At 46.3% G+C, this 72,089-nt stretch overlaps 1 protein-coding gene across 1 annotated transcript; it reads left to right on the top strand.

Annotated features, from left to right (window-relative positions):
* Window positions 1-33,183: 33,183 nt before the first annotated feature.
* Window positions 33,184-67,796, top strand: LOC146181142 (uncharacterized). The gene is made up of 3 exons (XM_084576274.1): window positions 33,184-33,368; window positions 48,676-48,727; window positions 66,640-67,796. Exons 1-3 carry the CDS (start codon window positions 33,316-33,318, stop codon window positions 67,741-67,743), a joined length of 1,209 nt encoding a protein of 402 aa, XP_084432400.1. The 5' UTR covers window positions 33,184-33,315; the 3' UTR covers window positions 67,744-67,796.
* The last annotated feature ends 4,293 nt before the right edge of the window (window positions 67,797-72,089 follow it).

The following is a 72,089-nucleotide window of genomic DNA, read 5'->3' as shown; positions in this document are numbered from 1 at the left end:
GTCTCCGGCGCCCATATCTCGCGCTGAAGCTGTGCCCTGCGGCTGGCAATTCGACTGCTGTGCCCGAATTACTGGCAGAGGTAGACGTTCAAACCATCTATTAAATCCACATTTCACTTGGTGGAGGTCAATCTGAGGTTCCCTGTACCCATCTCGCCCTGGAACTTCGCAGCAGAGCGTTGACCACCTCAATGACGGAGCCGACGTCATTGCACCTACCTCCGTCCGTCACTTGCACAGGTGCGCTTCGTCAACGGGATCCCGCTACCTTCAGTGGAAGCAGCGATGACGACGTCGACGATTGGCTGACCACTTACGAACGGGTCAGCCGTCACAATAACTGGGACGACAATGCTAAGCTCAATAATGTTATCTTTTACTTGAGCGACGTCGCTAATCTGTGGTTTCGAAACCACGAGTCATACTTTACCACCTGGGAGAATTTCAAGACCAAATTTTCTGATGTCTTTGGCCGCCCCACCGTCCGAAAACTTCGTGCGGAACAGCGTCTTCGGTCGCGACTGCAGCTTCCCGGTGAAACATTCACCAGGTACGTTGAGGACATTGTTGATCTGTGTCGTCGCGTTGACCCGACCATGACCGAGGCCGTTAAGATACGTCATGTGCTCACAGGAATTGATGACGGCGCTTTCAACATGCTCATAGCGAAAGGCCCCACTACGGTCAAAGAAATCTACCACCTCTGTCAAAGCTACGACGAGCTCCGGATGGAGCGTGTTTTGATTCGCCAGCCTCATGCATTCCTTGCTGGACTAGCCGCGGAGAGGGAGTCGTCTAGCCTCTCTGAAGACATCAAGACGCCAGGAGGTCGCGCGACAACTGTCCCTGCAGCCATATGTTAAGGAGTCGTCACCAACTGGCCTTGTTCCGGAGCTTCGCCGTGCAATCCAGCAGCATGTGTTTGAAGTCGTCCCTAATCCTGTTCCTCAATCAGCTCCGGTCGCACCCTCAATGCCGTTCCCCACGCCCACAATGTCATCGTCCGGCGTTGCGCCACTGAGCTACGCTCCAGCATTCGCGCCGGCTCCTCCTCAAGTATTGCGTCGCACGTATGCCGAAGTCACTTCAAGTTCACCTCCTGAGCCAGCATATGTCTATGCTTCGCCCCCCATGCGGTCGGCACCAACAGCTTTCGCTCCCTCCTTGCTTCAGACACGATCTCCATGGCGCACTTCAGACAACAGGCCTATTTGCTACCACTGCGGCATCCCTGGGCACACTACACGCCACTGCAGGCGCCGACTAAATATGGCCTTTGCTGCACGGCCTGCGCCACCTTATTTGGCCCCTCAGTTCCCAGTACCATCGGGTCCTCGAACAGCACCCCCTGATCCTCCGGACTTCCTCTCTCGTCGTTCGCCATCACCACGTCGCCGCTCCATTTCGCCAATGCGCCGACGACCCGCTACCCAGCCGGAAAAATAACCGCCGCAGTTCGCGAGGCACAAACTGCGTATTCGACAGAATTTCAAAGTCCTCGTCTTAATCCCGCAAATGTTATTCCTGTAATCGTTGAAGGTGTTCATACTCTTGCGCTCGTCGACACCGGTGCCGCTGTATCAGGTATCAGCAAAAAACTCTGCCGCTCCATCCGAAAGGTGACTACGCCCTTCGAGGGACTATCGCTTAGTACCGCATCCGCTCACAGTATACAGCCGACAGCTATCTGCACTGCTCGCGTCGTCATTACATCAGCCTTGTACATCATCGAATTCGTTGTTCTCCCCACATGTTCTCATGACGTCATTCTCGGCTGAGATTTCCTGTCCAGGCATCATGCTATCATTGACTTCGCCAGTCCTCAAGTAGAGCTCACTGAATCGAGTGATGCACCGTTTGATGCCCTGCTCCACGAGCCGCGTCCTCGTTTTGCGGCCAAACTCCTCGTAGCTCATGACACAACCATCCCACCTGTTAGCGCTGTTCTGATTCCCCTCACTGCCTCTTTTACTACCGCCGCGACTGTCCTCTTTGTGCCCTCTAACGTTGTCTGCCGCCGCCGCCACTTACCGCTGCCGTTTGCCGTCCTTGACATGAACAACGGCACTAGCACACTCCTGGTAGCCAATCCTCTTGCGTCTCCCGCTATGTTATCGAAGGGGAGTGCCTTGGCCGCATCGAGCCCGTGGACCTTCTGTTCGCCTTTGATGATGAGTCGTTCCCTGTTTGCCAAGTTGACGCCTTGACCCCAACTCGTGTGGCTTCCGATCCGCTACAGCGAGACCTTTTTGACCATTCTGTAGACAGCGCTCTAGAGCCGCGCCACCGCGAGCAACTTCTTGATCTTCTACGCCAATTCCGCTCCTCATTCGACATCCCGCAGTCTTCCTTGGGCCGCACGACGACCGTTTCCCACCTCATCGACACTGGCGCTCATCCACCTCTCCATCAGCAGCCATATCGTGTGTCCCCGACTGAGCGCCGGGTTATTGCCCAACAAGTCGATGACATGCTGCAACGCGGAGTAATTAGAGAATCCTGTAGCCCATGGTCTTCTCCTGTGGTCCTAGTTAAAAAGAAGGATGGCTCCATACGATTTTGTGTTGATTATCGCCGCCTCAACAAAATTACTCGTCGTGATGTGTACCCCCTCCGACGAATCGACGATGCCCTAGAATGCTTGCAAGGCGCAGAATTATTTTCCACACTCGATTTACGCTCTGGGTATTGGCAGGTGCCCATGGCAGAGGCGGATCGAGCTAAGACCGCCTTTATTACTCCAGACGGACTATACGAATTTGATGTTATGCCATTCGGACTCTGTGACGCCCCAGCCACATTTGAAAGAATGATGGACACTGTTCTGCGCGGCCTATAATGGAACATCTGTTTATGCTACCTCGATGATATCGTCGTCTTTTCAGTCGACTTCCCGACCCACCTGACTCGACTTCGTCAGGTCTTCACCTGCCTAACCCGCGCCGGTCTTCAACTAAACCTCAAAAAGTGCCGCTTCGGTGCCCGCAAGCTCACAATACTCGGACATGTTGTGTGTAAAGATAGAGTTCTGCCTGATCCTGAGAAGCTGCGCGCCGTCGCTGACTTTCCGAAACCGACCACTTTGAAACAACTGCGAAGTTTCGTGGGCCTCTGCTCGTACGTTCGTCGTTTTGTTCGGAATTTTGCAACCATCATAGCCCCCCTTACACAGCTCTTGAAAGGCACACCTAACCTCTCCTCTTGGTCGCCAGCCTGCGATAATGCATTCGCGACACTGCGCAATGCTCTGACGTTACCGCCAATCCTTCGCCATTACGACCCTACTGCACCTACAGAACTTCACACCAATGCCAGTGGTGTCGGCCTCGGCGCCGTCCTCGCCCAGCGCCAGCCTGGTTTCTCCGAGTACGTTGTCGCCTACGCAAGCCGTGCTCTTACCAAAACCGAGTCCAACTACTCCGTTACCGAAAAGGAGTGCTTTGCAATCGTGTGGGCTGTAACGAAGTTCCGCCCTTACTTATACGGCCACGCCTTCGAGGTAGTTACAGATCATCACGCTCTCTGCTGGCTCGCGTCTCTCAAGGATACGTCTGGCCGTCTCGGGCGCTGGGCTCTCAGGCTTCAGGAATACGACACCCCGTGTAGTGTACTGCTCTGGCCGCAAGCACTCTGACGCCGACGCTCTTTCTCGGTCACCAGTGCGCTCGCCTAACTCATCGTCCCCTCCTCAAGCATCCTTGTCAGCACTCACCATTGAGGATATGCCTTTCGAGCAACGACAAGATCCTTGGGTCTATAACCTGCTAGATATCCTTGGCAATACTTCCGCGGCTACGCATCCTCGGGCACGCCGCCGACAGGCCTCCCATTTCACCATTCGGGACGGCCTTCTCTACCGAAGGAACTACAACTCAGACGGCAGAACGTGGTTTCTTGTCATTCCGCGCCACCTACGCTCCGAGGTTTGTGCCCACCATCACACTGACCCGCAAAGCGCTCATGACGGCGTGCTCAAAACCTATGATCGAATTCGTCAGAGGTACTACTGGCGGGGAATGTACAATTTCGTACGGCGCTACATTCGCTCTTGTACCACCTGTCAACAACGCAAGACTTTTCGCCACCCCGCTAGCCCTCTCCAACCTTTACCGTGTCCAGCTCGCCCGTTTGATCGCGTGGGAATCGACATTTATGGTCCGCTACCATGCAGTGCCGCTGGTAATCGATGGGTCATCGTCGCCGTCGATCACCTGACCCGTTACGCCGAGACTGCTGCACTTCCCGCGGCGACAGCCCGAGAGGTAGCCCATTTTCTTCTGCACCACTTCATTCTTCGACACGGCGCCCCTCGCGAGCTACTGAGTGATAGAGGTCGCGTATTTCTTTCCGAAGTAGTCCAAGAGCTCCTGTCGTCTTGCAAATCGATACATCGGGCTACAACTGCGTACCACCCGCAAAACGGCCTCACGGAGCGTTTCAACCGTACGCTTGGGGATATGCTCGCAATGTATGTTGCATCTGAATCTGGAAGCTCCAACTGGGACCACGTACTGCCATTCGTAACGTTCGAGTACAACACTGCCACCCAAGCAACAACTGGGTTTTCTCCCTTCTTTCTCTCATACGGCCGTGAACCACCTTGTACGTTGGACACAATTTTGCCGTACCATCCAGATGCCTCAGAGTACAGTGCCTTGTCAGATATTGTACAGAAAGCCGAGGAATGCCGTCAGCTAGCTCGCACGTTTACCTCCAACACTCAAGGCTATTGCAAAGATCAGCACGATAGCGATACCCCTGCTCCCATGTTCCTGGCCGACAGCTTCGTTTGGCTATGCATTCCTACCACCAACAAACTAGAAACCAAATACCACGGGCCTTATCGCGTCTTGGAACGCACATCCCCTGTGAGCTACGTCATCCAGCCAGTCACCCCTTCTTCCGACCACCGCCGTCGTGGCCGCGAGGTTGTCCACGTTAGCCGCCTCAAGCCATATTACAACCCTCTCGTCGTCTCTTCTCCCTGAGTCGCCAGGATGGCGACTTCTTCACGTGGGGGAAATGTAAAGAAGACAAAGAACAGAAAACGCTGCGGCATCGCCATCACCATCGCTGCTCTGCGGCACCCATCTCTCGCGCTGAAGCTGTGCCCTGCGGCTGGCAATTCGACCCTGCTGTGCCCGAATTACTGGCAGCGCTAGACGTTCAAACCATCTATTAAATCCACATTTCACTTCATGTATTATAACGAGCACCCTCATTTCCCCTTAATTGATCTGCTTGTAGCTTACGGGGGTCTCGGTTCTGGCAGTCTTGAAGCCATAGGTAGCGTAAGAGGGTTCTAGCACAGCTTTCGCCTTCGCTTTTGATCACGTTCTACGTGACGCTGGCGGTAAAAAAGGACGTTCTACGTCTGCCGCTATGTTTGAGGGTGGCGCTGGTGAAAACTCTCAAGGTTCGTATGCAGACAACATAAATACCCAAGCAAGCAGCAGGGGGGACAGCGGCCGATGTAGCTCAGTTGGAAGAGCACCGGACGCGATATTCGGAGGTCGTGGGTTCGGTTCCCACCATCGGCATGTTGTTTTTTCTTCTACATTGTGTTTAATTATCTTTCCCCTAAACAAGATTACATTACTAATTTCTGTGATTATCCAAGTAAACATTAAAAAAAAAGACATAAAGTAACATCCCCAACGCTTTCCTAGGCCTCGCCGACTGTTGGCTTCTTTCCTTCATGTATTATAACGAGCACCCTCATTTCCCCTTAATTGGTCTGCTTGTAGCTTACGGGGGTCTCGGTACTGGCAGTCTTGAAGCCATAGGTAGCGTAAGAGGGTTCTAGCACAGCTTTCGCCCTCGCTCTTGATCACGTTCTACGTGGCGCTGGCGGTAACAAAGGACGTTCTACGTCCGCTGCTATATTTGAGGGTGGCGCTGGTAAACACTCTCAAGGTTCGTATACAGACAACATAAATACCCAAGCAAGTAGCAGGAGGGACAGCGGCCGATGTAGCTCAGTTGGAAGAGCACCGGACGCGATATTCGGAGGTCGTGGGTTCGGTTCCCACCATCGGCACGTTGTTTTTTCTTCTACTTTGTGTTTAATTATCTTTCCCCTAACAAGATTACATTACTTATTTCTGTGATTATCCAAGTAAAATTTAATAAAAAGACATATAGTAACATCCCCAACGCTTTCCTAGGCCTCGCCGACAGTTGGCTTCTTTCCTTCATGTATTATAACGAGCACCCTCATTTCCCCTAATTGATCTGCTTATATATATATATATATATATATATATATATATTAAAATTTATCAACTGTAACTTGTAGTCCTCCTTCTATCCTCTTGTACATTCTTTTTCTTCCGCGTTAGCAACTTGCTTTCTCCGCTACGCGCTGATTTATCATTTTGCAACTGCCTATTTTAAAATATTCTCCAATATCCTTGACGTACTTCCTTTCTTCAAGGAATGTTTTCATAGACGTTCCAGAATGCAATGTGCATGAATTAAGCACACATGTTTAGGTGCAGGCTGGCCTGCCTACAAAGCTCGATTAAAAGTTACTTTCTATAATCTAACTTGCTTGTTTTCGTTTATAGGTTTAATGCCATAAAGTAACTCAAGTTACGAGAGACAACGTAGTCAAGGGTTCAAGAAATTTTGACCACCTGTGGTCTTTAACGTGCACTGACATCGCACAGCACATGGGAACATTGCTTTTCGCCTCCAGTAAAAAGCTGCTTCCCCAGCAATGATTCGATCCCGCATTCTTGTGCACAAAAGTCGAGCGCCCTAACCACTGCACCACAGCGGCGATACTAACCTAACTTGTGCGAGTAATTAAATTGTGAGCGCATTGCGTTCGAAAATCGCATGCTTTTTCGCGTCAGCTTTGACGCATTCCGTATTACTACCAGGTCAGATTTGTCTTTCTGCATGCACTCACATTTGATTTTGCGACCCGTGCGGCGCTTCTAAAGAACCGCTAGTATAAGGCGCAAATCACCACAGTGTGAAGTATTAAATGACTGTGATGGTATATAAGTGGCAAAAAGTTCAAATTTGTAGCTGCGTAACCGCGGCAAAAAACTGCGTTGAATAACAAGTTCAACACAAATTGCGACGTAGGAGAAGGCTTGCAAGCTAACTCATCGGCATTCATAGCCCTTTTGTCGCTTTTTTGGCTGCAACGACCCTCTGTCCGCATGGAGACAGTACACTTTCCTGTATTCTTGTACGTAATACCTATAGCGATGTGATATGAAGCTCTGAGCCTACGTGCGCGCATGCTTCGAGCAATTCCATCCAGATATTTAAGGTTGTTCATGTCCTTTTCTCCACACGTGTGACATAACTGAGATTGTCGACATCCCCGTTGCTCTGGCTGCGGTTCGAACGGGAGCCGAATTTGGAAATGATTATTCTTGACAACATTAGCAGCTTGTTTCATTCTTTCATGCTAAATGTCTTTGCTTCACGCTATTTCGTTGCGGCTTAAAAAAAAACGCAACAGCGTTTGTTATGTTGCCAGATGTGGAGTAAGATCTCAATCTCAAATTCACCACGACGTCCTTTTTTATCATCTACCACAAATACTTCCCCAGCATCATTAGTTCCGGCACTCTGAACACATTGATGTGGACGAAAGAAATAGGGAAGGTCAAATCTCCGTCCTGTCCTTACCAGGCATATCACCCTGACTGGAACGAAAGAAAGACAGGCTTTGTAGCGAAGCAGCATAGATGGATGTGAACAAAGAAAGGACATTCAAAATCACCCCTGATAAAACAACCAGTAGTCTCAAAGCACCTGTATTGCATAAAAATGCAAAATAAAAAATCACCACAAGAATTGCGCCACAAACTACATAACGCACGGACGATCATGCATCATCAACCCAGAAGCAAAGATAGGCCAACGTAAGAACTATTGCCTTCATCTCGAATTAAGATGATGACAGTATAACACAAATACATTCATAAGCAATGGGCCTGTGCCGGAATAACAGAATAAAGTTTGGTATTTAGGCCCGAGGGCCCACTAAGAGGCAGTAACCATTAAGCTTTGAAGCTTGTATTGTTTCGGCGTCAAAAATATTAAGCTGCTGGCCTCATTAACCGCCTCTAGGAAGTAATATTTCTGCTTGTGCTTCCAACTACACACTTTACAGTCTGTGGCGTCTGCGCATTTATGAATTTGTGTAGAAGCAGCCTGCCCTATTATTTAGACTCAAGAACTTTATATATGAGAGAAGTTAAAATCCACAACTACAGTTAGCAGCCATTTCGTACATTGCTCCTGTTTCATAAGCAATACAGCCGCAGGCCACATAAGAGACAGATTTAGACATACTCCGCCATATTTTCGATATTTCAAAAGTACGTCTACAGCCAAAGCCTTCAAACTCAATACATACATGACGAGCTGAATTGTCTTGGGAATGCAGGTGGCTGCGTCTCGAAGGGACGCTATAAGATCTGCAAAGAGGAAGAAATAAGTTTTAATGCGATTCCTGATAATAAGGAAACGGCTAGGTTGAAAGCGATATTTTGTGAGACATGGTTATATGGTCTTTCACAAGTGCTCGGTATACACGTGATTGAATGTTGCACACCGCAAAAGAGGTAAATGTTTTCAGCATTATACATTCCGCTGACAAATATTGAATGCGTAAATTATTATCTCTGAAAGTTGTGGCTTCTCCATGTCTAAATATCCGCCAAAATAGTACCTTAATAATTCAGGTGAATTCCTTACGAAATGGCCAATCTAGGAGCGCTAGAACACGCAGAGAAGGGAAATCAGCAGAAAATAAAGCTTAATATATATTTTATTTCCCTTTTTACAGCCTCATTAACCTTTCGTTCTATTGCTATATGCTAAAGTCATGAAACGAATGATGTAAGATTGCCATTTTTTATGCTACCATTTCGCGGCGCTCAGTCGTCGGAAGCGTCTGGAATGTCCAATGCGCCAAACAATCAAAACAGCAATTGGTTCACAAAATTTGATGGGCCCAAATTAAAACATATCATCTTCAGTATGGTGCATGTGTGGTTTAAAATGTTTGTCAAGATACACACGAAAGCAGGAAGGCTAGAGAACACAAGCATAAAAATCAAAACATTTACCAATAATCTACTTCATTTTGCCGCCTTCGTCGTACACGACATAGTACTAGACTGCAAGAGACGACTTGCAAAGAATGCCGTTTGGAAAGGTTTGACGATGCCAAACAGAAAGTTACAGAGTCCATCGTTCTCGGGCAACAGTTTAATTTAAAAAAAACATGAAATATTGAAAGTCTAAAAGAATTATTGAAGGATTTGAGCATTTGACGCATTGTTCCGATGCGCATCAACACCTTTGTTTTAAAATTCGTCCTTCGCTGGTATAAAGCAGATTGGAACAAAGTGGAAAAAATATTAGGAGTGATATTGTAAACCGCCAAGTCAGTTAACAGCAAAACCTATGAGCCTGTCAATAGGAGATCAGCTGTTGTACTAAATTGTACATGAGAATTCGTTTTCGTTATGCCATAAAATAGCCCCAAAATCAACTCTCGTTGAGTACGGATTTCCTCGTACATTTTAGGTGCCTGTGAAATATCTTAAAACTATGGGTTGATAATAGTTGATGTTTTTATTAGAAATATGATATGAAAGGCAAAGAGGAAACGCTTCGTAAATGAAGCATTTTAGGTCTTTTTTTATGAAAACGTTTTGCCCACCCTCTATAGATTGAGCCTAAAACCGCATTCGTTAGCTACACTGATGATACCACGCATCCCTTTTCTTTCAGATACCTTGATGACGTAGCACTACAAGTTACCTTTGACCTTTAAGGGTTCTATAAAAAATAATTAAAAAATTGACATCGAAAAAACAAAGCTTTGTTTCTTCATAAAAAAAAATGTGAATATTGCGCTACTTGGCACACATCACAGTGGCTGCGACGAAGTACGTTAATCATAAGAGCCTCCGTGATGCATGCTTTCATTCGTAAAAAACAAAGTTTATATCAAGATAAATGTCCGCTATTTTACTCGTACTTTCCCTCTTTGTTTCCCCAATAGCGCTGTTAGTCTTAGGCTGTGAAAATAAATAAAATGAGGGCAAGTCATATGGTGTAAAAAGTCGTCACGCTGATAGTACCGATGAGGATTGACTGCCACTTCATGCGTACATCTTCGTTGAATGTGGCAAAGGCGCCATTCCTGCAGTCTAAAATTGTACAGCCGCAACAGAGAAGTTGTCGCTGCAATGCACTGCGCCTTTTCTAGATGTTTGCGACAACTAATGAGACGTGTACTTCTCTTCTTGTATATTTGTTTATACTTGCTAGTGCTATAAAGGGCGTTACTTCTGGCCATGTGTCCTGGGTATCTGTTACTTATGATATACGTTTTGAAAAATCTGTATATTAGCTTGCAAGAAAGCCGTAAATGGCAAAAATGAATCCTAGGAAATACCATGCTTAGGCTCGATTGGCCAAGGTCATGCTTTAATAACACAGCGGCGCGGCGTATATTGCAAGAGACGTGTTTCTGCGCATATATTAAGCAACTGGAATTAGCGACTTTTCAGAGTAATCGCTTGTTATTCATGCAGCATGCTTAAGCACCGGATGAAAAGGTCACATAGGAGCATGCCGCTTGCCTAGATGCTGTTTCAAGAAGGTTTTTATATGCGATATTTCTGCTGCAATACAACGAGATCTCGCTTGCTTCCCAAGCAATTTTCGCCTCATGGAGCCTAATTGAGAGGCAACAGTGATTAAATGGCGCCTTTTGTGCCAAAGTCAGTTAACCTGTGGACAGCGAACCCGCGAAAAACATATTTCATTATATGCGTCCTAAACATCGTACACCCACACATTTATTTAAAGGATCACGTTGCTGTACTAACACAACTCGAGTTGTTGCTTTGAAAAACTGATATGCAAGCAGTGGCGTTACAATTTCCTGAAATTCTGAACAAAACGAAGGGTGAAACGATTGAATGAGTATTCGTTGCTCTTGGTATCCCAGGGCAACTAAAAGATAGGAGAGAAACTATTATTCGATGAAAGCAATAAAACGTTTTATCCGTGGAGCGTGATGCCAGAAAAGTTTGTGCAGAAAGATTATGGAAGCGCACTCGTTCTTCGGTGCTTACTTCGCGATCAGAATTGGTGTCCACTATAGAAACTAAGTCATTTGAGATTATGCGAATGGACATGCGCGGGTTGAGCGTCGTCAAGAACTCTAACGGTGATCTGAAGTTGCTGAATGCCTGCACGTAACACTTCGTAATAGTAAACACCTCCTTAAAGTACTATTCTGCTGTGTACAATGGCGATAAATGACAGCCCTTAATGAATAGCTTAGGTTGGCTTATATAGGACAGACTTGTAGGGGGTGGGCTACGAACAAGGAATTTTAAACACAGACGTGCACAGTTGCGTGTGAGATCAGTCAAGGAAGAGGAGGAGGAGAAAAGGAGGGCAAAAGGCAGGGATACTAACCAGAAAGAATGATTCTTGGTTGGCTACACTGCACTGGGGGAGGGTAAGGGGGGATTAAAGGGGGAGGGTAGAAGAGGACAGGAGGTGAGAAAGTCACAGTCTGTCAATCAGGCTAGTCTCTCTTAAAAAGCGAAGAAGTGCCTTGTAGGCTTCAGGCGCACATGACGTTTTTGGTCATGGTCCCAAGATCTTCCCTTCCGTTAAGGGCTAAGCGTCCAGACGATCCAATGCAATACGCAGCGTAAGTCGTTCAGTTGCAAAAACAGGGCAGTCACAAAGGAGGTGCTCAATCATTTCGTCAACGCCACATCGTTCACAAGCAGGGCTGTCAGCCATCCCGATCCGGAAGGCGTATTTGTTTGCGAAAGCAACGCCAAGCCATATTTCACGGCGTGTTGTGTGGGGGGGAATACGCAGGCGCAGTCCGGGGTTCAATGCCTTGAGGCGACGGTTAGAGAACTCTCCGATTTTTTACGCTGAAAGATCTGACAATGGCTACAAAATAAGTAACCACCTCAATCAAAATATGCTGTTGTCATAAATTAGTTCGGTGAAATGGGGCTGAGAGTAAAACATGTGAGCCTGAAAAGTAGTGAACGTCAAATTGGGTACGCCGTGAACAGCGTTTTTTGAAGTATTTGAAAAAGAGGGTTTTTTACAGGCAACTTCGTGGCCTGCCTGAGCATGGTTGATTGCATATCGAGCGGTACTATCGTAAGTACGGCTACAAGAAAATAGATTTCGAAAAGCGGTATTGGCCGTGTGTAAAACTAATTAGAAAAGAATATATGCAGTGACTGCCCGGCGAGAATATTTGTGGGCAAATTTCTCAAGCGATTGGCTTAAGTCATGATCGTACAAGGAAACAAATGCATTTTTTTCGCACATTACGTTAGGCAGTTGGCCTGAAAAATAAAAGTGGTAGTTAACATTCCATGAGTTCAGTACCCCTAAAATTTTTATTAGATACGGTACTCTAAACGAAACAAGTACCACTGAATCTCAGCAGTTGATTAGGGGCCGAAGAATCGAGTACAGGGTAGTGGAAAATCTAGCGGGTGATGTCTGCTGTGCTGTTCGTCAGGAGAGTATGGGCGATAGTGGAAAGCGTAATAGGGTCGAGTGCTATGGGGATCCATTTCTTCACTTTAGAGGAGACTAGAAAGATCCGTTCAGTATCTGAAATTTGGCTGACAGGGTCGGGAGAAAACTGAGTGCTCTTTCTGAATCGGCTAAGGTCTGAAGTGGCCCATTACCGCCCGATGAAGTGACATTGGCCCCACCAACAGAAAAGATGGCGCGTACAACCTTATGTGAGGGTTTTGCAGAGTCTGAACAAAACGTGGGGCACAATGCTGCTTTTCAAATATGGTGGAGTGAATGGGTTGGATAAGGACTAGCAAAAGTGAACGCCATGAGGCTATATGCACAACGCTACCCTGTATGTATACAATAAGGACAAAACATGTAGGGGCTAAGAAAGTCGATAAGCGAGCGCAGCGGCTTAGTCAAACTCCAAAGGCAGCTCGATGGCCGGGATGACAAAGTCCTCACTCAGAAGAAACGCAGATGCCTGCGTAACCCACTGGAGAGGAAAGAGAACAGCCAGTCTAGATAGTCAAGTGCGTAATGATGCCGGCCTTGTTTGCGGACGCCTAATATTCCCCAAGTATTTGTAAAATACCCCATGGCTGCCACTAGTTGCACTGTAGAGAAACAGCCAGCCAAAAGGAATACTTGTTCGTAGAAAACATGAAAAGCAGTACTGATGAATTAGGACTCGAACAAGCATCGAGGGAACAACCTTAGTTTTAAAAAATGTTTAGCGCGAAGATTACTCCAGCATTCGTCACTCAGTGATATCGTTATGTCTGTGAAGAATTGCTCCCGATAGGATGGCGATTATCGATTGAAGTTTTGTAAGGGCATGAGGCCTGAAATGACCAAGAAGAGACAGGTGGTGAGAAGAAAATGGTGCACATTGAAAGAGTAATCATACTAATGTGATCTAGATAACTTGACCCAAGAGTACTTGAGAGTATGAGTGACGGTATAGAATTCCGGATGAGCAGGCAGAAATGAGCTCACAAACTAGTGGAACTGAGCATATCACTCAGTTTCTCTGAGAGGTACAATATAATGATAGATAAAATAATCCCTCACAGCGCGATGCCAGCCGGGGTCAGTATGAAAGCTCACAACGTTCCCCTATGGGACCAAACATCGGTTTCTCACTAAATCTATATTCATTGGAAATGAATAGAAATGCCGCCTTGTTGATATTCATCGTACTTAAAATAAGTGGTTCGGGGAATAGCTCCGAAAACGTTTGTAGTCAAGTCGTCAAATTGAAGTCTGAGAGCTAACAGCTAATTATTGATGCCAATGCAAACCGCAAAATTGCTGCAAGTGAAAAGCATAAATTTTATTTCCTCCACCCATGCGGGATAATGAGCCTTTTTTTTTTTCAAAATGACTTTTAACAGCGATCCTGTTTAAGCTGAAGATTCTGGCTATTGTGCGCCGCTGGCTGTATTCGAAGCAACGACGTCACAACGGTGGACTTAGTTCATGACCGGATGTGACGTTTCATGATGTCATCGTTGCAGTAACGACATTTGTATGACCGGACGTGATGTCATGATGACACCACATCCGGTCATGTCTAATAACTATGGCTGGCGCCATCATAACATGACAATCGGCCATGACGTCACGTCGGCTGATGTCCGATGACTTCACAATGCAATTCACAGATATGCGAAGCTTGCATCGCCGGGCGTCCGATGCAGGTGCCCCTGCCGCGCCTCTCATTGGGCCTTCCTAGAATACTGCACCACACAGTATACAGTAGCAAACGCATTAGAGTACGCATGAGCGGCGTTTAAAATTGGTTTGCAGGAAAGAAGAGGTGCTGTATCTGGCACATTCCTCTGCCGACGACAACAGACAGAAATTACGAGTCTCATCACTGATAAGAGTCCAATCAAACGCAAATAACATCGCTGTCATCTGTCTTATACACAGTGTAATCGGCCCTAATTTTTTACAAATTGAAATCGGCTAGCAGCCAGTAAAATGTCGATTAAGCAAGAGCACTTAAATGCTTGAAAACGTTAAGGCGCCCTTAGAAATGACGTTCTATTTGAAATCTCTTTAAAGAGAAAGCCTTGACGCACTATTCCGAGCGATCGCCTACCCTCTCAAAGGCTGAAATGCATTGACAAAATGAGGTGCTCCCTGCCTTCGCGTTAAAAAAAAAAATTGAACAAATTTAGGAAATATGGTCTGCCTGCATCTGGGATGACATCACGAAAAATGCCCTAACAGTCTCGTTACTGTGGTGCAGTTGTTAGGGCGCTCTTACTGATGTATCCAATGATGCTGGATGAAGCTGGTTTACCGGCCTCGCTTAGCCTGATATAGCAAGTAATAACGGGGTACACGTAGCCAAAATCTGCAGCAACAAAGGCGGTTAGGAGAGCCGTGGAAGTTACGTGATGAACCTACGCCAAACGGAAGCTGCGGCCGGACTCTTTAATTTTCTGTTGGATGACTTGAAAATGCGCTTGATTGCGCTGCAATCTTAAATTGAGTAGCTGACCGATGTTAATATTGCTTATGATTGCGAAAAACGCTGTTGTTTCCTCGCAAGATAGAGAACACGTTCAGCGTGCGCCCCATCCTCCGACATCCTGTGTGCCGTTTTCCCGTGTGCACGCCGCCAGTACGAGCCGCATTTCACAGGAAGTGAGTACTGGCGTGCCTTCCCCCATTCGGAATACCATACATGCACCGCGAAAGTTGACTTAATGCGATAACCTTTCCTAGCGCATTGTGCCGGTTTACATGAGGGCGATACGCCAGAAAGTAAATACGATGCGCTCTTGTCGCATTCATATAAACGCAGCTAGTGTTTGTCAAAGCGACTGTGCGCTGAGCACAGGGCTGATGTATATAGAGCCCAACTATGCGTTGAGGTCGCTAACATTTAATATGTTTATTGAGCGGAACACTGCCATACTTCCAGAACTGTTCTTGGCCTTATTGTTTCGACACTAGAACCTTTCTGTACGTTTTCTTTAGTGTAAATAAATCATCTCTTCATCTGTAACCCGTCCTTCTTCTAGTAGTTCCTCTCCTTTAAGTTCAACTTTTTTATGGTTGATGTGTATAAATGTTGGTTGTAGCACGAATTGCCGTTTCAGGCTGTGGTGACGAGGCTCGGTTCCCACAGAAGGCGACAAAACGTGCATTTACAATTCTAGACATGGAAGTTTCTTGACGACAGCGCAGATTTCAATCGAGGGCAGCTGTTGCTTAGTTTCTCTGGCCATCATTTCGTTCTGCTGAAATGAGGTAACTGCATATAGCTGTTGAGAGATAAGCCTGCTACCACACAAGCGTGCGAGAGGAGAAACAGGAAACGTTCGAAGAAAAACGCCATTTTAGAGAAAACGTCGAAATAATATATTCGCCTGCAGCCCTAGAAATATGCTGTACGCATGGTAATTTCGTTCTAGTTCTTTATTCGCCCAGAAATTATCCTGGACGGGTTTGAGGGCTAAAAACCTTCGACAACAGTTTCAGCAGACCGTGAAATCCTATTGCTTGGCAGACGGCGGTACAACAAACAATGAACAACAACAAAGCAGAAAAGAAACATGGCATTTGAGAGAAAAATTGCATATAATGAGTACGAACAACAGTGCAAAACAGAAATAAAATGACGTAACAGTGCATATAGAAAAAAATTACAAGAATGAACAGTTTGGCAGTTGAAAGTATAAACAACGTATAAGACAATTATAAAATAGTGTAAATTATCTGGAACACAATTTGCATGAGTATACAGAGTGTAGCTACGAACCAAGTGAGAACAAAAGTCTACTTTGTACTCAGGAAAAGTATGTAAGGCAAATTGTGCTGCAACGTCTGAAATGTATAGTTATTGCAGAACCTTGGAATAAACCTTAATCCTATGCTTCGAGTATATGCGTGGTCCTGGTTTGATTTAAACATGCAATAGCTGTTCGAAAGTTCTTGAAGTTGTCAGAGGAGAAGTAAAATGATCGTAAGAATAGGAAAATATACCTGTAGTGCAGTTGATGATGCTGTATTTGTAATGCAGTCTAGGTTGAAGAAAAATAATCTATATTTGCCAAGTTTCTAACAGTCTTTTTTTGCAGGCTCTGTAGCTTGCTAATGTTAGCTTTTGTAGTCCATACGAGGCTACGGTAACTTATGTGAAGCAGGAAGAGCGCTTTGTAAATTTGTAATATAACGCAGAAATGCCGTTAGTAGGTATCAACGTGCTGGCTTTTTCTTAGACACGTATGTTGTGAGCAATCTTTGGCGGCTCACAGTGCAAGCGGACGTTTTTACGCACGAGCTGCTTAAAGGGACAGACCACTGGAATTCAGGTCTCGATTTTGTTTTCGCCACAGTGGACAGATTGATGTCTAAAATGTTCGATTCTTTGACGGTTTTGTTATAAACGCTATAGAAACTTTTTACCGGGAATTTTTCGATCAATGCGTGCGCCCGTTTTTATGTAGTCCGATGCTGAAAACCATGAGCAGTGACCGCGATGACGCCTGGTGGTCGACAAAAAAGACGCACCGAAAACAAATGTAACTTTCACTCCTCCGATCCCTTCCGGCCTCTCTCGTCCAGCCCAAGTTCTAACTCACAAGGCGCGAGCCGGTGCAGCGTACACACCAGACATCCTGAGTCAATGGCGCCGAACCAAGATCAGCTGCCCCAACTGCCCTGCTGACTCCGTTGACCTGCAACACTTGATCTGGACCTGTCCTGGCACGGCTGGCCTCTGCGCACGCTACACATCTGCTCACCACATTCAGAGTTACGAAGACTGGACATCCCCCAATACCAACGCCAAGCGCAAGCTTAGTGCCCTGCTAGACTTCATGTCGGAGTCTGGCGCCCTCAACCTCACCTAACCCACCCCCTTCCCCTCTAGGCCTCAGGTCATCCTCATGAATAAAGGTTTATGAATGAATGAATGAATAACTTTCACTCGCCAGACAGTAATCAGACATTTTTATGCGTACAGTAACGTCATTTTCAGTTTCACAATCAATGCTGTTACGGAACAATAACGCACGCCCTCGTCGATGAAAGTTTTAGTGGGCACTGTCATTGCTTTATTCACGAATTGCAAACACTGTGGCGCCATCTAGTGGCTAAACCTGAAAGCATACCTCTCGCGGTGCGACCCTCTAGGCCTAGAGGGAAAGGGGGTGGGTTAGGTGAGATCTAGATCCCCTCTAGGCCTCAGGTCATCCTCATGAATAAAGGTTTATGAATGAATGAATGACCCTCTAGGCCTCAGGTCATTCTCATGAATAAAGGTTTATGAATGAATGAATGAATGAATGAATAAATGAATGAATGAATGAAAGCAGGGGTGGTTTTTATTTAAGGACGCACTGGATAGAGCGCAAAATATAATAAATTATGGCAAGCACTCCTAGAAGAAAAAAGAACAATGTGAAGTTACGAATATCAGCGATATTTTGCTGACATGTAGTCACGTGGTGGGCTACACTGAAAGTACTGGGGTTCCTCCGCTAGATAGCGCCTCGGTTGTTTTTATGCGATTTTGAATGGGAAATTAAAATTGTAAAGCCTCTCTTCTTTGGTATTGTAGTGCTCGATCTGTACTATATGAGGCAAGATCTTATCATCTCCACCATAATCTCATGACATATTTTGGCCAGTGTTCTGTCCCTTTAAGCCATGATTTCAGTATTATACATATATGGCTCGTCCCTATAATACGTTTGTCTTCGAAAAAGCGCAGCGAATTCCGCATCGCAAACTAGAAATTCAAGCACGGCAGCAGGCGCAACTGTCCCCGCGATCTCAAGTCGGAGAGCCATCTTTGTCATTGCTTTGAAATGTTGCCAGACATTTACGTTTTCGCAATTTGAATAAAATATCTATTTTCTGGACGCAACATCAGTTACTCTACAATGCAAATAATTTGAGACATATGGCAGCCAGTTTAAGAATTAGAAGCCATGTTTTATTTTCAGTCATTCCACGCATAACATACCGTATAACTCGAGCTTGATAGGTTCCTAAAGTTCACGTATTGTCAGGACTAAATTTCTGCGCGTAAGACGGAGAGGATCACGTGACAACAAGGGTGACGTAGAACAAATTATTCTTACACCGTGCGTAGAACATACGACATGGCTACGTATTTTTGTCTTGGGCCTGCTTGCCCTCCCAACAGGCCTTTTTTTTTTCGTACATTTCCCCTCGTCTTTCTGGCGATCGGGTACTTTGAACGATGGAGCAAGGGCAGGCCTATAGAAGGAAGCGTACGCAATAGCTGCGCCCTTATTGCTCAAACGTATTTCTTCCCTGTTATTTATTTTATGTGTGCTGTTACCAAGGAAGATCTTTCTGAGGTGCTGTGCGCGCGCTGAAAAGCTCAGTCCTCAGTTTTGTGGCTGATATCAAATCTTCATTTCATTTATTTGTGTACGCGGAATGAGCGAGCTCCGCTCACATTCTCCCGCGCACCTTTTCGCGTGCGGTTCAGCACGTATACATTAAACAGCCCAATTGGTTCTTAACACGCAAGGTAAAATGGCGCAAAGACGGGGCGAGGTTCCGCTTGCCCAATATAGGAAGTTTGGTAGCGAATTAAAACAGAAAAAAATATGGAAGAGGGGAATTCGTTAGCTGAACGATCCTATATTCTATTTTCTTGTAGGCCTTCATGCATTTCATTCCTTACTATAGTTTCCTGGCTGAAAGTTTCTGAAAAACCTCTTGTAGGAACTTTAACTTGCTGTGGTGCTCAGTCATTGTTCTTTTCAATTTTACATTTTTTTCCATGAAAGCTACCGCATTGGCTGCTCCACCTTTTGATTACCTCGGCCTAGGCACTGACTTTTCGCTCTAATGCGAGGAATGAAACGTAACGAAATATTAAGGCGAAAACCTTTAATGGCTCATTGTGGTCGTCAAAAAAAGTGTCACGCTTTTGGCGGCTCCGCTACTAAAAAAAAAAATCAATTATTAAACCTTCTCTGCCACCGGGGCATTGAACCTTCATCTCTTGGATCTCCAACCTAGCGCCTCACTAATGCGACACGCCCCGGATATGTTTTTCTTTATTGCATAGAAGTACTTTGAGCAATTTAACCAGGTCACATTCCGCAACATGCCAATACACAGTCACACCCAGAGGTTTTGGATCATACCAGGTGCGACACTGCTTCAAAAAGGGACCGGTTCTTGTATGCATTTTTCGGGTGTCTATGAATTGTCGCGTCCGAAAAAATCCGCCGGGGTGGTGCAGTGGTGAGACGCCCGACTACTGTCCGGAATACCCGGCTTTAAACCCGACCTCGGCGGCTGCGTTTTAATGGAGGAGAAACGAAGAGGCGTCCGTGTGCTGTGCGATGTCAGCGCACGTTAAAGATCCCCAGGTGGTCGAAATTTATCCATAGCCCTCCACTACGGCTCCTCTTTTTCACTTTAGACTTTAACTCCCCCTTTTCTCCCTTCCCTTGCGGCGCGGTTCAGGTGTCCACAGACACAAGTGTGACAGATACTGCGCATTTCACTTCCTGTGAACCAATTATTTTTAATATTATGAGTTTTCGCGCAGGCTGGAAGCGCTCAATACAAGCTCTTTGCTGTTGCTGTCATTTCATGTTGGAAATAAAATTTTTAGCTCCTCTTTTCCATCCTAATTAACTATATGGCTGTTGTCCAAATACGTTTTGTCGCTGCAAGTCGCTGCAAGTCTAATTTTCCATAATGATTGTGCATTTGCCAACAACCAGAAAGCTTGCAATTTAGACGCAGTTGCTTTAATCGCCGCTGGTGCCGCCACCATTCGTAAACACTCGAATTTTGACCAATCAAAACCGCCGTTTTTTGATACATGGGCCCTAAGGGAAGTTTCACAACTGGTAGTATTGAGGAGCTCTGATTACACCAGCATCGAGCCCTCACGCCCTGGATCCAGAAACGCTCCTCAAAATTCGCCTTGTCTACTGTGAGAATGATAGCGAGATTCCACGTGTGAAAGATAATGCGCCTTTTCTTTCCTGTAGATGAATTATGCGTTTAATAAAACTTTAATGCGTTAAAAAATGTTTGGTGGTGGTGAAAAACTTTATTTGGTGGAGCCGGGAAATACTCGTTACAAGGGCTGGGCCGGCTCCTGATCACGGGTGGTGGCCAGCAGGCAGTGCCTGACGGCGACCGCTTCAGCCCAGTCGACCAGTCTCCTTTGTGGAGCCGGTTCTGAGCTGGAGACCGCGATCTCCCAAGCCTCGTTGTCCGTAAGGCGCCATTCGGCCGGTGGTTGAAACTCCGGGCATCTGAACATATGTTCGAATGTAGCTCTCGGGGCCTCGCAGAGGGAACATTCGGACTGATGAGTAGAGGGGGAGAAGAGTGCCAGCAGTGCTGGGGAGGGAAAGGTGCGGGCTTGAAGGTGTCTCCATGTTATTTGTTGTGGTTTAGTTAAGGAGGGGTGTGGGGGAGGGTAGTGAAGTCTTTCAGACCGGTAGTGTAGTGTAATGTCGTTGTAGGTGATCAGCCGATCTCTAGCACTGCCTAGGTTCTCGGTATGTGTTGCTCGGTCGACGTATGCTCGAGCAGCACAATTGGCCGCTTCGTTACCGGGGTTGCCCGAATGGGCTGGTACCCAGACAAGGTCTATGGGTTGGGGTGTTTGAACGTTGGTAGTTGAAGATTTTGTGAGAGGCAGCATGTAGCTGGCCTCGGGCGAAATTTTGTATGGCAGTTTTAGAATCGCTGAGGATAAAGGTGGCAGTGGAAGAGACTATCGCGATGGCTATAGCGGATTCTTCCGCTTCTACGGACGTTCGGGTAATGATAGAGGCTGATGTGATGTGTTCGAAGCGGCTGGATACAACGCATATCGCATAAGCTGAGCGGTGTGGATATTGTGCGGCGTCCACGTAGACCGTGTCGGGTTCGTTCGCATGTGCTCTGTGTAGGGCACGTGTTCTCGCTTTCCGTCTGGCCTGGTTATGAAGGGGATGCATGTTTTTCGGAAGTGGGTGGACAGTGAGGTGATCGCGGACTGTCTTTGGAATTGCATAAGTTTCTACGGGAGGTGCACCTAACGGTCTAAGTTGGAGAAAGGAAAGAATGTGGCGACCAGTTGGGGTAGTGGAGAGCCGTCCTAGTTGGGCGATCCGGTGGGCTTCCACCAGTTCGCTGAGGGTATTATGAACTCCCATGCCTAAGAGTCGATAGGTTGCGGTGCGCTTAGGTAAGCCGAGAGCTGCCTTATAAGCCTGTCTGATGAAAGCATCCACCTTGTCTGTCTCTGTTTTTGTTAGATATAAATACGGAAGCGAGTAAAGAATGCGGCTTATAATAAATGCGTGTGCTAAGCGTCTGAGGTCATGCTCGCGCATTCCACAGTGCTTGTTGGCTATACGTTTGATTAGGCGGGTGATCTGATGTGTTGTGTTAGTCAGTCTGGAGAGTGTATCCGTGTTAATGCTGTTGTCTTGTATGAACATACCTAGTATTCGAAGTTTGTGAACTTGTGATACTGGCTGACGAGCAAAGGGGGTTGGTGGTGTTTCCGCGGGCTTGGGTGGAGTATCAGGAGCTCGGATTTGGTGGAGGAACATGCAAGGCCTATTGAAGCTGCGCATCTTGACACCATGTCTGCCCCCTCCTGAAGAGTTTCTTCCATGCTACCTACATTCCCAGTGGTGGTCCACAGGGTGATATCATCTGCATATAGAGAATGGGAGAGGTTTGGGATCTGTGACAGCTTTTTAGCCATGTGGATGAGTGTGATGTTAAATAAAAAAGGGGAAAGGACTGATCCCTGCGGGGTGCCTCTATTACCGAGGGTAGAAGTGGGGGATTTTAGGGGACCGAACCGAATTTCTGCTGTGCGATCCCGGAGAAATGCTGAAATGTAAGCATGTGTTCGGTTTCCCACATTCAGAGTGGATAGTGCATCCAATATAGAGGAGTGATAGACATTGTCAAATGCCTTTTGCAAGTCTAGAGCCAGCAATGCTCTTGTGCGTTTACAGCGTCGGGGATGGAGAATTTCTTCTGATATCTGTAGCATGACATCTTGGGTGCATAGGTGGCTGCGGAAACCCAGCATTGTGTGAGGAAAAAGGTCGCGGGTTTGCATGTGTGTATGTAGCCGATTCAAGACAACGTGTTCAAAAAGTTTACCAAGACATGAAGTTAGCGAAATGGGCCTAAGGTTTGAAAGAGTGAGCGGTTTGCCGGGTTTAGGTATAAGATAACCTGAGCGTGCGTCCAATCTAAGGGAAGCGTTCCCTCTTGCCAGTGTTTGTTAAAGAGTTCTGTTATTGCCTGGATGGAGTTTTCATCGAGGTTTCTAAGTGTTTTGTTCGTGACCTGATCGGCTCCTGGAGCAGACGTAGTGCGGAGTTGGAGCATGGCTGCTCTGACTTCATACTTTGTGATGTCTTCGTCTAGCTCATGGTTTTAGATTCCAAGGTACTGTGGTAAGGGTGTCCTCGGTGTGGTTGTGAGGTATGTATCTTTTAAGGATTGAATGATGTTGTCGTTGTCCATGTCTATGCCATGGATAAGACGCGTCACATTTTTCTGCTGTACATTCTTGGCATGATCGGGCTCAAGAAGGCATCGTAGCAACCGCCACGTGTCCTTAAGTCCTAGGTTTCCAGCAAAGCGGTCGCATACTTGACCCCATTGCTGGTGACTGAGCTGTGCCGCGTGCGTCTCCATTTCCCTTATGAGAGCGCAGATGCGTAGCTTCAGGGCGCGATTGTGTTTGTTTTTAAGCCATCGCTTCTGTAGCTCGAGTGAGCTTCCCACATGTGGAGTAATCGGCTGTCAATCACCTCCGAGGTTTGTGTGCACGGCATTTCCGATGTGGCCATGTTCACGTCCTTGTTGAGGTTAGCCAGCCAATTTGTAAGGTGGTCTATCTGCTTCGGGGCCGCGGTACGAAGATCTGGGCTTTTCACGCACTACCAGACCTTAAGGACAATGATCTGTGCAAACAATGTGCCGCAAAAAGGACCCTCAACCACATAATTTCGGAGTGCCCACTATACCCAGGGATAGGACTAAATATAACAGGCAGAAAAGCCTGGGATACCCAGCTGCGAAGCGCGGACCCTGCGATCCAGCACCGCACCTTTGATCTGGCGGAAGAGGCCGCAACAAGCCAAGGGCTACCTGCCAGCCTTTAATCCGCGGGCGCATGACTCCCCGTCTTCCCCGGCACGCGTGCGGGGGGCGGCGATGAGGACGCCCATTTGCGATGTAAATAAAATTAGCTGTGGCTCTGTTCTGGTTAAGCCTGAGTGACTGTGAAAGCGATACCTCCCAGGCTGCGCTGGGCTCTGCTGGTGCTTTGGCATGACTTCGCCTTTTGTGCAACTAAAGGATTCACTCTGGACACAACATGGTTTCTACTGTTTGTTTATTCTAATGAACACGCTTTGGGGGTCCGTAAAGTAGAGACTCTTGGCATGAACACTGGCTCGCTCACTGAACTTGTAGAACGCCGCCGGGCTCGCCATTCTGCGGCATGTGCGCGTTGCTTAGCCAACCGCTCTTGACTTTCATCTGTCTCCTCGGCACGGCGCCGGCGTTTGCGCGCAGCACGTCGCTCCAGCGACGCCTTGTAAAACTCCTCAGACATTACTAAGCGGAGCTACAGTGGCGGAGCGCGACTGCGGTGCCCCGTTTATCCTCTCCTAGCGAGCGCCCTCACGCGGCGGGCCGAGGAGGCCCTCACGTGGTAGCCGCCGCGCCGAGCGAAGGAACGACTACGGCAAAAGAGACGAGTTGGAGCCCCTGCTCTGATTGATTGATTGAAACTTTAATTTCCACCGATTTAGGAGGCCCCCTACTCCCCGCTCCTGGCACGCAGGCCTGAGGAACGGGGGCAGGAACCCCCGCGACTAAGGACTGGCGAATATACATTGGTTATTCGCGGCCTCAGCCGCCAGGCGGACGGCTTTCTGCTGGTCAGCGGGGACGTCGCTTCGCAGCAGGGTTACCCAGGCTTCTCTACTTTTAAAGTTGTCCCTAGCGCCCGGAGACTTAGTGCAGTCCCAAAGTATATGGTCGAGGGTCCCCCTCGCTTCGCAGGCTTTACATTTATTGTTTTTTCTCTCATCTATCTGGGTGTGAAACAACCAGACAGGGTTCAGGAAATTTCCGGCTTGTAATCGCCGCCAGGCTATGGCCTCTTTATTATTTAAGCTAGGATCCGGTGGCGGCATCAGACGTCTTCCTAATCTATAATTTTCGATTATTTCTTTATAGATTTGCAAACGTTCGTCCATTGCCTGGCAGTCGGGCGGCTCCGCGTATGCCCGGAAGTAGAGATCTCGGGCTAAAACATAGGCCGCCTCGTTGCCAGGGACGGACGTGTGCTGCGACCCAAATTAGGGTGATTTTGCGATCGATTTTAGTTGCAGCTTTTAGAATGCGGGCGGCTTCTTGCGAGACCCTGCCTTTTCCGATATTCCAGGGAGCAGTTTTACTGTCGCTAAAGATCAATCTAGATTTCGTTCCGACGCAAGCGAGCACGCCACCATCCGAAGCAGAAACATAGACACGGCTGAAGAGGAGGGGCCCCTGCTCTCCTCTGATCGTGACATCACGCTGTCACGTGGTAGCCGGAGCGAAGGAGCGACCTCCACCAATGGCAGAAAAGTGCTAGCTAGCAGTATTGCTTTCGCAATAAAAAGCTGCGCAACCAACAAATCAACCAATGAATATACGCAGCTGACTCCACCGTGTGTCCGATCGAGTCGTACGTGCGCCTTTTCATTTGCCGCTTCCTCGAACGCCGCACCACACAGCTGACAGAAGCAGACCCAGATGTCTAGACGACGTTTGTACAGCAGGCATCAGCGGCGTTTAAAATTGATTTACAGGATAGAAAAGGCGCGGTATCTGCCACAATGTTGCGCGTACACATGTACCATGCCATAACAAAAGGAAAGAATGCGGAAGAGTAGTCACCCTCTTTACTCAAAGCAACCTTACCCCGCCATGTTCACAATAAATGGTTGTTGTTGCGACTGTAGGAAGAATGAAAGGAAACTGCACGTAGCTGAGCCGATTGGTTTATAGAAAGGGAAAGGCGCGGTTACTGACACTTGTTTTCTGTGGACGCCTCAACTGCGCCGTAAGGAAGGGAGGAAGGAGGGGGTGAAAGTGGAAAGAGAGAAAGAGGAGCCGTAGTGGAGGTCTACGGAGTAATTTCACCACCTGGGGATCTTTAACGTGCGCTGACATCGCACAACACACGGACGCCTCCTCGTTTCGCCTCCATCGAAACGCAGCCGCCGAGGTCGGGTCCACCTCCACTGCCTCTGATTTAAAACTGGTTTATTTATAGAGAAGGAAAGGCGCGGTAACTGTCTCACTTGTTTTCTGTGGACACCGCAACCGCGCCATAAAGAAAGGGAGGAAGGTGGGAGTGAAAGTGGAAAAAGAGAAAGAGGAGCCGTAGTGGAGGGCTACGTGCGGACAGAAGAGAGAAAGTAGAGAAGAAAGAAAAAGAAGAGGGAGAGAAAGACGCGCGCCGCAACAGCCATCGTCCACCACCTAAGCGGTGGCGGGCAATGATGGCCTACAACAAATAATTCGCTGGCAGGCTAGCGCCCGCCACAGGCGGCGTTGACCTACCAATCACAGCCCTTTAGGGCTAGGAACAGCCAACCTTGTGGCTGTTCCTAGTCCTAGGGTGGCTGTTCCTTGCCCTACAGGGCTGCAATCGGTAGGTCAACGCCGCCTGCGGCGGGAGCTACCCTGCCACCGCTTGTGGCTGTTCCTGCCCATATGGGGCTGGGACTGGTAGGTCAACGCCGCGCTCGGCGAGGGATAGCCTCCTACAGAATTTTTATCTGTTGTAAGCCGTCATTACACCCGCCACTGCTTAGGTGATGGACGATGGCTGTTGCGGCCCAGTCTTTCTCCCCCTCTTTTTTTTTCTTTCTTTCCTACTTTCTCTCTTCCACCCCGCCGGGGTGGCGCAAGTGTTTACGGCGCTTGACTACTGTTCCCAAGGACGCGGGATCGAATCGCGGTCTCGGCGGCAGGTTTTCCATGGAGGGGAAAAGCAACGCGCCTGTGTGGTGTGCGTTGTCAGTGCACGTTAAAGAACCCCGGTGGTCGAAATCTCTCTTCTGCCCGCACGAGGCAGCAGAGATGGCGCAGCTGCAGAGCCAGTAGCAATCCCATGCATTTTCTTTTCCATCTTCCAATAGCCACAGCAACACAAAAATGCGTAGCAGATTGCGGCAGCCAGGCTCTCGCCTTTCACCACTTTAGTCGCCAAAGTGAATCGTAATTATTTATGTCGTCGTCTAGTTTGTTTTGACTGGTCCGCTTTGAATGCGTTCAGATATGCTTTAAACAGCTGTGAACAGACCTCATTGAGGATGCAGACGTCCCGTCCTTTCCACAAGCTTTTAGCGAGGTGAAGCACGCTGCGCTAGCAACAAATCTTTTTGCTAATAAAACTGCTTTGCTTGGCAAGAGTCAAAAGCTCATTACTGTTTTCTGTTCTATTTACTAGCATACACCCCTGCATATGTAAAGCCCAAAAGTAATTTTCGACTTACGTAGAGGAAAATCGAAATGTCGTTTTGCAGAAACAAGAACACTTGGCATTGCTAAGCTGGCAGAAAAATAAAAGGTAGGCAGCTCTAAGGCCTCGCGCGTAGGGTGAAAATCCACGCCCCTCCCTCCAGGACCCTTGGCCTAACTGTCAGAAACGTTAGTCCTAGCTAGGCAGGCAAGCTAGTCTGACTTATTTAAATTAAGTCTTTGTATTTATTTTTTTTTCGAAGAGTTTGCCACAAGGCATAAGTTGAGAAAGGGGGAATGGGATGCAGGCTTTGTATTTATCGCAGATAGTTTAGGGCGAGGAGGTGGTGAAGGGTGGCAGGTCTTGGCCCTACGGGGCGGGGGACGGTAGGTCAACGCCGATTGCAGTGGTGGCTAGCCAGCCACCGAATGTTTGTCTGTTGTAAGAAGTCAGTGCACCCGCCACCGCTTAGGTTGTGGGCGACGCTGTTGTTGCGGCGCGCGTCTTTCTCTCCCTCTTCTTTTTCTTTCTTCTCTATTTTCTCTTCTGTCTGCACGAGGCAGCGGAGGTGGCTCAGCTACAGAGCCAGTAGGAGGCCCGTGAATTTTCGTTTACTTCTTCCTACAGCAACAACAGATAGTTAACAGGGGAAGAAGCGGTGATGGGTGATTGTTCCTGGCCTTACGGGTCTGGGACGTTAGGTCAACGCTGCATGCGGTGGGGGCTATCAAGCCCCCGAATTTTATATGTTGTAGGCCGTCACTGCACCCGCCACTGCTTCGGGGGTTGACGACGGCTGTTGTTGCGGCACGCGTCTTTCTCTCGCGCTTCTATTTCCTTTCTTCTCTATTTTCTCTTCTGTTCGCACGAGGCAGCGGAGGTGGCTCAGCTACAGAGCCAGTAAGAGTCCTTTGCATTTTCTGGCCCTTCTTCCTACAGCCAAAACAACAATTCAACAACAAAATGGTTAACAATTATTAACGCAAAAGCGTTACTTCGTTATGTTTGCAGATTTCTGACCGCAGACCCTGTCCGCAGACCGTGTAAGCAGACTGCTGCGAACTGCTGAATGCTTCGTCAGCGCCAAGTGTGCCCGCCTCCGCTCTGCTCGTCGTTATCACCAAGCGTCACGGCAGCCTCTGCTTGCAGCTTTCCTTTCGTTCTCGTTTTTCTTTGGCTTGATATACAAACCCAAGCCACGCAATAAACCTTGTTCTTTCGGCCCTGTTCGGTTCGGAACAGTGGCGACGAGGACTCCCCTAACACAAGGGTCTGTCGATAGTAGCCAGGCCTTGGACCTGTCTGCAGCCATGGGCCACCACCGGCCAGAGTTCGACGACGTGAAAGTTAAGTGGCAATCGTATCTCGTCAAAGTTGAAGCCTATTTCGATGCTAACCAAGTAACTGACGATGCAAGAAAAGAGCTGTGCTAGTCTCCGCGCTTGGGTCAAGAACCATTGATATTCTTTGCAGACAAGTCGCCCCACAGAAGCCAAACTCGCTGAGCTATTGGTCAGTAGCGGACGAATTAAGCAAGTACTACGACCCTACGCCGAACGAGGTTTCAGAAAGCTTCAAGTTCTTTCACCGGTAACAGCACGAAGGGGAGCCAGTACAAGATTTCATTGTCGAAATACGACGAATCGCTCAGAACTTCAACTTTGCAACAATGCTTGACAGGATGTTGAGAGACCGCATCGTATGTGGCGTCGGCTCGAATAACCTGCAAAAACAATTGATAGCAAAAAAGGATCTTACCTTAGCAGAAGCGACAGCACTTGCGATAGCATCCGAGCATGCAGAGCTTGATTCGCAGAAAACAAACCACAAAGCAGGCTCCACTAACTTGCTAGCAATAAAGGTGCCGCGGCGTTGGCGCGGGAAGCGGAACGCGAGTGACAAGTGGTGGTGGTGAAAAACTTTCTATTTGGGAGCCTTAAGTGATTACATTTTAATGACGGGTCGGCTCTTGGCTGCGTGTTGTGGCCGGAAGCTGGTGCTTCCCAGCGACACCCAAAGCCCAGTCCATGAACCGCTTTTGAACGGCCGGGTCACAGCTGGACACCGCAGCCTCCCATCGCTTGAGGTCGGAGAGTTGCCAAGTTGCTGGAGGGTGGAATTCCGAGCATTTGATTATGATGTGTTCAAAATCAGCTTTAGGTGCCTCACACAGGGTGCACTGCGGCGAGAACTATCCTGGAGGGATCAAAGCTAAGAAAGCAGGGAATGGGAATGTACGGGACTGAAGCTGGCGCTACGTCACCTGTTGTAGCTTAGTCATAGATTTATGAGGAGGAGGATAGATTATTCGTCGATCACGGTAATGGAGAGAGATTTCATGTTAGGATACCGTGCGCTCGCGAGCATCTCCCCAGGCAGTGGCAGTCCCTGCTCGGCGGACGGATCCTCGAGCAAAAGAGTGAGCTGCTTCATTGCCTGGGTGACCCGTGTGAGCGGGCACCCATATTAATTGAATAGGGTGTTCGGGTGGGGGGAGGGGGCGAGGAACCGGAAGGCTGGCTAGAGATTCGACCGCGAGTGAAGTTCCGTACGGCGGATTTAGGAGTCGCTAAATGTGGTTGTGGCTCGTGTAGTAGCTATGGCGAGGGCAACCGCCGCTTCCTCCGCCTCCAGGGAAGTGAAGGCAAAAGTTGTACCGGCCGCGACCAGTTGCAAAGAGTTGGAAACAGCGCTGAGGGCGAACGCAGGGCGGGAGGAATGAATGAATGAATGAAAACTTTATTTCCACGAAAAAGGAGCCCTTCATCTCCCGCCCCAAGCATGCTGGCCGGGGAGCGGGTCAGGAGGGCTCCGCAGGCTGAGGTCAGGTGAGGTTACATTAGCACTCTTTACGGATTCAGCCGCCAGGCGGGTCGCGTGCCGCTGAACGGTGGGATCTCCGCTCCTCAGCCAAACCTCCAAGGTATCTCTTCTATCAACGTTAATGCCGGCGCCTGGGGAATCGGCGCATTGCCATATTATATGATCTAGCGTACCATTTTGTCCGCAATTTTTACATTTAGAACCTTCTTCCTCCCCGGTCTGTGTTAAGAAAACCCAGACAGGGCAGATGTAGTTATCGGCTTGTAATCGCCCCCAGATGCCTGTTTCATTGTTAGTGAGAGACCGATCTAGGGGAGGGTATACTTTTCGATCTAATTTGTAAGATTCTGTGATTTCATTGTATGTGATAGCGCAATCTTTATTTCCCTTGCATTCGGGCTGTTCTACCGCTGCCCGGTGGTAGAGATCTCGGGCCAGCAGGTGCGCAGCTTTGTTGCTAGGGGCAGATTCGTGTGCTGGTATCCATATGATGGATATGGTTCTAGTAATGGGATTTGTGAGAAGAATCTTTTTGGCCTCCTCTGAGATCGCGTCCGGTGCTCTTCCAACTGAGCTACATCGGCCGCTGTCCCCCCTGCTTCTTTCTTGGATATTAATGTTGTCTGTATACGAACCTTGAAGAGCACCGGACGCGATATTCGGAGGTCGTGGGTTCGGTTCCCACCATCGGCACGTTGCTTTTTCTTCTACTTTGCGTTTACCTACCTTTCTCATGAACAGATTACATTGATAATTTATGTGATTATCAAAGAAAAATAAAAAAAAAGTCAAAGTATAATCCACAATGCTTTCCTTGGCCTCGCCGACTGTTGGCTTCTTTCCTTCATGTATTATAACGAGCACCCTCATTTCCCCTTAATTGATCTGCTTGTAGCTTACGGGGTCTCGGTTCTGGCAGTCTTGAAGCCATAGGTAGCGTAAGAGGGTTCTAGCACAGCTTTCGCCCTCGCTCTTGATCACGTTCTACGTGACGCTGGCGGTAACACAGGACGTTCCACGTCCGCCGCTTTGGTTGAGGGTGGTGCTGGTGAACACTCTCAAGGTTCGTATACAGATAACATTAATATCCAAGAAAGTAGCAGGGGGGACAGCGGTCGATGTAGCTCAGTTGGAAGAGCACCGGACGCGATATTCGCAGGTCGTGGGTTCGGTTCCCACCATCGGCACGTTGTTTTTTCTTCTACTTTGCGTTTAACTATCTTTCCCATGAACAGATTACATTGATAATTTATGTGATTATCAAAGAAAAATTAAAAAAAGGTCAAAGTACAATCCCCAATGCTTTCCTTGGCCTCGCCGACTGTTGGCTTCTTTCCTTCATGTATTATAACGAGCACCCTCATTTCCCCTTAATATATATATATATATATAAGTAATGTTAGCTGCATGTAAAATACTTGCACAAGAGCAAACTCAACCCTATGTTTGGCGCATGATGGCCTTGCTACCTCTGCCGTAACGCCCATCAAATAAAAAGACAGCCACCAAAAAAAACATTCAACAGTAATAGGGTTGTCTGGATGTCAGTGATGCAAAGCCAGTGGGCAAGCTTGGGTGGGCTATGTTGGGCAGCCTATGAGCCTAGCTGGATAGCAGTTCTTAAAAGCCAGTATAATTGATTGAATCAAATTTTGGCACGGGTAGCGCTCCAAAGAACGCCATTATTCGCCCCAATATTGAGCGAATGGCGTCTCATTGACGGCGTTCTACTTGGTATAGGAACGTTGCGCGGCGAAGAGATATTAGCGACTGATTGATGCCGCTCTTGAGTCAAGTCAACGTGGCTGTGCGTTTCGGCTTGGCATGCACGCACCGTTATCTGCTGACAACGAGCCGGCGTTTAGGAAACCGGAGAACACCGTCGCCGCCATGGAGGAAGAAAGGGGGAGGGGTACGTGATTCGGGGAACGGTGAGAGTGCAGTAACACGAGAATATGAAGTGCGGGGGGGGGGGGGGGGGGAACAAGCAGCGGCGAACGGTGGCTGCCGAAGCGCGCGCTGCCTCGCCTTCGGAGCTTCTTACGAGGGACAACGCGGACAGCGACGATGACGTGAAACGCAGGAACGAGCGAGAAAGAGCGGCGCTCTGAATAACGTACTGCCTGTAATGTGAGTGTGTGTTTTCGAATTGTTTTATCAAGGAAGCGAATAGAAACCGGGAAATGACGTCATTGTGTACTTCGGTTGTCCCGCAAGCCCGGAAATGGTGCTGAGATACAGGGGAACGGGGCAACAGACCTAAGTAAAAGTAACATACAGAGTTGCTTGCACTCCAATTGGTAATTGTATGTGTTTGTTTATTACCACAAGCATGCTTCTAGATATTTCTTAAGCCAAGTCTATGCGGAAGTAGTCATCCGTAAAATAAGAGCTGTGTTTTTTATGTCGCAATCCAAGAAGTCATAATATCACAATGGTACGAGTAAGAATCCCGATTTCGGGCGCCCTTTTTCGCTGCAAGCGAAGAAGGCGCCCATCTGCTGTGCAATGTCAATGAGCAATAAACCGCCCCGTTTGCTCGAAATTGTCGGAGCTCTTCCCGAAGGCGTCTCTTAGCCAGAGTCGCTTTGAAACGTTAGACTACATATGTCAAACAACCTTTAATGGTCAGATATAGTTCGTTGGAGATATGTTAGAATTTTAAAATATTCGCCGATAAGGTCACAGTACAGAACCAGCAGTTGCATTACAAATTAAAGAAGCAACTACTCTGACCAAATGACTATTACGTTCCGGAAATATCCTGGCATACACTGCTTAGGATTCGGCATTCATCACGACGGCAATCATGCTACGAATATAAATGAATGCTAATACCAAGAGATAATATAAAGGAAGCAGTGTACTTGAAAGGTTACTATATTTGCAGATAATTAACTTTCTAAACAGCAGTAAGTGAAGCTGTGCTGTGAGCAAATTTTATTCCCTGCGAGCATATTCTACGAAATGTTTTATATCTTCGCCTGTAATGTTATATATCAGCTTCTATCATTTCTGCAATTCAAAAGGCTGCAATATGTGATTGCGCTATTTTAGCAATATATTAAGCACGAAAAATGGGGGCTGAAATCAGATTGTGTAATATATTGTACATTTAATTTTGTTGGAACAAATTTATGCTTCTGAGGCATGCTTAGAAACGTACTCCACACGTTTTCAAAAAAACTGAATCAAGATAAAAAAATTCCATCTAACGTATATCAAGTATGCATGTGGCGCAGATGCTGAAAGATGTAATTAGTTCAGCTTTCATGACAAATCAGAAACTAGGTAGTGGGTCGGGGATTCCACGTCAATTCAAACCTAAAATAATTAGCTCTATATAAATAGGATTACTGTACACGGTACCAGGCTGCAATACAGTGGGACTCTTATGGTGGTCAAGAATGATAGCTACTTCTCTGCGTGCCATTAGGCTGCCAGTCGTTCTTTTTCTGCTGTGAGTAAACATTTTCGTAGGCGCTAATGGCCAATGCCCCTGAACAAACTTTCCATGGACATATTTAAATGGCTTCAAAAAATATGTTACACTAAACATGACATTGTCTATAATATTGTCGCGAACTGTTTAAATCTTTATTTGTTCTTGTTTGACAGCCGCTGGCCTGCGGCCTTATCATTGTGAGTCTGCCGCACTTATCAAACTGTATCGCGTGTTTAATCATTCTGGTTGTCGCGATACGACGCGTTATTTGCTTTGTCGTGAACGATGCGTCGCGACGGATCTCGAAGATTCCAACCGCTCGCGTGTGTTTCTACAATGGTCCAGGTCATGCTAGTACCGTTTGTGCCTTTATTTAGATCTTCCCTTGCCGCCTGTAAATTTGGTGATGGCAAGTGAAATGGGCAAGCTTTCTTCGACGATCGCCGAGCACGTTTGCTGCTATCGCCGCCGCCGACTTTCTGAGGTTTTTTTCGGACGAAAGTCAGCTAAATAAAGAGTTCATTTCAGTACTATCAAGCCTGTGTCTTCTTTTGGTGTATACGGCTTTGTCAACATCCCGCGACATCTGGTGGAGGTGCGGGGTTTTGGTATATGCATTGTCTTTTCACGATGCCTTTCTGGGGCCAGTAATCGCCAGCAGATTGGCACAACAACAGCGATCAGATCCTCAGTTGAAAGACCTAGCCGATTACTTGAAAGGTAAGACCACTTCCCCTCCTGCTGTGTTTAGGAGTCAGGTATCGTCGTTCGCCTTAAGCAATGACGTCCTCTATAGAAGAACTTCGCTCCCAACAAGACCGAGGCAGCTTTTTGTGCGCAAAAGCCTCTGGCAGGAAATTCTTCATGCCTTACACGACGAGCCAACCGCAGAGCATCTCGGGTTTGCAGGCACGTGTCATCCAATGCAGGAGTACTACTGGCCACGAATGCCTGCCGAGGTTGCCCATCACGTGAAAACGTACCGTGAGTTCCAGAGACGCAAGACACCGCCGATCAGACCCGCTGGGCTACTGAACCCGATACCGCCCCCAACCCTGCCCTTGCAACAAATTGGGATGGATCTCCACGGACCATTTTCATCTTCATCTGCGGGTAACAAGTGGATAATTGTGGCCACCGACTGCCTTACCCGCTACGCCGAAGCAAAAGCACTGCCCGATGGCACTGCGGCAGAAGTCGCTAAGTTTTTTGTCGAACAAATTATTTTGCGACACGGCGCCCCCGCAGTGCTTATCACGGACAGGGGAACGGCATTTACGGCAGAGCTCACGCAAACCACCCTGGAATACAGTCATACAAGTCATCGACGAACTACTGCTTACCATTCCCAGACAAATGGACTTACGGAGCTTCTCAACAAACTTGTGGATATGATTTCAATGTACAGGGTCGTCCACTTTAGGTGCAAACACGGCTCCGCGTGGCCGCGCTATGCGAAGCGCCAGCGGATCCGGCGCGTTCGCGCATCGAAGCAAAGCCGCGCAGGCGCACAGGGGCCCGGGGGAGGAGCTTCGTGTCGTCTGCTACAGCGCTGGCGCGCACCTCGCTTGCATTGCTGGAAAGCAGACGACACGAAGCTCCTCCCCCGGGCTCCTGTGCGCCTGCGCGGCTTTGCTTCGATGCGCGAACGCGCCGGATCCGCTGGCGCTCCGCGGAGCGCGGCCACGCGGAGCCGTGTTCGCACTTAGAGTTGACGACCCTGTACGTCGACGCCGAACACATGACATGGGACGCCATTCTACCCGATTACATCTTCGCTTATAATACTTCCGTCCAGGAGGCAATAAGCTAGACCCCGTTTAGCCTTGTGTACGGCAGGTAGCTCACGACGAAGCTTGACGCCGTGAACTGTTTAAATCTTCATTTGTTCTTGTTCAACAGTCACTGGCAAGCGGCCTTATCATTGTGATTCTGGCATGCTTATCAATCTGTATCCCGTGCTTGTTCATGCTCGTTGTCGCGACACGACAGGTTATCATTTGTTTTGTCGCAAACGGTGCGTCGGGACGGATCTTGTGTGTTTCTACAATGTCGCAGGTAATGCTAGTACAGTTCGTGGGTTTATCTAGATCTTTCCTCGCCGCCTTTAAATTCAGTGCAGCAATTGAAACAGGCATTCTTTGTTCGACGATCGACGAGCACGTTTGTTGCTATCGCCGCCGCCGAGTTGTTCAGTTCGTTTGCTGGTGCAAGTGAGCCCAACAATGATTTAATTGCAGCACTATCAAGCCTGTGTCTTTTTTTTTTGTGTCTGTATACGGGCCTTGTCACCTCCACGTGACAATATTGCTGATTTTAGCTGTTGACATGAAACGCACTCTAGGACATGTCACGTACGGCTATAATAAACGGGAGTAAGATAATTACGAGGCCCAATGAATTCTAAATTAGGATTTGCCAATGCCGAATTCTGTTCTTTTTCCTCAGAAGCAGGGGTGTATGCCCAGCTATAATACCGATGCATAAGAGTGGCTGCAGTCAGCGACTTCTTTCTTACTGAACAGAGCAACAGGCGTGCCTTGCTTTTTATATTGTTTCAGAGACATGCCGTTCAGCAGCTCATTTTCTTCAACGTTCGGTATTCCTCACTACTTGAAGCGCCTTCAGAGTTGTCCGTTATTGTGTACAAAGAAAGGGTTCAGGCCACCGCACCTGCTTGCACGAAAACTACTGTTGATTAACTGTGCGAGGCTAGGAACATACTGAGCTTAAATGCTTGTTCAGTGGCTATGGTGGTATTTGTAATGTTGTTAGGCATTTAGCGGGAAACAGTCTCAGTCTTACTGATATGTTCAAACTGCTGCTTCTGGTCCGCTGGTGTGATTCTGTTCTGACAGACTGAAGAATGGTGCTCAGCATAGAATGTAATTGGCGCTTCCAAAAGAGGAAGCTGAAGCCGTGAATGTGCTCCTGTCCGGTCGAAGGTGCCCCAGAGTATTACTAAAGCTTGAAGAGAAATTACTTTCTTTAGAAACGGACGCTCTTTAAAACGCTCGACTACCTTCATTTGCGTTAGATATCTTTCAATAAGAGCTCTCAACTATAGACGTGGCGGCTAGTGTGAAGTGAGCGTTATATGTTGTTTAAAATCTTCGCGCAAAATAAAATGGCCTTTGCATCGTGACCCTGTAAACAAGTCAGCGTTTCCGAGATAAAGCAACTGCAAGCAGGATAGTAACGCTCACGCTGGATTTTCTGTCGGTCGGGATATTTGTGCAGCAGTTTAGACTTCTTCACGACATTAAATAATAGCAGTACCACCATAAAAAAGTTGATAAGAGAAAAATGTTTTGCGGTTCATTGTGGTTAGGCCAAACGCAAATAACTAGCCGTGACAGCACTTTGGTGCCCTGGTTTTAGTCGCACATGTTCATTAACTGAAAGACTGAACATTTCAAAGGTCACCGGACCTGAGTTTAAATTCTTGTGACAACTAAGTTGGACGGTGTGCTTGCATGGCTGAGGAAAGCGATCAGACACGGGATCCAATGGTTTCAGTTGCTGCGAGTCTCCTTCCGCCCTACGACCATATCGCGAGGTCCCTTATGGGTGCAAAACATGTTCTCTTAACTATATAAGTTTATTTTGCTCTTATAAGAGACCTACTCACTCTAGCATAGATGGCGGTTGCCTTTAGCATCGAAGGCAAGGAGACACCCAAAAAGTCCAGCAAAATGGAAAGTTGGGCTAGTTGGAAGCTGTTCATGATGAATAAGAGGGCGCAGACGGAACGTGGACACACAGAAGAATACAAGACAAGCGCCCTTCTCACAACTGTTGTATTCGGAAAATACGAACTCTTAAATATTGTTAAGGAAAAGTGCCAGTGGTAAACGCTAGTTGACTGTTAGACACACACGAACACCGCACACCACAGAACGAAGTCAGCTAGGCCTGAGCGTCGTCTTCTTCCATACTTCACATCAACACGTCGTCGTCGTCTCCATACTGTGCTCCGTAACAGTACTCCCCGCGCCGAAGAAGCACCGTCCCGGTGCGTCCTACACAGGAGAACTCGAATGATATGGTTTTAGACGGGCGACATGCACGAGTTCTGGATGAGGGGTTGTGAAAGGATTCTTGGGCTGTAAAGGGGCGATCTCATAGGTCACATCGGTGACCTGCCGCAAGACGGAGTAAGGCCTCACGTATCGAGGCAAAAGTTTCTCACACATACCTACACGGCGAGCCGGGTGCCAAACAAGTACGAGGGAACCAGGAGGATAGTGGACGTTTCGGTGATGCAGGTCATAACGACGTTTTTGAGAGCGCTGAGACGCTCCAAGACGCTCTCGAGCAATGTGGCGGGTGGCATCAGCGCGGGCGATGGCATCCGAAGCGTAGCTGCAGGAAGAGTCGTCAAGAAGCAGCAAGGTGTCGAATGGGAGTAAAGGGCCACGGCCGAAGAGTAGATAAAAGGGAGAGGATCTGGCGGTAACATGGCGTGAGAAGTTATAGGCGAACGTGACGAAAAGTAAGGAGACGTCCCAGTCACGATGGTAATAGGACACATACATAGACAGCATGTCGGTCAGTGTGCGATTGAGGCGCTCAGTAAGACCGTTCGTTTGCGGATGGTAGGCCGTGGTGAACTGGTGACGAGTAGCGCGTGAGCGGAGAAGGTCATGAACCACTTGAGAGAGGAAACAGCGGCCACGATCTGTGAGCAGTTGACGTGGAGCGCCATGAATCAAGATGACATCACGCAGAAGATAGTCGGCAACGTCGGAGGCGCAGCTGGTGGGGACAGCCCTGGTTACAGCATATCGGGTGGTATAATCAGTCGCCACAGCAATCCATTTGTTTCCAAAAGTCGATCTCGGAAAAGGCCCAAGAAGATCGAGGCCCACACGAAAAAAAGGCTCAGTCGGCACTGGAATTGGTTGCAGGGGCCCACTAGGTTGAAGCGAGGGTGTCTTACGGCGCTGACACAGCTCACAAGCGGCGACGTAGCGAAGGACAGAGCGGTAGAGACCAGGCCAGAAAAATCTCCTTCGCACACTGTCATACGTGCGTAATACTCCTAAGTGTCCTGCTGTAGGAACGTCGTGAAGTTGGGCGAGGACACTAGATCGCAGATGAGCCGGAACGACCAGTAAAAGGTCCGCGCCATCTGGACGCATGTTGCGTCTGTATAATGTCTCTTTATGGAGTACAAACACGCTGGCGGAAGGATCGGGGAAGTTGCGCAGCACGTCAATAATTGGTTGCAGGGAAGGATCACCGCGCTGTTCGGAGCCGATATTGATAAAGTCCGAGATGGACAAAACGTAGTCGTCAGCAGTATGGTCGGACAAATCGGGAGGATCTACGGGCTGGCGGGACTGGCAGTCAGCGTCTTGGTGTAAGTGGCCGGACTTGTACACCACAGTAAATTCATACTCTTGTATTTGTAAGGCCCAGCGACCTAAGCGGCCAGTGGGGTCCTTAAGTGAGGACAGCCAACACAAAGCATGATGATCAGTCACTACACAGAAGGACCGCCCAAACAAATAAGGGCGGAATTTGGTCAGCGCCCAAACGAGTGCAAGTCATTCTCGCTCTGTAATTGAATAATTGCGCTCAGAGGTCGAAGGCAGGCGGCTAGCATAAGCAATGACGCGGGAGGAACCATGCTGGGACTGGGCAAGGATAGCACCAATACCATGTACGCTAGCATCGATGCGCAGTTCGGTAGGCGCAGAAGGATCGAAGTGCGCCAGAACAGGTGGGGTGGTGCGGGCGGATATAAGCGTCATAAAGGCATAGGCTTGGTCACAACCCCATGTGAAAGGTACGTTTTTTTTGCAGAAGAGAGGTAAGCGGACGAGCGATGTCGGCGAAGTTCCGAATGAAGTGGCGGAAGTAGGAACAGCTGCACTCCATTTGCGTCAACCAAATGACCCAGGACTTTGATTTGGCGTCGGCCGAAGCTGCATTTTTTGGCGTTCAGTTGAAGACCGGCGCGGCGGAAAACTTCCAGGACCGTAGAAAGTCGATCAAAGTGGTTTGCGAACGTGGAAGAGAAAACGACGATGTCATCCAGGTAGCATAAACATGTCAATTTGAAGCCACGGAGGAGTGAATCCATCATGCGCTCGAATGTCGCAGTCCAAATCGCATCACCTTGAATCGATGGAGTCCGTCGGGGGTGACAAATGCGGTTTTCTCGCGATCCCGTTCGTCGACAGCAATTTGCCAGTAGCCTGAACGCATGTCGATGGAAGAAACATAGCTGGCACCATGCAAGCAGTGCAGTCGAGCGCGTCATCAATTCGCGGAAGAGGGTAAACATCCTTTTTTGTTATTTGATTAAGGTGGCGATAGCCGACACAAAATCTCCAACTTTGGTCTTTTTTTGACCAATACGACAGGAGACGCCCAGGGACTGCAGGAAGGCTCAATAATATTTTGCGCCAGCATCTTGTCCACTTCTTTCTGTATAACATGCCGCTCAGTAAGGGAAACACGATAAGGCCGTCTGTGGATGGGGTTGGCGTCACCCGTATTGATTCGATGGGTCACAACGGATGTCTGGCCCAATGGTCGGTCCCCGAAATCAAATATATCCCTGTACGACTGCAAAAGATCGGAGAGAGCTCTGGCTTGGTCATCTGGCAGACCCGCGGCTATCATGCCTGAAAAGAGGTTTGAAGGAGAAGAAGCCGATATATTCTTCTCCGACAGATGCTGAGGGGTTAGAGCAGCAACTTCGCAGTCCCCCAAAGGAAACAGATCAGCGAGTGCGATACCATGGGGTAAAACTTGAGTCGAACGGCTAAGTATAGTACGGGAAGATAGGTGTGGTTAGCAGTGACAGTCACGACGGTATGAGGGAGTATGACGTTGGGACGGAGAACAACATCGGTAATTGGGCAAGTGACGTATGTGCCGTCAGGAACTGCGGGGATCGGGGCCAGCGGGACATAAATAGCAGCTTGGGGTGGTAGACGAACAAATTCGGCGGATCGGAGGCGAGACTTGACATCGGGGTTTTCGGAGCAGTATAGGGAAGGTCTAAGTGAACAAGTATCTAATGGACAAACGATACTGTCAGTTAACAAATCGAGGAGAAGAAAACAATGTCAAAATATTCGCAGATATCCTATTTCTCTCTTAGATAGTGAAACCGAAGGCTTGTTTACACAGTTACCATATGATGCAATGTAGAACTCTTCCATCCCCTCTCTGCTTCTTTGCTGATGATGACGAAATAAGATCTGTGTATCTTCATAGATAGGACTGCAATTGTTAGACTCTCGCAGGTGTTCACTCACCCCAGAAGAACTATCATTTTTGTGTTCACGAAGTCGAATATTTAAACTGTGCCCTATGTAAAGCAAACCGCAGAGAAAATGAATTTTGTACACCACACCAGATTCGTAGCGCACAAACCTTGCTCTATGCTTTATTTTGCAGGTGCGGGTATCATTGGTTACATTTTCTGCCTTTCTTTGCACAAGATGAGTTAATTTTCCTAACTTCAAAGGGGCGGATTGGCTCTTCCTACATCATATCTTTGTGCGACGTGTTATAACCCGTGTGACAGGCGATGGATGTATGGGATGACAGCACGCTTCTTCAAGTTCACTTGAGCGGATGATACGTGGCAATTGACCCATTTCAATAACTTATTGTATGAGTGTGAAATGACATTATTGGGGTAACCTGCGTTTGACAATTTAGAAACTTGGATATTGAAGCTATCAGGGAGAACATGTGGGTATGATTTTGCAAGGCAGGATCTGAGACAAGTAACCACTATTCCGTTTTTAACTAGTTACGAATGCTGTGAGCTGTGATTGAGCAGTGTTTTTTTTTATCTAGGGCAGTATTGCCAACAAACATGTGTGTGAATAAAGTGCAGCTTTAGATCAAGAAACTGTAACTTATTTTCTCTAGGAACTTCTAAGGTAAATTTGAGTCCTGAGCCACAGTCCTTCAAGACTTTTAAGATGTTCACCATGCGTTTACTAAACCCCCTTCTGTCAATGAAAACCACCAAACCGTCCACATAATGAAATATACTTTTGTGCATACCTTCCAACCTCTGGCTAAGGACGCGATCCACATTGCTAAAAAAATACTACTCAAAATGGGTGCAACAGGGAACCCGATGCAAATCCCCGATTTATGTAGATATACCTTATCTCTCCAACCGACAATTGTCGAACTCAGGTACACAGTCAAAAGCTCTAAAACCCCTTCCAACAAGACACCCGATTCATTTACAAACGTCATTTTGTCATTATTCTCCGTTAGTCATGACTTCACGGAAGACAAAAGCCGGTCCCAAAACGTCGGAGCGAGTTTTAGCTTTAATCGCTGGACGGTGGATTTGTCGTGGATACGCCCTCTTCCTATCCTAGAACATGAGGGGATAAACCGGCAACTGCCGCCTTCCATTAACGACTAGTTCAGGACTCCATCTAGCTACCAACCTTGATGCTTACGGGTAGTTTCTACAAAGATAGATGTGAACGGAACGTGCAATAATGATTTCCTCCTCCACTGCTTTTACCACCGTCGCCCTCTAGCAGGCCATTAGCACAAGGCCTCGAGCAGTTAAGGTTCTCTTGCCCCATGGAATCAACTGAATGGTTATGTTATTTAAGGAAACTTTAATTCTTTCCAAGCTGTTTAACCACATAATTTATGATTACATGTTGTGCTGGGCTGGCATGCTGGCACAAGGAAGGAGATCGGGGCACCATGTGGCAATTATTGTTAGTATGCTGAGGAATCAACGAGGTATTGCATTTAGGTAATTGGAACTTGCTGTTGAGGCGAGTTAGTTCATACTGGATAAAGGAATAGGATGCGCAAAAGGGACAATCACTTGAGAGGAGAACATAGGACAGGCGCAGACCGGACGAGATAGCTACATCAATTTTTTGAACGTACCGAATGATTCTTGTTTGATCTCAAGCTTGCACAAGCGAAAGCCCATGTCTTAAGCAAGCCTGCTCTAGCGCCCCAAACAGTTCAGCTTTAATAATGTGCAAGGCCAGTTGTACAGTAGGATCGTTTCAAAATGACATGCTTTGTACTTTGTTAGCATACATGTTTGCGTATTGCCTGAACAAATTACAGGTTCCAGCTGACAATTTCATTTGGTGCCCGAAGCAAGCACAGTGAGTTGCTGGCTGGTTGCTATACTAGGGCATCTGAAAGATTATTGTGATGTTTTGCGACTGTAGTAGTCTTAATAGCCGGCACGTGCAAGCACAATACACCTTTTGTTTGGCCATTACAGTGCTTCGAGATATCACAGAGTATTTTGGAGATCGTTAACTATATGAATAAATTTGAATGAATTTGTTGTCGTTAGCTCTGGATAGCATAATTTCATCTCTCATTATTCAATCGACGATGCTGGGCGCAGAGAACAATCCAGAGAGACTCGAACAACTATGCGCACCCATTTCTTACTGCAAGAATGACAACTTATACATTGCTCAACATATATACATTCATATATAAAAGTGCAGGCAAGATGTCCCGTCTTGCTTGAACCACATGTACGCTCAGGATATACACGATGATCGAAAAAGCATAGAAATACTTAACATCCTAATAACACTACCCTAATTACTTCCTTACACATGCCTGAACGACATGCCTCCTTCTGGGCAATATGTCGCGGAATGATTCGCAAGCACTAATGCTTGAGTTCAATTGCGACACAACCGCAATTAATGCATTATAAAGCGATACTTGATGTCCAGTTCTTGCATACAAGCAGTACGGAACCCATTAAGTCATTAGTGAGCGCCCAGAGTGATTAACCAGTCACGAATTAGGATCTGCTGCTGAATTAGACAACTTGAATCAAATTACACTCGTTTTTCTTTTTAGTGTTGAACGGCACATGACAGCGAACCTGTCACCAGGCGGCCTTTAGATATTATCCCCGAGCGTTTAGTTAGAGGATTTGGTTTCATTTCGTTAACAATGATTCATATCGCAAAACAATATCGGATGTAAGGGAGGCCTCAATAGACTGCTCGAGATATTTCAGCCACTAGGGTTGATTCTACATGAATATTGCACAGCGCACATGCGCCTTTTGTTAAGCCTTCCTCAAAAAGTGGTTGCCGCGGCCGGGAGTATGAATACGTCCTCGCAATCACCACTGAAGTGGCCTAACCACTGCCTCGCCGCAGCAAGGATAATGGCGGTTTGTAGCAATGCAACACGAATGTGTCTGAATGTAATATTTTGTGCCTGCTTACTCTGCTATGGCATTCGCCACGCCTATGGTGGTTTTTTGTTCGATTTCTTCTACTTGGTGTGCACATACAGACTACTTAAGCACATTCCATTCCCCCGCCTGCTGCTCAGCTCACGAGTGTGATCCTGCACCACTTTCCTACAGCTTAAAGGTAGGGTTTAGTAGCTTCAGAAATGTTTCTAAAATTGACACCTTTCTTCTCTCCCTGTCGCTCATACATACCTCTCAAAACAATGCTTTCGAAGCATCCGCCTACTCGATTGCTCCTCAATATTTATCCTAAAATGTAAGATTCGGGATGTTTTTACGCAACCCCTTCGAATGTGAAGTACTTGTTGTTTGAGGCAGCTGTCCTACTTACCTCCACAAGTCAACAAATTCCTTCCTATAACTGGTTTTTATATAGTGTACTTCAAGTAATGAGCCAACAAGGGTCTAATTCACAGGTTGATAGACGAATTTATCTAAAATAAACGTGCAGGTGATCAGCTAACTTTGAATCAAGTTTCACGAGCTTCAGCCACCGGCGTAGTAGCTGCTGCTGCTTCGACCTTTGCGTGATGACCCTTTTCTTTTCGAAGGCTAGTCTGGCGTCTCGTTGTTCGGTGATGTGGCATCACTGCGATCTCTATTTCCAGCAAGAGTGGCTTCCTATATGCCACACCGGCTCTTTTTGTCACGCTGTCTGGGGACTCGCAAGACATTAAGCCCTCAGACCTTTGACATACTGGTCAAAATGGCGTATACGTATGCTGCATTTAGCTCGCTGAAATAAAGCAGCACCGCACATGAAACTTAAGAAGACGACCGTGGTCACTGCTCAGCGTAAAAGATTGTTGCAGTTTTACACGAGGCGAGATAGCACAGTGCTGTCATGACTGGGACAGGAAAGTTATATTGGTCGTTTCGGCGCACATTTTTAAACCCATTCGCGGCTATGCTTTTGCAGCTAGAATTACACTAAGCTACTCTGAGTCGAGTTTCGCGGGATTAGCCGAGCAAGGACTCCGCATGGACGGTTATCATGAAAGCGAGGTACACTGCTGCGCGCGTCCTGCTTCGGTGAGCAAGTTCACGGTGAACGTGTGCTCTACGCGCATCATGTTTGCCAGCTACGAGAAGGTGATTCGAACGACCCTGAAAACATTGCTTGGTGTGAAGAGGCCTGTCAGCGGGAGAATGAAGCGCGAGTGGCTAAGCGTGCGCCGGAAATGAACGAATAGTGGACAGAACGTGTCGCTCAACAGCGACGTCAAGACACGGATCGACATATATGCCGGTCCGATAGAATAACGTCACGGAGAGTCCCAAGAAACTTAGAAGACGGACCAGATAACCAAATACGTAATTCGGTGATTCGAACGACCCTGAAAACGTTGCTTGGTGTGAAGAGGCCCGTCAGCGGGAGAATGAAGCGCGAGTGGCTAAGCGTGCGCCGGAAATGAATGAATAGTGGACAGAACGTGTCGCTCAACAGCGACGTCAAGACACGGAGCGACATATATGCCGGTCCGATAGAATAACGTCACGGAGAGTCCCAAGAAACTTAGAAGACGGACCAGATAACCAAATACGTAATTCGGTTGCTGACCCGCATATCGGCAATGAGAAAATTCGAATCTGACAAAAAACTAGTTCATCTCAGTGTGTTCTATGTTTGAAAGGCTACAACATGACGGGACATGACAACTGTTAGTGCTCCGAGATATCCAACGCTTTAGCTATAGCTTTCTCTGAAGAGTCTGCCCAAAACCTCCGAGCAGTAAGTTTTTACGCCATTGTGTAAGAGTTGTCCTCTAAACAAGAGATTCTCATTTACAGTCTTAGCCACTGTAACCGGCAACCGCAGATGCCTCCCGTTTTACGAGTACTCAACGATATCGCCGAATGGTAGCTGTCGCTACGTATATTCTGGTTTTGCTGAGCTAAGCCACCGCCAATTATTCGCGGCGCAGCTATCTTGAGGCGCAAATGATACTGTGTGTCAGAGCAGCGTGGCAGTTTACGTTATAAGGGACAGGCCCAGATGTTTGGCATGGTTTAAATATTTAATGCTTATTCGATGTTTAGTTCGTGCTCATCGAAACACGCTACCATGGTCCGCTTTCGGCTAATTGTTAGTTTTAATGCTCTTCGAGGTTAATCAAGAGAAGAATTCATTGCTATTAGCTAGATTAATGCATGTAGATAAAAAATTATTGGCGTATATTTTCTCCTGCACATGCATTCTTGCACAAACTAACAGCTCTAGCACCAGCAGTCGAGCAAGGGTGTTCCTTGGGCTCGTAAAAAAGTAGGAATGTGAGAGAAACAAATGATGAGCTTCACGCTTCGCGGGAATTAGTAAATCAGCCTCTCATAACTTATCGTGCCTAGTGCCATAGAACAACTTTTAGGATCTTCTGCTAAATGCATCCCTTTGAGATTTCTTTTAACAGTTTCTCTTCTTGTTTACAAGCTAGTCTACACACGCAATCTCCCAGTACCACGTACGGCTAGTCATTATTCATATTGCATCTCAGCAAATAACCAAGAAGAGAATCGCTAAATTAGTACTGAAAAAAAGATTGCTACTAAGGGTGTTATGAATTGCATCTTCCATGCTAGGATTTAGTGTGCATGCTACGGCAACCTCTCTCAAGCTGGTCATTAGTTTTCAAGCGCAGAAGATAGAACTAGTTATAGATAGGAGCTATTTACGGCAAAAATGCACCTGAATGTCATATTTAGTTCTAGTTCGCTTCGTTACTCCTACCTACATGAGGAAGGCCTTAAGATGCTCATAGTTTATGAAGAAACGAGTTATTAACCAGATTTAGGTTCTGTTTGCAGTACGAGGTTTTCAAAATGGAACATGTATTCCCGATTTAGTCTTCTCTTCTTACTTACGTACAGAAGATAACATCCGCTTCCGGATAGAATAAAAATTCGGGGCTCCAAGAGTTATAAGAAAGCACAGTTGTCATTCAGTTCTTATCTGAATATGTGTAGTACGAATCTTCATTAGCAACACAGTCGCACCTTCATCTGGTTATTAACTGACGTGCCTTGAGCAAACACTACGAAACGTGTTTTATAATACTTTGTCTACAAATGCTTATGGGTGCGACCTTATTGCTTATTTGATCTGCTGGTCGTATTTACGTGCCACGCATATGCTAACCTCTCAGGTTTGGCATTTAAGTGTTTCAGCTGTTAAATGGACTTGGTGTTTCTGCATAGTTTCTAGATGAGTGCATGTGATCGGTAGATGTATTGCTTATTCGCTATTTTGGTTGCACGTGTTGCCAAAAGCCAGAGCATGCAACATCTTATGTTAGTTACAGTGTCCCAAGCATTTGCCCCTTGTTATAAGAACCCTCTGAAGATTTTTATTACTTTCGTGCTGATGGTTTTACGTTATCCGTGCATCTCAGAATGTCTACATCCCGTTCGCCATTATTTAATGTCACTGAAGTGATTACCCGGAAATCCTTCTTGAGCCTGATATGGCAGGAATAAACTTGGGATATATTACTTCTTCGCTCTGTTCATCATTTCCACACATCAGCTCATTGCACTTCGAGCTAATCATTACTTATATTTGGCCATGCAGTCCACCAGTAAAGAGGTTTTTGATCCGTTATGCCGCAAGTGAATAGGCAGAACTAGCGTTTTGAGTCCATTAATACACACAAATGTTCGACTGTGATAACTAATGCTCTTTCCTGTGTACCGCGTGCCAACCTGCGTGAGTCAGCACGTGGTGTCTTCAGTTGGCTATCAGACTGTTCCGAGATAATGACCGGAACCAATTTTAAGAACTTTCCGGTACAAATATGCATCAGTATTATATTGCTGCAGTCTTCATGAGGCTCGACGCAAGCACATGCCAGCATTTCTCACCTTCAGTTTATCGTTGGGTATAATTCTCCGCGCAATTATTAGGCAATTGAATTTTTATGCTGGTTGCTACTTGAGGCGTTTTCATGGTGAATCTTTTACTTGCTTGGTTTGTTATAGGACTAGTTTGCACAAATTGGCAGCTGTTGCCTCCACTTCGGCATTAGGCATAGCGCCGCGAGGAATATACGAGAAAGGGGGTTTCCGATTAGTTTTTTGTCCGAAATTCTGCTGAGCCGAACACGTATAGCTCACTTGGGCCTAAATTTGCACCACAAAATGCCTCTTGCCTGCGGCTCCTATTTCACACAGTGTCGTGAGCTATAATATGCAATAGGGTTTGCGGTCAGCTTCTATAGGCATGTAACTAAACGTGGCATTCTGTGCTTTGGGTGGTGGTGTCAGCACATTCAGCATTTTAGATGATCAGTAGGTCTATTAGGCTGAGAGGTAATTAAAAATTAAGCTTGGGCTGAGTTATTGCATGCATGCGTGTGATCATGTATCTTCTTGTTTTCTTCTCTAAATATCCTTTCCCGCACAACTCCCACTTTCCGTGTGTAGCCGGCCATTAGTTTTAGCCCCTGGAGAAATCTCGTATTTGTTATAATGGTCGTTGCCAAATGCGACCTGAGCAATGAATAAGTCCTTACTTCCTGTTCCATTCCTCTCACTTCAAGATTAAGCTTAATATGCTTTCAGCTATTAATCTCTCGAGGTACCTAGACTAATCCGACAATAAAACTCTTCTATGAGGCTTGTTTTTAAAGCAATGCTTCTCAGAGTAATTCAATACCTTGTTATTCTATTGATCATATTGGCCTACAAAAAATTATTTGCACAGCCTTCATATGCTAATTCATTGCCCTGAGCAAAGATCAAAGTCAGAATTCTGATCTAATTGCCACACGAGTGTTTAGAGAATTTTGATCTAATTGCCACACGAGTAAACTTAATAATTCTGCTCATGCTTTTCTTCTAAAAGAAAATTGCTAAGTGAATGGCCGAAGTATACTTCGGCCATTCGTGCGTTGAAAAACATACCCGAACGAACCATAGACCTCCATTCTCTGCTAGTAGTTAAAGAATCGACTGTCAGAAAACCTATGGGTCAAGTGAAAAGCTAGTGAGATATGAACGCTCGGACGACATGCTGACTTTCATGGCTGCGACTGAGCTCAATGTTTTCTCTTTGCGAATATTCAGGGCGAGTCCTTGGAATCCTCATCACGCTAATGGCCAACAGTGCCCGGCAAAGGTAAATTTACATTATTGTTTTTACATGAATTTTTGCATATTAATTAATTTAGTAGAATCTAATGTGCTTATTCAAAGTGCGTGCTTATTCAAAGATAAAAGGTGAAGGAAGAAATGGTGTTGGTTTACGCTCGACGAAAACTTTGAAAACATACACGAAAAAAACGTTATAGCATTAGGAGGTTTTACAAGGAATTTGATGAGTTTTTATTATGTTGTGAGCGCGTCCTAATAGATTGGGATAATAAATTGCCTCATGGCCATGTCGGAAGTAAGTAATAGTGGAATCCAAAACAGGAGTTTTAAAGACTCAGTTTATTGGGATGAATTGCCCTCGAAAATAACTACTTTTCGGCGGCCGCGATTGCGGCAAACGTACATAGTGGTGACCGCAGTGTACAATTCATGCCGCTTTATGTTGCGCTCAATTTAAAGTGTGAAGTAACCTGCGTGAGGCGATTACAGTAATCTACAGCAACAATGAAGCTGCCGCACGTTGTTGCGACAGTATGAGATCAACCTCACGCCATCTGGCGCTACAGAGAAAGCTATATTACAGAAACGTAAAACACTCTACGTTAGGTGCCCGGAAAAACGTCACCCAAACAGCGTTGTGTCCAGCACGCCATCCCATGTTCTTGGTCGATATTAGCTGAGTAACGACTGGTCGAGTACTGAGAGAGTATTTAGCATGCTTATTCACCATGGCGCCTTGTAACTGTCAAAAGCAGCTTCAAATTCATTTGGTCGTGTCCTATCCCACCATAAATCGACTTCAGAGACTCATATCAGTTTGAAATGCAAAGATGTCACGGGTGGGCAATCTGGTCTCATTTAGCTGGGTATTCTCTCATTTTCAAGTCTCGTTGCGTTAAGGTCAATGGTGGTATTCACTTGAAGCTTCGATTTAATAGTTTGAACACGCCATGAGTCTTCGGCGGTGATGTATCTTCACAATTTCGTTGCCAAACAACCTCACCCCCAAAATTGCTTTCTTCAGTTCCCAAACAGGCCCTTCCATAATGCAGCTTCTTCAGTGTAGCGGGCATGACAATGCTTCATTTCCATTGCGGATATATTCGTCGGATGGCTTCTGTCGCGTGCTGGGGCAGGGCTAAAAACAAAACCATGCAGGCACAATTCTTTGTCTCTACGGGTCATACAGAAAATTTATTTCATCTCTAAGGTGGTGTTTCAGTCAGACTTTATGCTATTAGATTTCCTTCTCATCACAAGTATACACTAGAATAGCTGACGCTGCCCTCCAACAGGAACAAAACACAGCACAGCAGTAGCGCTTCCGAATGAATATCGTTTGCGCGGCTTCCTCTGCCGGTGTCTAGTTCACTGTCGCTGTGGTCATTATCAGGCTCCACCATGAAAAATGCGCACATACGCAGTTGCATTTCCCTCGCGCGCATATAGATAGAGGGCAAAAAGCGCTTAAAGAATAAAACGAGCTGAAGAGGCCCCGCACTGATCTATCCTAACACAACTCATTTCTTGTGCCGGCTTACAACAAACGAAAGTCTGTGAGATAAGAAACACAAAGCAATAATACTGCTGGTGAGTTGGACGTTTTTTAACATGCAGCGAGTTAGTCGGGCGGGGTATACCGGTTCCAACCGCAATATGAATACGGGGGGGGGGGGGGGGAGAAATTGCTGCACGAAGAATCCCTTCAGTAAAAGCGAATTGACGGGCTCTACTGCAGCTCCGTTAGGAAAGGCTGGTTTTCTGCAGACACAATTTTGTGGCAATCGGCATCTGGTGCAGAAGGCATTTAGGTTGTGGTTTCCCCCACGAAAGAGGATGCGGCTGCCGCAGGTGGCCTACTGATTGGCAGTTTTCGGCTACGGCATTGTACAATATTTGACCAATCCTGGTTCTCACATTGGGCTAGAAGTCGACAGCCAAGGTAGCAATAAGGTGGTTCCTTTCCTAAAGCGAAGGTGAGAGCTAAGCTGTGAGGTTGAAGGTGTGCAGTGAAGGATGCATTGCGCTCGCAGTTAGCAAAACCGTTTTCATGGCCACTGCTAAAAATGTGTGAAATTTTGGTTGTGAAGGTGGACACCGAGTCATTGGCAAAACCAATTAAAAAGGAAAAAGACGAAAAGACCATCATATGAACAATATACGGCGCCTTCCTTTTCCCAAAACCTAATTTAAAGAAAATTATGAAAATTGACGTGGCTTACCTTGGGATCAAACCTGGAGTTACGCGAGAGCAACAACTGCACAGCTACGCTTAGGTACTGTACTGCGCCTGCTTCGCCATGCTGTATGGCGCGGCGTTCGAGGAAGCGCGAAATGAAAGAGACGCCTCACGGACTCCTGGCATGCGCAGTGCGCGACCGCGGCAGTTGTGACTACTGGCTATGAATGACCCAAATAAGCTCAGCCAGGGAAGCGTACCTCTTGCTACGTATAGCCTGGCATAGCTCAGCTTAGCCACTGCCAATAGTTTTGCCTTCGTTCTGTTTAGTGCGTCTTTTTCTGAAGAATGGGTGAAAAGCCACCTACCACTATAAAAGAGTTGGGAAAACCATTTGCAGAAGTTGAGGCTCGAATTCAATAAGAAGAAAGAGAGATTGAAAGAGGCCCTGACAGGTGTAAGTGGAAAAGGATTGCACAGTGTGGAACAGCCTATCGAACTCAAGAACGAAATGTTTGAAGAATTCAGCAGCGAGATGGTAACGTATAAAAACGACCATGCACCTGTAAAAGATGAAAATAACCATTTTATACCGGGTTGTTGATCTCCAGCAGTACAGTCGAAGACTAATCTGCAAATAAAGGGCATTTCTTTGCCACAAGAGGAAAACTTGTTTCACACAACGGAGACCATTTTTTTCTTCCTTGAAATTAGATAATAAATAAGCAGACATAGAAGTCATAGAACATGTCCCAACACGAGACAAGAACAATTAAAACATCATTGTGAAGTTTGTCTCCCTAAAGGTTGAGGATCTGGTCCTGAAAGCAGCTGCAAAAATCCGGCTAAACAGATGTGTACTGGGCCTTGAGGAAGTCGATCCTGTCCTGAATAATTAGCGCCTTTGTACGACGTATAAACTACTTTTAGGTAAGGCTTTGGCAGCAAAAAGAGAAAAAAGACTGGAGATACACTTGGGTGAGCGATGGTAAAATTCGAATGCAAAGGCAGTAACACAAATGTACTCCACGGGACATGCTTAGGTGACTTGAGCAGAGTTGTCTAATATGATGGCATTCCCAGATCTGCAATAGAGTTAGCCAGGCTTAAATTTGGTTACTTATCTATTCTACATTGTAACGCAAGAGCATCCGCCAAAAATGTAATGTTGCAGTTTGCCTGTCAGAGCTTTCTTTTTGATGTGACGTCATCACTGTCAAAGAACATGGTAAAAAGAAGGGCGACCGGTTTTTGTACCGGGCTGCGAAATGCTATCACTGCGTAGAAGTAGCTTCAGACATTGTGGTGGCGTTGCCTCTTTTCTAAATGCTGGACTTCGCTACTACAGCTCCGAGGTAAATTCGGTAGCAATTCAACTGAAGCCCTTTTTGTTAAGCTTCAGTATAGCCTCATAATCGATGCAATTTTCTGCCCTCTGAGCTCTAGTGTGCAGAAATTCATTTCTGAAATGCGAACAATTCTGAGGCGATATGCGAATTCAAACAATCCCATTGTAATCTGCGCCGATTTCAATATTGCAATATCAAAAAGCGACAGTGATGACTGTCTTTCTGCTTCAATCAAGAAATATGAAAAAATGTCTAATTCTACGATTCAGATAACAAATAGATCCGCAACTGAAATCTCATAGACCATATACTGTTAACCTTGACATAAAGTTGGAGCCAGTGCGTGCGATGTTGTTGCCAGGTATTGACCCACGTCTATTTACCTGCCAAGAGCCTGCATGTTACCACCTTGTCGAAGTCATCCGAAGCAATCTGCCCGTTTTTATTATATAAAGGTTAAAAACATACTTGATCGCAATACCTTTGAAAGCATTAATATTTCAACATAAATATTGGATTTGTATTGAATGGGGACATACTTTTTCATCTCGAGGGTAGGAATTCATACAACCAGATGAGAAAGAAAAATAAAACGAAAATAATATTACTGCGAGCAGTTTAGGTATTGACAGAATAAGCCAGTAGCAATAAATAGAAATTAAAAAAGCTGCATTATGCAAAACAAGCAGGACGCAAAACAACAATGAAAGAAAGAATATAATTGAGACTGAACGGGAAAACGTTCCACCGATATCTCTCCACATGTTGCTAATGATATAAATGATTACTTCATCAACAATGGCTCGAGTCTTATCGGTCAGTGTACATTATTTTTATCTGCTTCAAGTGCACTGAAAATTGAGTGTAATAACTTTTATTTTCATGACGTTTTTACTGACGATATGAGATCTGTTGTCAATAAAATGGCAGTAAATAAAGCAGTTGGTCTTAATGGCATACAGACGCGGGTAATTAAAGGAAACAATAATGTCCTTGGCACTTACCTACGACTCTTGATCAACCACTCTATAGAAGATAATTGTTATTCAAGTATACTTATAATTGTTAAACTGTGCACTTAATGATAAAGATGGAGATCCAAACTAACCAAGTAGTTACAGCGAATATCTGTATAAGGGTGCTAAACGCTTTTTTTGAAAGCATAATTGCGGAAAACGTTACAGCATATATTGAAGAGAATCATAAATTGCACTTTATTAACATGGTTTTGTTGAAATTAGATTAACTTTCACAGGTGTATTAATATAATCACAAATGTATAATTCCACTTTGCATAAAAATAACGTTGCTCGTGTTGTTTTCCTAGATATAAAAAGGCGTTTGACACAGTCTGTCGTTTGATTTTTTTGCAAAAATTAGTAGAAAGCTCACTCAAATTGTTTCACAGCTGTTTATCTTGTTTATTTTCTTGAAAAGAAAGGGTACTTTTTAATAAATTTGTGTTATATATGAAAAACTATCTCGCAATTATTATCATCTTGTCACTCAAAAGCTTGTTTAGCGAAGTGACACGAAAATAAGCTTTCCTAATATTGCTTGGAAAACAACATATAATTAGCATTTCACCCATTAAATTTCGGTTTCAAGTCCATCGCATGCGTTTCCTCGTGTCTCACTCGTGAACTTCCAAATGATAGTAATTGGCTGAAATGTCATTTATATATTGATTTCCTAACAATTTTACAAAAAAAACTATTATCGTGTCATTTTGTTAAAAGGCTTTTTTGGCGAAGTGACAAGGAGTGTTCTTTACTTGGAGAAAGAACAAGAACCACGTGCCAGCAACAGGGTTGAAGAACCACCGCAGGGACCGAGTTGTATTTGTGCCTTATACACACAACGTGTCATGCCCCCTCGTGAAGATCGGATGTCGTACTGATTTAACGTCGTCTTCTCGACCGATATAAAATTGCGTACTTTGTGCGTGTGTGTAAACAGGAGCCGCCGAGCGTGTGCGGTGTACCAGGGTGCACCAAAAGAGCTTCGTTGAGTGTGGAGAGCGTGGAGGAGCCCGTCGCATGCAACAGAGTTTATGTCGGCCTGACGGGTAGATGCCTGAATAAGCGCCTGAATGAACATCAGTACAGACCCTTCGAGACAGGAACAAGCAATCTGGCGCTCCATCGCGCGAAAGCAAAATCAAGGATCAAGCTTCTGGGACGTAAAACCAGTTCACACCGGGCCTTGCCTGTGGTCGGTAATGACCAGTTGCCTGGACCAGATTGTGCGTTAGGTTGGGGAGGCTGCCGAGATAGCCGGCCGATATTAAAATTGTGTTAGTGTACCATCAATAGCTTTAATCCATCCAGAGTTACTTTTTTGACGACGTGACAACCTGAAAAATGTTCTTAATTTTGTTGGGCAATCAGTATACAAGCAGCATTTTACCAAATAAAAATGAGTGGAAAGTTCGGCGCTTGTGTGACCTCGAGCCTTAGTCGTGCCCTATGCTCTTCTGAGCTGATTTTAACGAATAATAGCTCACAATTAGAAATGCCTGAAGGACCAACTAATCTCCCATAAAAATTATGTTAGGTGCATAATGAAAGTCTCACCGTGTATAGAATGGCTTTGTGATTCCCAGCAAGTTACACATTCAGTCTCTATAAGAACTACAGTTTATTTTATGCCGCCAATATTTTCTCAACAGCACTTTCTTAAAAGTAGAAAAGCAGAAACTCAATAAAATAAAAAGTGACTGTTTTATAGCGATCCAACAAGAATGCAGCAGAGGTGCGAATGTGGCGGTGTGATGGAAGGGCCTCGGAGCGGTACAAGAAACCACGCTTTGCGCATGAAAAGAAAAGCGCACCAAAATCAATTTCATTTGCAAGGATATAGCTTACACCTAGCCCCACAATGGGCACCTGTTAAAGCAGATGTTTGTGTGTTTTGTGCGACACCCCGGATCCCGAGCACCCAAGCTTAGCCGTGCGTGGCATCGTCGTGTCTGGAGAAAAGGGGATCCTGGTGTTTGAGCCTATACCGAAGTTTTGGACCATTAAGGCCCCTCGGCGGAGGCAACACACCACTTTGGCCTACACTTCTCATAGACAGGACCTCTGGCCTAACCCGACCGGGGGAAATCGGCAGTCGCCTTTTCCTGTCCTCCCCTCTGTCTTTCAGTTTCCTATTTCCTTTCTCACAACTCTCCTGTCATCTCCTCTCTTCCTGTTTTTTCCTTCTTCCAGGCGGCTAGGGTTAACCTTGCGTGGCTAACCACTCTGCGTTACGCCATATTTGGTTAGAGTCGGGGTGTACGGACGGCGTGAGCAAGACCTTACAAGCTCTTGTTCCGTCCCCTTGTTGGGCTCCGTGGTGGGTGGCCGCCACCCTGGCCGGACAGACAACATTTTTTTATCGCTTCTTCTCTATATGCGAATGATCGCTCCCGAAAACGGGGGTGCAGCGATGAAACAGGAAGTTTGTTCCCAAATAATACCACCAACTTTCCACATTTCCATGTTATCCATAGTGAAGACACCGAAAAGTGAGCTAGACTGATTTCACCATTTCTGATTACCAAGACACTAACCGAGGCAATTGGCCAAGGCTACAGATTGAAAAAGCTACCAAACGGCGATATTCTTTTGGAAGTTTTATAGAATCAGCAGTTCGAGAAACTCTCAAAAGTGACATGTTTTGGAAACTGCCCAGTAAAAATATCCCAACACCGTTTATTGAACACAGTGCGTGAAGCCATTTTCGACTATGGCCTAAGGTACTTCAGCGAAGAAGAAATGTCCCTCAGGTTTATAGAACCAAAATCAGGCGTGATAATAAAGAAACACAGACCAAGCACATACTCCTTACCTTCGCATCGAGCACGCTGCCCGAAGATGTAGAGGTGGGCTGCACACCAATAAAACTAAAACCATACATACCAAACTCACGTCGCTGTTTTAAGTGCAACAAGTATGGTCATGGCTCGCAGACCTGCCGAGGCCAACTCACCTGCGCAAAGTGTGCTTCACACGAGCATCCCGCAGAAAACTATCAAGTTGAAACACCTCGTTGCATAAACTGTGAGGGCAGCCATGCATCGTACTCACACACATGCCCAACCTGGAAACAAGAAAAGGATATTCTCACATTGAACGTCCAAGAAAACCTAACTCTAAGGGAAGCGCGAAAATACTTACCTCTTCTCAGAATCCTTCATACTCTGCTGTGAAGAAACCCGGGGCAGCATCACAGCAGTCTTTGACATCCGCCCAGGCCACACATGGGCAGCCTCGGACAGGGCCGTCGCCCCCAGGATGGAGCTAGTGCTACTCCACCACCTTCAAAGCAGGCTGCACGGCCCGACAGGTCAGCCGGCCTCAAGACCTTCCCTATCATCATCATCATCATCATCATCAGCAGCAGCAGCCTGACTATACCCACTGCAGGGCGAAGGCCTCTCCCATATTTCTCCAATTAACCAAGTTCTGTGCTAGCTGCAACCACTTCACCCTTGCGAACTTCCTACCTACCATGGCGATGCCTAACTCAAATGCTTCTGTGTATTCTGCACAATTGTACGGAACGTCCGAGAACGCAATGGACACAACAAATGATGATCGTCCTTGGCCGTGTACATCAGGGAGGCGGCTGAACTCTTTGGAGCGAAATAGAAAAGAAAAAGCCCAAATCACCGGGCCAGAAAAAAACTTAGTATTGCTACTTTTCCTCATAAAAAATGGCGTTTTTAGTCCAGTGGAACTGCAGAGGGCTTTTAAATAACTATTGTGATATAAAGGACATTCTTGTTTCACTCTCACCTGTAGCATTGTGTCTACAGGAAACTAATCTCGGTCCACAATATACAAACATACAAAGAAAATACAATGTCTTCCGCCGCGACCGAGAGCGTGTCAACCGGCTCTCTGGTGTCGTTGCCATCGTAGTAAACAATAATGTTGCAGCTAAAGAACCTAAACTTAACACTCAGTTTGAAGCGCTGGCAGCCACCATACTTTCATTCAAAACAGTGACTGTGTGCTGCATGTATATTGAACCACACAAAACAATAACACACCATGATTTAGAAGACCTTTTAAATCAACTACCGGAGCCGTGCGTGTTAGTTGGAGATTTTAACGCGCATTCCCCTATTTGGGGAAGTGAGAAAAATGACACAGGAGGACAGATTATAGAAGATATATTTTTATCACACAATGTCTGTTAATTAAGCACGGGGAAACAACCTATTGCTCTCCGAGCACAAGAAAAATGAGTGTTTTAGATCTATCATTTTGCTCACCTTCTGTTTTGAACGATCTTAAATAGGAAGGTTTAGATAATCCATACGGGAGCGATCACCTTCCAGCCCTAATTAGCTTAACATCATCACCAAACGTAATCTAAAAAAAAAGCTGCCGCCATGGAAGGTCGATTTAGCTGACTGGCTTCTTTTGCAATCTGAAGCTAGCCTAGAAAACCTGTTTTCTGAAGAGCTCAGCGTAGATAAAATAAACGAAAGGTTTACAAACTGTTTATAAATGCGGCACGCTTGGCTATGCCACAATCCTCGGGAGTTGCGCGCTAAAAGCATAAGGTTTGGTTCACTCGAGAATGTGGCGAGGCATAACAAGAGACAAAACAAAGCCTGGGGAACTTTCTTAGGTTCCCAACGTATGAAAACCTCATAGATTTTAAGAAAGCAAGAGCAAAGGCACGCTACATCCGGCGAAATGCTGAAAAAGACTCATGGAAAAAATATTTCTCATCCACAAACAGCTCAACTACACAAAAAAAAATGTGGGAACAGGTTTCAAAATTGAATGGAAAATTTTTACCATTTAAAATTTCTATCTTAACAGCACCGGGTAACCAAACAACTCTGGTGGAACAGGCAAAAATACTAGGACAACACTTTGAAGCAGTGTCAAGTTCCTCTCACCACACACAGCCTTTCCTAAATTACAAAAACACAGAAGAAAACAACTGACTTCCAACCACTGGTGGCACAAATGAACCCTATAGCAGCCAAATTACTCATTACGAAATAAATAGAGTACTGTATTCCGGCTAATAAACAGCCCCAGGTCTCGATAGGATACACTAAGAAATGCTGGCCCACCTTTCCGATTCCGCTGTAGAAGCACTTTTGAAATTCTTTAATAAAAGATTCAGGCTGGGTGGAAACAAGCTTTTATCGTACCACTCTCAAACCTGGAAAGCGGCCAACCTCCCCGAGCAGCTACAGGCCCATAGCACTGACAAGCTGCCTTGCCAAATCTTTTGAAAGTATATTGAACATCAGGTTAACCTTCATTCTAAAATCGCGTAAAATTTTAAATATTCATCAGTGTAGGTTTAAGAAAGCATGCTCAACAACAGACCACCCTGTTAGGCTTGAAAATACCATACGAGAAGCATTTATACACAAACAGCACTGCATCGCCGTCTTCTTCGACATGGAGAAGGTACATGATACTATTTGGAGGTTTGGCATTATGCGCGACCTTGCAGATCTAGGTATACGTGGCAGCATGTTGAACTGCCTAAAGGATTTCCTTTCTAATCTTTCATTCAATGCACGGTAAGGCTCAAAACTTTCAAGGACCTTCTCGTAGGAAAACGGAGTACCACAAGGATGTATTTTAAGCACTACTATGTTTGCTGTAAAAATCAATTCAATATGCAAAATAATCCCGAAATCCATCATGTATTCACTTTATGTTGATGATCTCCAGATCGCGTGCGCGTCATCTAACATATCAACATGCAAGCGGCAAGTGCACTTGACAATTAATAGACTAGCCACATGGGCAGACAAAATTGGATTGCAGTTTTCACCACAGAAATGAATTTCTGTTCTGTTTTCACTCAAACGAGGCTTGCATACCGACCCTTACCTACACCTGGAAGAGTTTGTGCTACCTATCAAAAGCGAACATAAATCCCCGGGAATTATTTTTGCAAAAAAGCTAACATTTCTGCCGCAAATAAATACCATAAAAAAGAAAGCATCCCAATCGCTCAACATATCTAAATACTGTCACGAAAGCACTGGGGGTGCAACAGGACATGTATTCTACACATTTACCGTTCTATAATACGCTCCACCTTAGATTACGTCAGCAAGACCCTCTTATCTGAAACACCTGGATCCTGTTCACAAATGGGGGTTGCGCCTTTCAACTAGTGCTTATAGAACGTCTCCTGGAAATAGTTTGTAAGTTGAAGCAAATGAACCACCTCTCTCAGACAGAAGAACAATGCTTACATGCACATATATATATTGAAAATAAGGTCCATACCCGAATGCCTGTCTTACCTTATAGTTACTAAGTACCCATGAAAAACAGTCTTTGAGAACAAACCCCGAGCAGTCAGACTAATAAGTCTTCGTTTTGAACAGATATGTCGGGGATTGAACGCATTCGACTCACTTCCAGACACTGCCCAAAGACCCAACTCACTGGCACCTTGGTACCATTTCCCCACCGTGTGCGACTACACATTAGCACCCTTTAGTAAGAAACGAACACCACACGATTACAAGCTGTAAGTGTTCTTCGCACTAAGTGAAAGGTACAAAGATTGCACAGCATTCTATACAGATGAGTAAAAAACAGCACTTTACGTAGGAAGCGCAGTAATACAAGAAAAATAGAAGAACATAGGCCGGTTGCCCGAATGCTCTGTTATTCACAGCTGAATGCTATGCAGTTTCATTGGCAGTAGAAAAACTTTACAGAAAAGAATTGAAAACAGCGTAATTTATATTGATTCTCTCAGTGTAATTAATGCACTACATCACATAAATGCTACATAACCTCTAATTGGAAACATCCTACATGATGTGATAGCTACACGATCCCACGGACAATCAATTAAGCTATGTTGGGTACCAAGCCATGTTGGAATCATCGGCAATGAGAGAGCTGATGCATGTGCCACAGCAGCCTACAATGCCAAAATACAACAAGCTAACATACCACATAGAGATATCTTAAAATCCATTAAGAGAAAACGAGGAGCCAGATGGCAGGCTTCATGGAATATTGAAATCAACAACAAACTACATCTCGTCAAACCACTCATCGAGGAGTGGAAATCATGTTGTCATCAAAAAACGCATCATTGAAGTTAATTTATGTCGCCTTCGCATCAGACAGCCACACTTAACACATAACTTATTCTCAAGAAAGAAGACCAACCTCTATGTGAGGAATGCGGAGAGGAACTAACAATAAATCACATATTGCTTTCATGCACTACGCTTGAGAAATTAAGGAAAAATACTTTAAACGTTTTTACAATGAACAAATCCCGTTTCATCCTAGCCTTCTTTTGGGAGAAGATGCACTGGTAGAAACTTCTCATGTTTCTAAATTCCTAAAAGAGGCAAACCTCTTAAGCAAACTTTAAAAGTTCTCATCTACAAAATAAAAACACCTTACTCTTGGCGCATGGTAGCCTGAGTTGCTTATGCGCCACAAAACCCAACACAACACACAGCACAGCTTCCACTCAGGTAATTGACTTTATACACACGTTACGATGATGGCTTGGGCTGTCCGTGGTAAGCGAAGCAGTGCTCCAACACTGATCCTTCGGGAGTCTTGTTTAGACGTGATGAAGCACAGAGCGTAAAGATGACAAAACAGAAAAGAAACACTCACACATAGACAAGGACGATGCTTCACTGACAACTAATAATATATAGCCGCACAGATTCTTCACTTCAATGCGCACCTAACTTCATTTTTTACTGTCCTCCAACCTGGAACCGCCATTGCGGGTCACTGCGAAGAGCGTAGATTATGCAAACTAAAGTACCCAGCAGGCCTTGAAGGTATTGAAAAGCTTATCGACAAGCTGAAATTATCAAGCACCCTTGTACCGATAGCATTTCTGCCAAGGTAGTTAAAGCAATTCCCAATCAGCGGCACATTGCAGATAATATTTGCCCAGTCCCTTGATCAAAACGCTCTTCCGACAGATTGAAAAATTAGCGAAGTGTTTCCGGTATTTAAAAGTAGTAACCGGTCCGATCCATCAATTTGTCGCCCAATATCCATAACATGCGTCGCCTGCAAACTAATGGAACACATTTATTGTCAAGTTGCCGAACCCTTTGATAACAACGCATTCCTCTTCGCTAATCAACACCGTTTCGGCCGTAGTTTTGTTGCGGAACGAACACTACGCTAATCGGTGAGCCACGTCGCGCAGCCCCCGTTGAGCCAAGCTGCGCACGCGCGAGGAGCGAGCGACGTCCCACAGAGCACAGATGGAGAGCCGCGTCGGTGCCGCCGCTGATTCCTCCGCTCCGCGGGTGACTCCACGGTGCCGCTGCCGCGCCAACTGTGCATGCGCCAGGAGGCAGTGACGTGACACGGTGCATAGCTGGCGCGCCGGGACCACCGCCGACTCCTACGCGGCGCGGTGACTCAAAGATGCTACAGCCGCCGCGTTCGCTGCAGATGTTGCTTCCACAATTCTACACGAAATGGCCATTGATCAAATCACAGCCAATATATTCTTATGAATCGTTATTGTTTGAATTCACCAGTGATCTTCATTCGAACATTCATTCATATTTGTTGCGGAAGCCACACTGAGCCTGCTGGACCGTTTGTTTCTTCGTGGTATCCACATCGCACCATCGCGCGGTAGTTACCAAGGCCTCGTGCCGCCGTCTCACCTAGCAGCTGCTCGTCCGTCGCCTAGCAACGCCGTGACACACGCTCACTCCTCTGTCGAAGCTGCGCTCGCTCCGGGTATATACCAGTGTGCTTTAACTCGGTTGATCAGTTTCGACATGGAAAGCCAATGAAAAGGCCAGGAGACTGGCTGAGAAGCAGAAGGAGCGATGCGCATATGAAACCAACGAAGGACATGCCGCCTGATTGCAGAAACGCTGTGAGAAGTACGCAGCTAAGCGCTCCGCTTCTACTTCCTAGTATGACGACTCCGAGGCTAGCTGCTCGAGGTCCCACTCTGAGTTCTCTTCTGCGGAGCATAGACTTAACAAACAGGACTGTTGGAATGCAATTAGGCGGAAACGTGTTGCCGAGGAAACTGAAGAAGGGCGTAAAGAAAGATTGGAGAGACAAAGAATTGCCAGTGCGGCTAGACGAGCCGCTTCTGCGTCTTGGTAAAAGTAGAGACCAAGTGACACTACCGACCACTTTCTTCTGTCAGCTTGGACCCATTTATCTTATCTTTGAATACATGCTTCTTCACCGACCGCTTACGGTTCACCTTCATAGGAGGACATCCCTCAGCCTCAACTAAGGTTCTTTCTGGAGTTGCATAATGCTCAGTTCTTGGTCCGCTTCTTTTTTCATCTATATTAACGACCTTCCCTGTGGTAGTCCATCGTCAATAAATCTCTTGGGAGATGACTGCGTCCTCTATCGCCGAGTTTCGTTTCATACTGACAGAACGTGCTTTAGGGTGACTTACTTTATAGAGGACTGGTGTAATAAGTGGCTGATGCAGCTTAATATTTCAAAATGAAAGATGCATGTTTTGCGCAAATGCTCTAACGTCACCCACTTCAATACTCTTTAAAGCCCACTCTCCACACTCCGGTCGAAAATATTTTCTTCCCCGGTGACTGTGAGACTTCGTCCCTAGAACGCAAGGCCGCAAAATGTTTTTGAAAAGAGTAACTAATAACGCAGTTACAGCCACCGCAATCACCCGATTCTGTCATGCCTTTCTCCTTCCGTTCCCTCGCAAAGGTTTTACACTCTCCTGCCCGAGGTCGTCTAGCCTCCGCAATACAAATTCCCCTTCCTCCTCCGCGTTTGGCGGGAGGTGTGGCGTGGCTTTCCGCGAGCGCGAAAAAAAACGGTCGAGGGGTGGTGGTAGTGACTATGGTTTATTTTTTTTTGGGGGGGGGGGGATACTGGTCACGTCTTATGTTGGCCATCTTTGTGGCATCACTCTTGGTGACCAGGGGAAGGGGAAGTTCGAATTAGGGGAAGGTTGGGGAGGGGGAGGTTGCTGACGCCGCATATGTCGCCGCCATTTCCGCACGGAGCACTATAGGCCCATGCAGGCCTACAGAACAGAGCTGAGGCCAGACTCCTCCAGATTAATCAGGAGGAGCCGGTGAGCAGAAAGTTGATTCCGAGCTGGGAAGAGCAATTGCCCTTCCGTATCAGCAGGGAGACCAAGATACCGGTAGCCAGTCAGAAGTTTCTGGCGCTGGCTAGCGGAGGCTGGACACACGAGGAGCAAGGGTCCCAGTGTGCCAGTGTTGCCGCAAGAGGGACAGGCTGGGCTGGGAGCTAGGCCATAGGCATACATGCGGGACGGAGTCCACGTGCAGCCTATTCGAAGTCTTAGGAGGAGGGATTTGTCCTTCCGTGAAAGTTTGTCAGAGAGCCATTGGAGATGTTCACCAGCGGCGATACGGCGGTCAGGATGGAGTGACCTTATCGACCTTCTCAAGAGGGGTCTTGAAAAGTCTAAAAGTGTGACATCCTCAGTGACTGGGGCGCCGTTGTCGTGCGCCGCTTTGGCCAGGGCATCCGCCTCTTCATAGCCCTGGACTCCAGTATGTCCTGGAACCCAATGCAGGGCCAGTTGATACCCCGAGTCCTGAAGGGCTAGGAGATGGGCTCGGAGAATATTCACCGAGAGGTTAGTGCCGTGGTAGATAGTCAGGAGCTGCAGAGCAGATCTGGAGTCACACAGAACATTCACAGGTGCAGGAGGGACACTGGAAGCGATGAACTGTGCGGCTAGATGTAGACCGGCCAGCTCAGCAGCTGTTGTATTGGCAGGGAATGAAAGGCGGCCGGACCTAGACTGGTCTAGCTGCGGTGCTGTCATAGCAACAGCTGCTTGTAAGGTAGCGGGTCGAACCGAGCCATCCGTAAAGAGGAGTGTAGAGGATGAGGGTTGCTGTTATCTGCTGGAAGGCAGCTGCAGGGGTGTGACGTTTGGTGTGACCGTCCATATCCAAAAAGACAGGAATTGGGGGTCGATGGGGTGGAGGGGGCAGGACTGAGAAACCTGGGATGGGACCAATGATTTCTCTGTACACTGTATACAGCTTACCCATACGAGAATGACATTTGCTGTGCAGCCGTGCTAGGAGTGAGGCACCATCTGGAGCATGGCTGGGACGATCAATGTGGGCCATTCCCCTCTGGGCGAGGAGAAGATCCAGAGGGTAGATACCAGCTTCCGCGAGGGTAGCGGGAATCTGTGAGGACTGAGGGACTCCGAGGAATCTTCTAATCCAGCGCCTTCGAATCGTGTCGAGACGAATGACTCGAGTCGACCGAAGGGAGACGAAGGGAAGGGCATATATGATGACCGATGTCGCCGCTGCCTCAAAGAGCTTGAGTCGAGGGAGCGCGCGCCGCTGGATTCAGTCTGGCCGTGGTGAGGGAAAAGCGCGCTGCGAGCGGTAGACACCCATCCTTCTCCCGTCAGTCAGCGAGACGGACGAATGGACATCGTTCGCGGTACGTACGTCATTGCTGTGGCCCGTCGGGCCAGCGCAAGAAACGGGGAAGCTGGCTTCCCGGAGGAGAGCATGAGAGAACTTTGAATTGTATTTTCGATGCTTTGCGGCGCGCGCGTCACTGTAGCATTTTGCACAGACTATCACCGGTACCTGATCGAAGCACTGGGCTCCTTTGCTTAAAAGGGCTTTCCCTGGACAGTGGCCTTTTAACACAGTCAATATTTCACAAGTACTAAAGTATCGTTTCTCAGTGTATTAATCTCAAGTAATTTAAACTGGTTCGAATATATCATTAACTGCTCGCTGAGAGCTCCAAAAAACTGGGCTTTATTAGAAGACCATTATCATTGCCCCCCCCCCGTCCGTCCATAAACTGGCATATGAAACCTTCGTACGATCTAAACTTGAGGGCTTATTAGCATTCTGGTGTTTACATCATACTTACTTCTTACATTCTTTAGAATCAGTGCAGAACCGCGATGCTCGTTTTATATCTTCAAAGTATGACTAAACAATCAGTATAAGCAGTATAACGCCATCACTAGATCTTTTCATATTGGTCTTCCTTCGCAAGACATCACACCTATGCTTCTTGCAAAAGATATTCTATCATTTGATGCACCTGCGCCAATCTCTCCTTCACCCACCAGCATGGTCATCTAGACGAATAATAAATTGGTTAAGCACACAGCGCCTACATGAATCAACGTCTGCTTTAAAAAAAAAACAATTTTACCAACAACAATACAGGCATGGAATGAATTATCAGATCCTATAGTGTAAGGAAAAATGACCCTGTCAGACTTGAAGAACGTGTACTCTCTGGCTTTGAACAATAAATTTGTCTGAAATTTATTTCCTCACCCTAAGGTTGACGCTTTTGAGACCCTCGTTTGTAAGTCCCTTGCTGTCTTCGATTGCAATTTTTTTATTTTACAGGCTATATTCATTGTCCTTATTTCTCTCATTCTATATATATATATATATATATATATATATATATATATATATATATATATATATATATATATGTATATATATAGACATGGATTGCTTGTTACTAATGGGCCAGAGTTAAATTCAAACAGGGTGTCACACAACTTTCCCGATTATCTATTTTAATAGATAATCGGGAAAGTTGTGTGACACCCTGTTTAAGTATATATATATATATTTTACTAGATTTTTGCTTTAACATAGTTGGCTTCGGTCATGTGTTGCTTTATGTACGCCGCCTCCCCACCCTTATGTTATATCCTGTAAAGGGTCCTTAATGGTTCAATAAATGATGATGATAGAGGTTTTGAGAAATAATGTGTAAAACCTGACAGGTGATAACTGTGGCTGAATATTAGTATGCCTTCCGATTTCTTATTAAGGAAAGGGAGTGAATTCTTGTATTGCTGGGAGGACAGTTTTGGACGAAGTTAGGTATATATGGGAGGAAGGAAGAAGTAGCCGTGGGTCTATAAATAGCCCGCTGTTCGCTCAGCATTGTCCTTGTCTACATGTATATATATTCTGTTCGTTGTCATCTATTAAGCTGCGTGTTTCATTATGTCTGAAGGTCAACTACCTCAACGTTCTACTTTATAATAGTTCCTGTTTAGGCCATTTTCAGCATTCACAACCTTTCAGGCCCCGCTGTAAAGACTTCTTGCAATCTCACTTTATTGGCATCCAAGCGCATCTATATGAAGGGAGAAGAGCATGCAGTGTGTGAGAAGCTGAATCCGTTTGCAGGTGATGTACAAGAGATAAAGGATTTTATGGGAAAAGGTATTCATTATGATCATGAATTTCAGCGTCACAATTGTGCGGTAGAGGGCTTGGTGGTAAAAGCGTTTTGTATTGCGCTCGCTGCTGAGTGACATCATTTGAACTCTAGTCCCACCCTAAATATATATTTTTAGATTATATCCTATTCACTATCATGACGCGCCTTTCGTTTGATATCCTAGGAGTGCATCTTGACTGGAAGCGGTGACCAGTGTGGTGTGGGATGCACATGCACTATCAGCGCATCCTTCCAACCTGACGCCGAGAAGGGAATTTGCTCAAGCGGCGGTAATGGCCTGACATCTCTTCAGCAGCCTTCATCATATCCTGGCACTGTTCCTACCCAGCCCTCTCAGTTTGGGACATCTGAACAGCAACCACCAGTCGGAATGCCCACCGATTATGTGTCACCTCAGCCACATCAAGGTGGTATTGGGAGCGGTATGCAAGGGTACTCTTACGGGACAGGTGGAGGCTACGGCAATTCCTTTGGGAACGGAGGCGGATATGGGTCATCGTATGGACGCCATGGAGGCAGTAGCGGAACAGGATCACAGATAGCAGGAGCTCTAGGAGCTTTGGGAGGTGGGTTGTTGGGTGGACTCGGCAGAGGAGGAATGGGGATGTACGGAGGAATGGGAATGGGAGGGTTTGGAAGTGGAGCAATGGGTATGGGGGGGCTTTTAGGAGGAGGATTGGGTGGGGGTGGCTTTGGTGGAAGAGGAATGGGATACGGCAACGGACTGGGAGGACTGGGGGCAGGCAATGTAGCGTATGGGCAAGGAATGGGAGGAGGAGGTGCTGGCTACGGGCCACCTGTTATTGCTTCACAATCTCAAATGCCTCCAAATACTATGCCAACACCCGACGCAGCAGGGAAAACACCACCTCTATCTTCGGGAGGAAGCAATGAAAATACACCTGGAGAAACTTTATCTCCGCAAAATGGGGCAACCTCAAATACTGGAACAAAGCCTGAGACGCCAGATGCCCCTTCGAGCAGCACTTCTGATGCTTCTAAACATTCATCGCCATCAACCCACCCACAAACCGCCGGATCATCAAGTGCAGGAGCGAAGACTGAAACAAAAAACGTGCCTTCGAGCATCACTTCTAACGCCCATCCTAAACGTCCACTTCCACCCACAAAGCCTAAAGTCCCTCCACCAGCTTCACTGTCCCGAAGACCGCCTCCTGGAACTGGGCGACCTCCGTCTAGTGGGAATCGTCCAGTTTTGGCGCCACGTCCTGTTCCTAAGCCAATTAGAAGGCCAATAAAAGGTTGAACTATTTAAAGGCTGCATGAAGCACCCAATAAATCTTCCTTGCAATTAAAAAAGCAAACAATTTCTATCCTCTTCATTTCTTTAGTCGTGACGTCTGCATCTTACCGCATAAATATCTATTTTGCATTCTAAAACAACCTTTACAGCGTTCATAAATATCCTCAAAGCAAAACGACAATAAAAATTGATGTGCAAAAGAAAACCTAAACATTAGCAGCAGAAAAAAATGTCGTGGTATAATACTAGCTTTATGGCATGACTTGATTCGCTAGCCTGAGTGGCTAGCGCTGAGTGGCTTCCCAATGATATCGGAAGTACCAGCAACAGCGGCATAACCTTTTTGTACGATGTCTGAAAGCATGAAGACAGGTATTCACAGAGCATTGAGCCCGCGAAAAGGGCGACATATCCTGCGTCTGCCCATTGTTTCTTTAATTCGACTAAAATGTCATTAACTGGTAGTTTGCTCGGAACAACTAGGCATACTTCTTTTGTTTTAACATTACAACTACCATTTTCTGCTCCCTCTCCTGGTTATCTTCTGTGTAAGTGGAATCTGTTCTTACTTTGCGCTGTTATGCCCCCAAGGTGAGTACTGGTAAAGTGCAGCTCTTTCATACTTTCTCCTTGAGGGATACTGCCTAGCTGCTAGACACAATATGTGCGTTCTTCTAAATGCACTCCATCCCTGTCTTTTTTTTTCTAGTTTTGTTTCTTCCGTCTTCAGGATCCGCGGTTATTACCTGTCCAAAGTAGGCACATTTACGTACCACTTCCATTGCTTCGCCACCTGGCCTAAAATAATTTTTTTCTAGTTGGTTGAACGTTACTTCAGTCTTGTGAATATAAATTTTACCCTTCAACTTAAATGTTCTATGCGAAAAAGCATTCTTTGCGATTCGTCATCTGTGTTAACTAGCAAAGCAAAGCCATCAGCTAATAACACATTACTGAGTCATTCTCAATCAAGCCATATCCTTAACTACACCAATTCATCATCATCATCATCAGCCTGACTATACCCAGTGCACGAAGAAGGCCTCTCCCATATTTTTCCGATTAACCCGGTTCTGTGCTAGCTGCATTCACTTGACCCCTGCTAACTTCTTAACCTCATCCGCCCACCCAACTATCTGCCACCCCCTGCTACGTTCTACTTCCCTTGAAACCTGGTTTTTTACCATAAGCGACCATCCGTTATCCCCTCTTCGCAGTACATGTCCTGCCCATGTGCATTTTTTCTTCCTAATTTCCGCTATAATGCCGGCAACTTGAGTTATTTCTCTCACCCACTCTGCACGCTTCCTATCTCTTAATGTTACCTCTACGCTTTTTCGTTCCATAGCGCTCTGGGTCGTCCTCAACTTAAGTAGAACCTCTCGGTTAGCCTCCACGTTTCAGCCCCATAATTGACTACAGGTAAGATGCGACAGTTGCATACTTTCCTCTTGAGCTATACCGGTAAGTTGCTAGTCATAATCTGCGAGTGCTTGCCAAATGAGCTCCACCCCATTCTTATTGTTCTTATTTCTTTTTCATGGTCCGGATCAGCGGTTACTACCTGTCCTAAAAGACATATTCGCCTACTACTTCCAGTACTTCGCTACCTAATGTAAACTGCTGTTCCTTCCCGAGGCTGTTGAACATTACTTTAGGCTTCCGCACATTGATTTTCAAGCCTGCATTTTTACTTTTCCTGTCTAGATCATCAATCATTATTTGCAGCTCATCCCCCGAGTTGCTTAGCAAGGCAATGTCATTAGCAATTCGCAGATTATTGAGGTATTCTCCATCTACTCTTATCCCTAACTGCTCCCATTCCAAGTCTCTGAACGCTTCCTTTAAACAAGCTGCGAACAGTACAGGGGAGATTGTATCTCCTTGCCTAACACCCTTCTTTATGGGAATTTTGTTACTTTCTTTATGCAGAACTATGATTTGCTGTGCAGCCACTATATATATCTTTCAGCACTTCAATGTATGACTCGCCTGCCTCCTCATTTCGCAATGCCTGCATTACCGCCGAGGTTTCACCAGAGTGAAACGCTTTTTCGTAATCAATAAATGCTATGTATAAGGGCTGGTATATTCTGAGCATTTTTCTATCACCTGGTTGACGGTATGAATATGATCGATAGTAGAGTACCGTTTTCGAAAACCTGCTTGATCCTTTCCTTGATTGCAGTCTAAGGTTTTCCTGATTCTATTTTACCTTAGTAAATACCTTACACGCAACAGACAGTAAGCTGATTGGTCTGTAATTTTTAAGGTCCTTAGAGTCCCTTTCTTATGAATGAAGATAATGTTTGCATTCTTCCATGGTTCCGGTGCCGTAGATGACACCAGGAACTGCGTATACAGGGTGGCCAGTTTTTCGAGCACGATATCGCCTCCGTCCTTCAACAAATCTGTAGTTATCTGATTTTCTCCCTTTTCATAGTTTGTAATGCTTTCTTCATGGATCACTATCTTGTCGTGGCGGAGGGGCTTGCTAAACTCGATGAAGTAGTGAGCTCTGCTGTGTAGGGCCACCCAAGATAGACAGGTCACGGCCGAGAGTTCTGACAAAATGTGATTCAGTGGAGAAGGTAATGGCAACCCACTCCAGTATTTCCTGCCAAGAAAACCCTATGGCCAGTCACAATACCATTAAAGATATGGCGCCGGAAGATGAGCCCCCCAGGTTGGAAGGCGTCCCACATGTTACTGGGGATGAACGAAGGGCGATTCCTAGTAGCTCCAGGACGAATGAAGCGGCTGGGCTAAAGCTAAAAGGACGCTAAGTTGTGGATGTGTCGGGAAGCGACCGCGACCGGAAAGTCCGATGTTGCAAGGAGATATATCACATAGCAACATGGAATGTAAGATCTATGACGCAAGGTAAACTGGATGTCGTCAAGCGAGAAATGGACAGAAAGAACATTGATATCTTGGGTATCAGCGAGCTCAAGTGCACCGGAATGGGAGAATTTAACTCCGGCGACAATTATGTCTTTTATTGTGGGCACGAATCCAAGAGAAGGAATGGGGTCGCTCTCATAGTAAACAGAAGAATGGGCAAAGCAGTGCTAGGGTACAACCCCAATAGCGACCGAATGATTTCACTTCGGATCCAAGGTCACCCTTTCAACATAACAGTTATCCAAGTCTATGCACCGACCTCTACTGCTGAAATAGCTGACGTTGAGAGATTTTATGCGGCCCTAAAATGCCTTTTAGAGCGCACCCATTCATCAGACGTCGTTTTTCTCGTAGGAGATTGGAATGCTAAGGTCGGGAGTGAAGAAATATCCCGAATTGTAGGCAGGTTCGGTCTTGGCGAGCCAAATGAAGCTGGGCAGAGGCTAGTACAGTTTTGTCAAGAAAACAACCTGACAATAGCGAATACTCATTTTCAACAGCACAAGAGGCGCCTGTACACATGGACTTCCCCGGACGGTCTGTACAGGAATCAGATCGATTATATTATTTGCCGGCAGAGATGGAGAAGCGCTATACAAGCAGTAAAAACAAGGCCTGGGGCCGATTGTGGCACCGATCATCAGCTTCTTGCTGCCAAAATTAAGCTTCGATTGAGGAAAACGCTGCAAACTAGAAGGCCTTTCAGGTATGATCTGGATCAAATTCCATCAGAATATGCTGTGGAAATGAGGAATCGATTTCAAGAATTAGATCTAGAAGACAGAGAGCTCGAAGAGATGTGGACTGATGTTCCTGTTATAATACAAGAAGTTGCTACTAAGGTAGTTCCAAAGCAAAAGAAATGCACGAAAATAAACTGGTTATCTGAAGAGGCTTTGCAAATAGCTGAGAAAGGAGGATGACAAAAGGTATGGGGGAAAGAGAAAGATACAAGGTTCTCAATGCAGATTTTCAGAAAATAGCAAGGAGAGATATTAATGCCTTCTTGAACATACAGTGCCAAGCAGTTAAGGACAACAGCCAATTAAGGAACACAAGAGCTCTGCATCAGACAATCAAAGATATGAAAGGAAGCTTCTGTGCTAATCTGGGCGTGATAAAGGACAAACAAGGCAAGGACCTCACTGAAGCCTCAGAGATAAAGAAGAGGTGGCAGGAATACACAGAAGAACTCTACAAGAATGACCCGAATGAGCAAACCCATCATAAGACGGTTGTGAATACTGATCTCGAGCCGGGCATCCTGAAGAGTGAAGTTGAATGGGCCTTAGCCAGCCTTGCTAAGAATAAAGCTGGCGGAATGATGGCATTCCAGCTGAGTTGCTTCAAAACCTCAACAATGACGCTGTTAACATTCTGCATACATTATGTCAGAAGATTTGGAGAACCCTGCAGCGACCACAGGATTGGAGGAGGTCAGTTTA

This window comes from Amblyomma maculatum, chromosome 8 (genome assembly GCF_055883805.1).
Source record: "Amblyomma maculatum isolate TAMU_Amacu chromosome 8, ASM5588380v1, whole genome shotgun sequence".
Lineage (NCBI taxonomy): Eukaryota > Metazoa > Arthropoda > Arachnida > Ixodida > Ixodidae > Amblyomma > Amblyomma maculatum.
The sequence above is the reverse complement of the archived record's forward strand: the minus strand, read 5'-3'. Positions and strand labels throughout refer to the sequence as shown.

Excerpts from the sequence above, each read along its gene's own strand:
- LOC146181142 (XM_084576274.1), top strand. The coding sequence starts at position 33,316 with ATGATAGCTACTTCTCTGCGTGCCATTAGGCTGCCAGTCGTTCTTTTT. Across the intron at positions 33,369-48,675 it reads CCAGTCGTTCTTTTTCTGCT|GGCGAGTCCTTGGAATCCTC; the intron begins GTGAGTAAACAT and ends GCGAATATTCAG. Across the intron at positions 48,728-66,639 it reads GCCAACAGTGCCCGGCAAAG|GAGTGCATCTTGACTGGAAG; the intron begins GTAAATTTACAT and ends TTGATATCCTAG.